At 33.1% G+C, this 67,588-nt stretch overlaps 1 protein-coding gene across 1 annotated transcript; it reads right to left on the reverse strand.

Moving 5' to 3' along the window:
* Positions 1–13,935: 13,935 nt before the first annotated feature.
* Positions 13,936–55,318, reverse strand: LOC134718302 (ankyrin repeat and SAM domain-containing protein 6-like). Its single transcript, XM_063580797.1, has 6 exons — positions 55,015–55,318; positions 21,551–21,574; positions 20,709–20,827; positions 15,703–15,804; positions 14,803–14,904; positions 13,936–14,067 (listed from the first exon to the last, which is right to left on the reverse strand). The coding sequence occupies exons 1-6, from the start codon at positions 55,316–55,318 to the stop codon at positions 13,936–13,938; spliced, it is 783 nt and encodes a 260-aa protein (XP_063436867.1).
* Between the last annotated feature and the right edge of the window lie 12,270 nt (positions 55,319–67,588).

The following is a 67,588-nucleotide window of genomic DNA, read 5'->3' on the forward strand; positions in this document are numbered from 1 at the left end:
CAATCGTGTTGTTTTTAAGCCGGTTATATGGTACAGGTTTTTCATCAGCATCTGTTAACCCAACCAGGGCATATGAGAATATTCGGCTTTTTTCAGAGGGTTAATGTTGCTCAGTTTTAATTTTCCTATGAAAACTGTGTTCTGTATATTGTTTGGTTTTTTAATGATAGTTTTTATTTTCTATATTCATAAAGCATCGAACACTGGGGTAAACAGTTTGTTACTATTTAAGAACGGAAGTTGACAAAATTAAGAATGAGTGACAAAACACTACTTATTGAAATTAGCAGACACCAACACATGCAAAGAAAAAAAAGTGTATATAGTTATTGTAAAAATCAAATTGATGGTGAACATTAATCCGTCTAGTGACTTGAATAATCATAATTTTGACACATAAGGAAATGTTGATAAACCTGTCAATACCAAAGGAAACTATAATCGTGACATCCGTAAAAAAAGTCTTTAAAATAAGGCAATGTTAGAGTAGAGACTAAAACTTCTTATACAAAATTGATACATTTTTTATTCATATTAAATGTCAATTTATTTGCAATATTATTGACTTGTAAAACACTGGTTTTCTTTATTTACTATGTGTCAATTTATAGGCAATTATAGGCCAGTACTGCTAGCATCATCTCATTCACACTTCACTCAAAAAATGTCCTTGAGAACAACTTTAAAAACAAAAACGACAATCAGCATTGACGAGCATGACCGTCAGGACAGAAAAAGATATACATCGTTATCAATATGACAAAGGTACATAAACGTACAGTTAAATGAAATAGATATTATACAATCTAGACTGAAACAATATCGATAGTTTCTATTTAAACTGCGCTCTAATGTAACATTTAATCAGCGATTCGTAAACAGCCCGTTTGATGTGTAAGACGTCGTGGCAAACTTGATCTAATTGTATCTTATAGTTCCAATACATTGGTGAAGTATTTCTAATGTCCATAGTCTAAACTTAGCTAGAATACTGTTTTTATACGAACACAAGTTAACATTACCTAAATATTTTCAAAGGCCCAAATTAGTCGTCAAGTTTTTATAAACAGAGACTAAATTAAAATGTCTACTCCATTGTTACTTTGATATAAATACCTGAAATTTGTCCTTGTGTGTACCAATTGCAATAACTGGTGGATCTAGAAGGTTGTGAGCTCCTTCGAGCAAAACAGCTTCAGTTTTGTCGTTTATGCTTCCATAACAATGTATTGTATCCATCCAGAAATTGAATGTGCCTGTGATTAAAGACAAATTAATATTTAAATATTTCGGTGGATGACTGCACTTGAAATGTGTCTAAAGAATATAATTACGTCATTCAATAAAAAAATATATAATGATTTATCCTGCAGACCGTTATAGTATTGCAAGTAAAAAATATAACTATTTAAATCAGTGTTTAAAAAGGGGCGAAAGTTACACACTGACAAATCAAAATTCATCATTCAAAAAGAAAGCAATAACAATCGGGAAGATAAAAAAAAACAAAGAATAGACAAAAGTATGCACAATAATATATAGAACACAATCGAGAGAACTAAATGAACCTTGCATAAATCAGGGTTGAATCGAGGTGCTCAAGAAGGGTACGCAGATCCTATATCACATTCAGCACCCGTCTTGTTGTTTGTGGTAGGTACAAATTTGGATATAAGTCTCACTTGTAGGTCAGAGTCGACGTAAATAGAACGATATTCTGGTAACTACAAATGGAACATGTCTATGGTAATCTGTGGTAATAAAGCCAATTTAATGATGGAGTCCGTAAATTTTTCATGTACAGGATGCAAAACGCTATACATTAATAAAACGCATTGCGGGGCGCAGCTTGATACGAGCGAAGAGGTCGAACCCTAAACAGTTTGGGCGAAAATCGACACTTCATTCATGCAAGCTTGATACAGATCTAAATTTGGATTCTGATTAAATATTTGACACATATGTATAAAGCTTTCTAAAAAAATTGTTTTTCCAAAATTATAAACAAACCTACCATGAAGTTCTGCATAGTTAGATTAAGCATATTAAAAAACACCATTGAATTCAAATGTTGTTAAAATCAAACTAAATTTAATTTGGACACATAGGTCCTTAATGTGGATTAATTTAAACACGGGGCAAAAAATCCAAAATCTAAAGACACGGTTACATTAAGCCTTTGAATTAAATCCCATTGAATATGGTCAAGAAATGAATAATTGATACATTTGTATTAGAAAAGTTTTGTTTTTGTTCCGTTATTCATAACAGTTCAGACCATTGCATAAAAATCAATCCCAACCTTCATTTTTTATATGAAACCTTGTGGTAACATTTCATCAAGATCCAATCACTAATATGTAAGCTATTGTTTGGAAACCAAATGTCTTCGGACAACACAAGATATTTGCAGTCGTATAACAAAGGATGTTTGTATGAGATAAGAAGACAACATTTGTGGTGATATCTTTGTAAGCACTATATAAAATAGGTTATCTACAAGTATATTACACGATTTTACGTGTAAAAGAGAGGGGAAAGATATAAAAGGAACATTTATAATCATAAGACGAAAATAAACTGACAAAGACATGACACAGAACGCCAAAGACTAAAACGACAATCAAAAATATTCAAAACACAACGTAGAGAACATAAGACTGAGCAACAGAAAACCCAACCAAAAACCGGGGGTGATTTCATACACTCTTCTACTCTCCATGTGCACACGTCGTGTTGTTCTTGTATTTAAAAACCTGTTGATAAGTATAATTCAGTAGGCAAAAAGTGGCAGGATTGTAGTACTTTTGGAACATATCCGTCAACATCTTTAAAACAGATATCCAATGATTTTAAACCAACTATTGATGGCGTCTGTACATTTTTAGAAGGAATAATTTCAACTGCACCTCTTTAACACTTGGCTTGATAGCTTTTTTGTGAGCAGCAACCTTCTTATAAGGACATCATGATAGAAAATACAAGTCCTAGAATATCGTATCAATTTGGAGATATATACTTCATGGGAAGACACTGCTAGAATGTTGCTACATAGAAAATGAAAGAGAAATTGGGAAGCTAAGTCATCTCTTTTGTCACAAACTTTTATTTTCATCCGATCCTCATTTTCAATTTCTAGATGCAAGTCAAGATAGTAAATGGCTATATTAAATGAAACACGAAAAGTAGTGTCGTTTAGAGCAAATAATAAAAATCATTTAACAAAAAGCCACATATTAAAATTTGCTGTCTTAAATGTTTTTTTTTTTTATATGACCTGAATATCAAGATAATAATTCGTATCTAACTTTAATAGAATAATATTTTAAAATTTTATAAGGAAGCACAAATTGACTTTACAAACCGTAGGATACTGTGTCATCTATGTCATGTAAATTTGCTACGACAAGAAAAATTGCTTCTGAATTCAAAAACGTTTGATGTGTGTTGTAATACTCAATATCACCAGCAAAATCCCACACTGTTAAATTTGCATAGTCGTCTTCGTCTTGTAAGTCTACAGCAGATCTGATTATGCTTAACAGCTCATCCTTTGCCAGTTTGGACAAAGGCGATTCTGTAATCTCCGGATAAGCAAACCGATAATTCATTTTGGGTTGAGGTTCTTCGTCATGTTCAATTTTTTTGGTGATTGTGCCCTTATTATCATCTGTTGATATCTGATCTGATGAAGATATCTCCAATATGTTATGCTTTGGTTTTTCTTTATCATGATGCAACTCTTTGACAATTGACTGCAACATTCTATTGTTGATACTTGTTTCTTTTACTAATCTTGTATCTACAAAAAAAATAGTAAAAAGTGTTCATAGTATACATTCATTATCAAGAAAAAAGTTAATTAACAAAAATACCGAACTCGGAGGAAAATTCAAAACAGAAATAATGAAATTACAGTAGACATGGATTAAATTGCCATATACAACACTCAATCCAGACATCCATCTGATTAGATATTTTCATTTAGTTTTTTGGCACTGATTGGATTGCATTCTTGAGAACAGTGTTTAATAAGATGTATCATATAAACATGAAATGCAGGCACTAAAAATTTATTAAAAAAAATCCTATAAATTACACAGCTTTTTAAGTCTCAAGTATAAAAAGGTAAACTGGAAAACAGTATAATTATATAAAAAATAACATTTTTACATATAATAAAATGAATGCGAGGATAAGTTTACATAAGCATAGTCGTTTTTGCGAATAAAAATATTTTGCGATAATGTAGTAGAGATCATTAGTCTGTATTTTAGTTTAAATTACATCCAACATGCCTATCTTTAATTCCATTAATCAAATATTGAATATTCATATTAGGTCTGAGACATACGGTTCATACTAAGATCTAGCAAAAAATGTCTTTCCAAGAATTGAAAAATAAAAAAAAAGAGTAAATACATAGAAACAGCATACACAGAACTTAAAAAAAAAAATTATGTTTACTATTTTTTAGTTTTTCTATGATATCTTTGCAATAAATAAAACATGTAAAACGAGAGTGAGAAAAAAAATCGCATATTTACCTAACACTTTATTCCATTCCCAGTTACTTAGATTTATTCGACATCTCCGCCGATGAATTTCTATACCATTTGTGCTTTTTACGCTTTGTAACTCCTCCCCGAACAATCGTCGTACTAAGGAAGTCTTTCCAACAGATTTTTTCCAACAATTATTAAATTTATATCCCGTCTTCTTTCTGAACCCGATTCAAGGGCGTTCAGATAAATGGCAATCGACTCATGATCCATCTTTTGTATTTGTTCTGGTATTTTGCTGTCTGAAATGTAAATAAATAAATGTTTATCCTAAAAAGTCATTAGTAAGAGGTATTACTCGTCTACCGATTTATACATATTAGGTCTGAGACATAAAGTTCATATTAGGCCTTCTCAATCGATTTATGAATTTCGAACAGCGGTATCATACTGTTGCCTTTATGATTATGTTGACGTCACATGCCTTGTGACAGCAACTAGTAAGAATGATTTAGACGTCACATGCCTTGTGAGAGGAACTAGTAAGAATGATTATCCAAAATATTTTCAGCACGTTGAGGACAGAATAAATTAGATGAGTATGATTTTAAAGTTAATGTGATCTTGGTGATCTGTAATCGATCAATCTTCATCAAAAGCCTTACTTCACTTTTCCCATCAATTTGTTGGTTTTTTTCATCATTTTTCATTATAACATTATAAGCAGATATCAAGGTGTCTGTATATTAGAAACAGGTAATTATAAATCATTTCAGCCGGTATCTGAATAATTAACATTAGATGATTACCTTCAACTACTGCAGGTTCCTGTAAATGGGTGTCAGGAGTTACTTCTGGGGATGTCTTTGACATGACAGTCTTCAAAAAAAAAAATATGCTGTAAACTAGCATGCCCCATGTGAAAAGTTGTCAAATAATTTAATACACATATTATAATAGCCTTTCTACCTGCCACTAGGTTTAAAAGATAATAACTCTATATTTTACAGGAATTCAATCACAACTTATTTTAACTAGACACAGACAATTATCTTGGATGGACCGTAATTCTTTACTGATTTCCAACTTTGATTCTGCTGTTTGCATCTATTGTTATAGTACAGTCATTGTATTGAACAAAATCATTTCTCCTCCCCGCATAATTTAAAAATAATGCATAGTGATGCACGTTGACTAAGTATGAAAGTGCATATGTAGAAGAGGGACGGAAGATACCAAAGGGATAGTCAAACTCATAAATCTAAAACAAACTGACAACGCCATGGCTAAAAATGAACTAGAGGCTCTAAAGAGCCTGTGTCGCTCACCTTTGGTCTATGTGAATATTCAACAAAGGACACAGATGGATTCATGACAAAATTGTGTTTTGGTGATTGTGTTGTGTTTGTAGATCTTACTTTACTGAACATTCTTGCTGCATACAAATATCTCTAACTATAATGATTGGCCCAGTAGTTTCAGTGGAAAATATTGGTAAAAATTTACAAATTTAATGAAAATTGTTAAAAATTGACTATAAAGGGCAATAACTCCTTAGAGGGTCAAATTGACCAATTTGGTCATGTTGACTTATTTCTAGGTCTTACTTTGATGTAAATTATTGCTGTTTACAGTTAATCTCTATCTATAATAATATTCAAGATAATAACAAACAAGAGGCTCTCAAGAGCCTGAATCGCTCACCTTAATTTTTTTTGGTTTATCATATATAAAATCTCTCATCAATGATTATTTTGGCTTTTCAATTTATTTAAATGTTCTTTGAATCGTCCTATTTTCTTCAAAAGCAAAGAAAAAATCATTTTCTCCTATGTTCTATTTTAGCCATAGGAGCTATGTGTCTTTACATACAAGGAAATAAAATATAAAATTTATACTAGATACTCTGAAACTCATTTAGCCTAAGTTTGGCTGAAATTGATACAGCAGTTTCAAAGGAGAAGATTTTTTAAAGTAAGTCAACATGATGAACAAATTGTGAAAAAAGTCTTTAAAGGGCAATAACTCCTTAAGGGGTCAATTGACGATTTTGGTCATATTGACTTATTTGTAGATCTTACTTTGCTGAACATTATAATTGCTGTTTACAGTTTATCTCTATCTATCTATAATAATATTTAAGATAATAACCAAAAACAGCAAAATTTCCTTAAAATTACCAATTCAGGGGCAGCAACCCAACAACCAGTAGTCCAAATCATCTGAAAATTTCAGGGCAGATAGATCTTGACCTGATTAACAATTTTACCCCATGTCAGATTTGCTCTAAATGCTTTGGTTTTGGAGTTATAAGCCAAAAACTGCAGTTTACCCCTATGTTCTATTTTTAGCCATGGCGACCATCTTGGTTGATTGGCCGGGTCACCGGACACAATTTTTAAACTAGATACCCTAATGATGATTGTGGCCAAGTTTGATTTTATTTGGCCCAGTAGTTTCAGAGGAGAAGATTTTTGTAAAAGTTAACGACGACAGACGACAGACGACGGACGCCAAGTGATGAGAAAAGCTCACTTGGCCCTGTGGGCCAGGTGAGCTAAAAAGACAAACAGAAAAAAAAATAGTACACATGACACAACATAGAAAACTAAAGAATAAACAACACGAACCCTTCCAAAAACTAGGGGTGATCTCAGGTGCTCCGGAAGGGTAAGCAGATCCTGCTCCACATGTGGCACCCGTAGTTGTCTCCCTTACTAGCATCAGAATGTTCAATGTTATTTCCCTTGTTTCAAACTATAAATTTCATGTTTCTTTATTTAATGATTTACATGATGCTTATTTAGTACATATTTGTGAAATTGAATAGATATTAGTATTTTCAATTCATTGGTTAAAGATATTCATTTATATTCTAAAGTTTAGTATTTGCATTGTCATAAATCATGTATAACCTCCTTTGACAGACTTCGGCCTATATATTTGTCACCACGGTCCACTCGAGAGCACTGTTATATAAGGGGGAGCTAACTCGTATGTGCTGGAACCAAGGGACAGGGGGTCAGTCTATCGCTAGACTTAATGTTCTGATAGGCATAGCTAAAACGTAAGGAAGGTTTTCATAATTTAATTACTGTAAAAATTTAAACAATTGATGATAACAAATCAATAAGTAAACAATTCCAAATAATAATAATAATCTAATCAAAATATAGAGTATCAAAACTAAATAACAAATCCAAAGTAAAGTTATTTCTCCTAAAAATGTAAGATATAAATCAAATGCCAAAATTACTAAATCATAAAATGTACTTAGTCTCAATTTCAAAATATAAAAATCTCAAAATAAAAGTTTCTCAAAAGTATTTTCTAATTTTAAAATTTATGAGTCAGAGATAAATTTAGTCTCAACACTACACAGTCAACTGGCAGACTGGTAGACAGTCTTATAGGTCCAGTATAATGACATGAGTAGTGTGAGGTTACGCTTCCGAAACACTGACTGTTTAATTATTCACTAAAAATAAAAGGTGAGTCAAAAATACATTTTTGTCTAAACACTACAAAGTCAACTAGTAGACTGATCGACAGTCTTATAGATCCAGTATAATAGACTTTAGTAGTGAAAGGTTAGGTTTCCGAAATGTGACTGCTTTTCCAAAATCTCGCAATCATATTTATACTAAAACACAAAATAACTTGACATATAACACGAGATGTTAATATTACTCTCATTAGTAAAAAGAGACTTTAATTAACAAAGCCTAATCCTAGTGACATATGCTAATTACAATTAGTCTTTTAAAATAAAGTGCTTTGAGCAAACTGTGACATTTCGAGCACTAATGCCACAGCATCTAGTTAAGTTAATTAAACAGATTAATAAAAAAAATGTACAAAATACGAACATTAAATTTTCTTTCAAAAATATAACATAATTTTATCCAAAATAACACTAACACAAATTTAAGCCAAATTACACAACATGACACATTTTATATGACTGGTTTGGTGTAATTGCATTGAATTGTCTGAGGTCTGAAGTATACAGTCCAACCAATGAAAGTTGTAAAGAATGCAAATCTCACTTTAATTTATTGGTTTTAATTGCTTAACGAAAACAAAAACAAAATTTCCCATCCCCATTTTGTCTTAATTTGAAATTTCAAAATATATCAATTCACCAAACACATTTGACAAGATAGATTTTTTTCGGTGGTATAAAAAATTTACAGAGAAAATGATTTCGTTCTTTGCTAGATAATTGGTGAAACAAACTATACTTAATAAAATTAGTGAGTGAACACATTGAGTTATTCCTCTTAGTATAAGAAAATGTTTTCTCAGGCGTGCAAGAACATACAATCAAATGTTTTGTTTTATTTTGCCCTAATTGTAGATGACTGTTTAAAAAACCAAATTTCATTGGTTTATTTTGATATTTACAAAATTAAGTAAAAGGCCTAATTTTAAAGGCCCATTTTTGTCAATGAAAATAATGATTTTTAGAAAAATTCCAAATTTGCCCATAATTTGCACATAATGTTTGGAAAAAGCATAAAACATCAAGAAATACATACGTCAGACACATTATTCTTTATACAGAATTTGGGAATACATATTTTCAAGTTGTTCGTTTGAACAGGCTGATGATAAAACCCACACTAACTTGCACTTGAGTTGTGTGATGATGACTTCGGTCATAAATCCTAATACCCAAATAATGGACGACAAACAATATGTTACTTATAATTTGTAATGTGATGTCCTTTTTCAAATAATTTATATATTTTTTTTTCAATAGCAGTTATTGCCAAGTTCGAAATCAACCTTTTTGCACAGAGGTATGCATTATATATACATAAAAGGAGATGATGTGATGTATATACCTAAGAGATAGCAAGCTGATGACACATACAATGAGATGATGTGATGTATATAACTAGGAGATAGCAAACTGATGACACATACAAGGAGATAATGTGATGTATATACCTAGGAAATAACAAGCTGCTGACACATAAAAGGAGATGATGTGATGTATATACCTATGAGATAGCAAGCTGATGACACATACAGGGAGATGATGTAATGTATATACCTAGGAGACAGCAAGCTGATGACACATAACAGGAGATGATGTGATGTATATACCTAGGAGATACCAAGCTGATGACACATACAAGGAAATGATGTGATGTATATATACCTAGGAGATACCACACTGATGACACATACAAGGACATGATGTGATGTATATACCTAGGAGATACCAAGCTGATGACACATACAAGGAGATGATGTGATGTATATACCTAGGAGACAGCAAGCTGATGACACATAACAGGAGATGATGTGATGTATATACCTAGGAGATACCAAGCTGATGACACATACAAGGAAATGATGTGATGTATATATACCTAGGAGATACCACACTGATGACACATACAAGGACATGATGTGATGTATATACCTAGGAGATACCAAGCTGATGACACATATAAGGAGATGATGTGATGTATATACCTAGGAGATACCACGCTGATGACACATATAAGGAGATGATGTGATGTGTATACCTAGGAGATACCAAGCTGATGACACATAACAGGAGATGATGTGATGTATATACCTATGAGACACCAAGCTGATGACACCAAAAAGGAGATGATGTGATGTATATACCTAGAAGATAGCAAGCTGATGACACATATAAGGAGATGATGTGATGTATATACCTAGGAGACAGCGAGCCGATAAAACATAAAAGGAGATGATGTGATGTATATACCTAGGAGATACCAAGCTGATGAAACAATAAAGGAGATGATGTGATGTATATACCTAGAAGATACCAAGCTGATGACACAAAAAAGGAGATGATGTGATGTATATACATAAGAGATAGCAAGCTGATGACACAAAAAATAGAGACATCGAACAGATGAGAACACAGATTTCAAACATTTGTCTTTCACATATGTCAACATTTATATTAGGCAACAAGCTTGGAATTGTCAACTTACATTGTTAACTTACAATAAATACTTTAATGACATTAAATACCACAGGCAACCGTTTTATTGTAATTTCTTTGTACCAAGTCTGTTTTGCCTCATATAATCTGTGAATATCTTTTAAAGTAAGACAAGATTATTTACCTTAAGGAAGTCCATCACTTCTTCCTTCTTCCTTTTTCTCTCTTCATCATCATAGATTCCTATTGTTACCAGATCATAAGGAGTCTCACCCTGAATTACAATCAAATAATCTTTCATTAATTATACACAAATATATCTTTTATTTCAAAAGCTGTAAAACATTAAATAATAGGTAACTGTTGCATTAATTTTACCTATACAATGCAGAATGTTGTCTTATTTATATATACTTGAAATGAAAACCAGTGAACCTAAACCAACAACACATATGAAGTGTCATTATAAAGAGATCAATGAATAATATTTGAGATTTTGCTGTTAAAGAAATTATTGAATGATTGGTGTAGGGTGTGTGGGTGAAATGTGATAAGATGGTAGTTATATGTGTTGCTGGAGTATAATCAAATGGTAGTTTTGTTAATAGTGTATGATTGGTGTAAGATGTGTTGCTGGAGTATAATTAAATGGTAGTTTTGTTAGTAGTGTATGATTGGTGTAAGATGTGTTGCCGGAGTATGCTGAGATGGTAGTTTTGATAAAAGTGTATGATTGGTGTAGGGTGTGTTGGTGGAATGTGATTGAATGGTAGTTTTGTTAATAGTGTATAATTGGTGTAAGGTGTATTGGTAGAATGTGATCAGATGGTAGTTTGTAAACAGTGTATGATTGGTGTAAGATCTGTTGGTGAAATGTGATTAGATTGAAGTAAGATGTGTTGCTAGAGTATGATTAGATGGTAGTTTTGTTAAATAGTGTATGATTGGTGTAAGATATGTTGGTGAAATGTGATTAGATTGAAGTAAGATGTGTTGCTAGAGTATGATTAGATGGTAGTTTTGTTAAATAGTGTATGATTGGTGTGAGGTGCATTAGTGGAATGTGATTAGATTGAAGTAAGATGTGTTGCTAGAGTATGATTAGATGGTAGTTTTGTTAGTAGTTTAGGACTGGTGTTAGGTGTGTTGGTGGAGTATGATGAGATGGCAGTTGTGTCAGTAATGTAGGATTGGTGTTAGGTGTGTTGGTGGAGTATGATGAGATGGTAGTTGTGTCAGTAATGTATGATTGGTGTTAGGTGTGTTGGTGGAGTATCATGAGATGGTTGTAGTGTCATTAATGTAGGATTGGTGTAAGGTGTGTTGGTGATGTATGATGAGATGGTAGTTGTGTCAGTAGTGTAGGATTGGTGTTAGGTGTGTTGGTGGAGTATGATGAGATGGTAGTTGTGGCAGTAATGTCGGATTGGTATTAGGTGTGTTGGTAGAGTATGATGAGATGGTAGTTGTGTCAGTAATGTCGGATTGGTGTAAGGTGAATTGGCAGAGTATGATGAGATGGTAGTTGTGTCAGTAATGTAGGATTGGTGTAAGTTGAGTTGGTAGAGTATGATGAGATGGTTGTATAGTCAGTAATGTAGGATTGGTGTAAGGTGTGTTGGTGGAGTATGATGAGATGGTAGTTGTGTCAGTAATGTAGGATTGTTGTTAAGTGTGTTGGTGATGTATGATGAGATGGTAGTTGTGTCAGTAGTGTAGGATTGGTGTTAGGTGTGTTGGCGGAGTATGATGAGATGGTTGTTGTGTCAGTAATGTAAGATTTGTGTTAGGTTTTTTGGTGGAGTATGATGAGATGGTAGTTGTGTCAGTAGTGTAGGATTGGTGTTAGGTGTGTTGGTGGAGTATAATGAGATGGTAGTTGTATTAGTAATGTAGGATTGGTGTTAGGTGTGTTGGCGGAGTATGATGAGATGGTTGTTGTATCAGTAGTGTAGGATTGGTGTTAGGTGTTTTGGTGGAGTATGATGAGATGGTAGTTGTGTCAGTAATGTAGGATTGGTGTTAAGGGTGTTGGTGATGTATGATGAGATGGTAGTTGTGTCAGTAGTGTAGGATTGGTGTTAGGTGTGTTGGTGGAGTATGATGAGATGTTAGTTGTGTCAGTAGTGTAGGATTGGTGTAGGGTGTGTTGGTAGAGTATGATGAGATGGTTGTAGTGTCAGTAATGTAGGATTGGTGTTAGATGTGTTGGTAGAGTATGATGAGATGGTAGTTGTGTCAGTAGTGTAGGATTGGTGTAAGGTGTGTTGGTGATGTATGATGAGTTGGTTGTTGTATCAGTAGTGTAGGATTGGTGTAGGGTGTGTTGGTAGAGTATGATGAGATGGTTGTTGTGTCAGTAATGTAGGATTGGTGTTAGGTGTGTTGGTAGGTTGAGGTCAAGTGAAAACTGTCTGACGGGCATGAGGACCTTGCAAGGTACGCACATATCAAATTTAGATATTATAAAAGATAATTTAACATTACAAACATTTTTTTTTCAAGTAGTCACTGAACCATGAAAATGAGGTCAAGGACATTGAACATGTGACTGGCGGAAACTTCGTAACATGAGGCATCCATATACAAAGTATGAATCATCAAGGTCTTCCTCCTTCTAAAATATAAAGCTTTTAAGAAGTTAGCTAACGCCTCCGCCACTGCTTGATCACTATCCCTATGCCGAGCTTTCTGAGATTAAAGTCGCAGGCTCGACAAAAAATATTCAGTTTTAAGGGGGCTTGCGGGTCTAAATCATTGTTTTAATTTTAAAAAAATGGGGTCAACGTTCATTTACGCTCACAATCTGCCTTCAAAAGAAGTATACATTTTTGTTAATGTCCATTTTTCTGTTGACCTAATAGGGGAAATAGTTGTTATATCGAAATAAAAAAGGAACTAAATTACAGAAATCGCTTAAATTTTACAGTTATTTAGTTTATGTACAGCTTTTTCGAAAACAACAATAAAAAATATAGGTCACCAATGAGTAAATTTAAGATATTTCTATTTTAATGCCAAAAAATGGCATTTTTGCACCAAAGGGAGATAATTTGGAGCTTTTTCAATGATATCTACATTTCATCTGAGGCCAACAAGAATTGATTTTTTGGAATGATTCTTGTACCATAATGATAAAGTAATAACTACTTAAGGTAATAAATGATATTTGTAATGAAAAATTATTGTTTAATTTTTTTCTGAAAATCTTATACTTGTGAGCCTCCTTAAGAAAACTGTGTTCATTCATTAAGTGTATGAATAAAAAGGTTAGTCCCTCCATGTAAAAGTAACGCACAGACTGATTTCTTCATATTTAGTTTAACCTGTTTATTATACAGGTATTTCATCATAAACTTAAAAGTTGTACTTTATTATATTTTATCTGCAGTTGTTTACCCTCAACTATCATGACTATTGTATTTGTATTTATATTGTAATTGTACTTTCTCTGTTGACTTGTATTTAGTTTTTAGAGAATAAAATATCTATCTATCTAATAAGAATAAAACTGAATGTTACCTTCAATGTTTTCACCCAAGGACTGCATCCTTGATCTATTAAACATTTTGTTACATCAATCTGTCCCTTCCCAGAAGCAAGATGTAAAGCTGTTTGTCCATCCTATAACAATATAAAAATATGAACATGTTAATGGTGTGTGATAACAAAATCATGAGAGGAGTCAAACAATTTACCAAATGTAAGAAATATAACATTGCGTAAGAAAATATCCAATTATATTAGTGTATAAACTATTAAATGGTAGATTAAGATATATAAATTCAATGCATATATTTCTAATTCAGTGAAACAAAACAGGTAAAAAATAGTAAACTCTTAATTATATAAGTGTAACAAGTCAAATAATAGCAACCTTCACTTTATATAAGTCAAACAACATGATTTTATGTTGATTTAGTAGAATGATCAAAGTTGAAAAAAAAAACTTTTTTTCAAGAAACATTAAAACGAGTTATATTTTCTGATTCAGTACGAAGAGACGAGAAAAATAAGACCCCACTTTATATAATTCTGTCAAGTATTTCTTATTTTTAAAAGATGTTTTACATTAAATCTGTAGAATTAACATCATCTGACTAAAGATGTTTACACAACTTGTTCTCTTTAACTTCTCATTAAAATCAGATGTTTACAAAATAATTTTTTGTCAAGAAACAAAATAAAACCTAAACTATCTGATTCAGTTCTGTGTTACGAATAAAATGAGACCCCACTGTATATAATTCTAACAAATATTTGTTGTCCATTAAACTTGTCTGATTAACAACATGATTTTGTGTAGATTCTGTATAAAGTGATGTTTGTTCAGAGTAAGATGATTATATCTATCATTACCAAGGTGGATGTAGCGTCTAACTGACTGCCGTGAGTGACCAGGTAAGTCACCACCTCCAGGTGTCCGTACATAGCCGCCAACATTAATGGTGTCCATCCACTCTGTAATATCAACATATAACAGACATCAAAACTTGTGTCATAAACTGGACAATGTTGTGTAATAAATATAAACAAAATATATATCACTTGAATCAGTGGTCAAAACTGAATAAAATGACCAGTCACACTTTTATTTCTATTCTACATAAACAACAAATAAACAACATGTTTTATTGTGAGATGTCAGAACTTCCATCAGAAATGTCAGGTTAAAAATAACTTTTTTTTCTAGAAACATAAACAATATTTATCTCAATGGACTCAGCTGGACAAGACAATTAAAATGAGACCCCACTTTATATAATTCTATCAAATATTTGTTGCCCATTAAATCTGTCTGATTAACAATGATTATGTAGAATGATCAAAGTTAAAAAAAAAAAAAAAATTCAAGAAACATTAAAACGAGTAATATTTTCTGATTAAGTACGAAGAGACAAGAAAAATAAGACCCCACTTTATATAATTCTGTCAAATATTTGTTATTTTAAAAAGATGTTTTACATTAGATCTGTAGAATTAACATTATCTAACTAAAGAAGTTAACACAACTTTTTCTCTTTAACTTCTCATTAAAATCAGATGTTTACAAAATAATTTTTCATCAAGTATCAAAATAAAACCTTTACTATCTGATTCAGTTCTGTGTTACGAATAAAATGAGACTCAGACCCCACTTTATATAATTCTAACAAATATTTGTTGTCCATTAAACCTGTCTGATTAACAACATGATTTTGTGTAGATTCTGTATAAAGTGATGTTTGGTCAGATTAAGGTGATTATATCTATCATTACCACGGGGGATGTAGCCTCTAACTGACTGCCCTGAGTGACCAGGTAAGTAACCACCTCCAGGTGTCCTCCCCGAGCCGCCAACATTAATGGTGTCTGTCCAAACTGTAATATCAACATATAACAGACATCAAAACTTGTGTCATAAACTGGACAATGTTGTGTAATAAATATAAACAAAATATATATCACATGAATCAGTGGTCAAAACTGAATAAAATGACCAGTCACACTTTTATTTATATTCTACATAAACAACAAATAAACAACATGTTTTATTGTGAGATGTCAGAACTTCCATCAGAAATGTCAGGTTAAAAAAAAACTTTTTTCTAGAAACATAAACAATATTTATATCAATGGACTCAGCTGGACAAGACAATTAAAATGAGACCCCACTTTATATAATTCTAATAAATAGTTGTTGTCCATTAAATCTGTCTGATTAACAGTGATTACGTAGAATGATCAAAGTTAAAAAAAAAAAATATTAAGAAACATTAAAACGAGTAATATTTTCTGATTCAGTACGAATAAACAAGAAAAATGAGACCCCACTTTATATAATTCTGTCAAGTATTTGTTATTTTTAAAAGACATTTTACATTAGATCTGTAGAATTAACATTATCTAACTTAAGAAGTTAACACAACTCGTTCTCATCAACTTCTCAATAAAATCATATGTTTACAAAAATAATTTTTCATCAAGAAACAAAATAAAACCTTAACTATCTGATTCAGTTCTGTGTTACGAATAAAATGAGACCCCACTTTATATAATTCTAACAAATATGTCTGATTAACAGTATTTTGTGTCGATTCAAAATAATGATCAAAGCTTAGAAATTGTTTAGTGGTATTACCGTGTAAAATGTTGGGTGTTTACCAGCTGCTTCATATCATATGAGTTGTTGTGTATAAGGGTAATATAGCAATGGTGTATGTTTGTGGTGAGTATAAGGGTAATATAGCAATGGTGTATGTTTGTGGTGAGTATAAGGGTAATATAGCAATGGTGTATGTTTGTGGTGAGTATAAGGGTAATATAGCAATGGTGTATGTTTGTGGTGAGTATTGGGGTAATATAGCAATGGTGTATGTTTGTGGTGAGTATAAGGGTAATATAGCAATGGTGTATGTTTGTGGTGAGTATAAGGGTATTTAGCAATGGCGTATGTTTGTGTTGAGTATAAGGGTAATATAGCAATGGTGTATGTTTGTGGTGAGTATAAGGGTAATAGAGCAATGGTGTATGTTTGTGATGTGTATAAGGGTAATATAACAATGGTGTATGTTTGTGGTGAGTATAAGGGTAATATAGCAATGGTGTATGTTTGTGGTGAGTATAAGGGTAATATAGCAATGGTGTATGTTTGTGGTGAGTATAAGAGTTGTGGTGAGTATAAGAGTAATATAGCAATGGTGTATGTTTGTGGTGAGTATAAGGGTAATATAGCAATGGTGTATGTTTGTGGTGAGTATAAGGGTAATATAGCAATGGTGTATGTTTGTGATGAGTATAAGGGTAATGTAGCAATGGTGTATGTTTGTAGAGAGTATAAGGGTAACATACCAATGGTGTATGTGTGCGGTGAGTATAAGTAAATAAGCCATGTTTATTTTTTTCAAGTTTGCATTGCCTATAAGTGTGATCTGTAACTTGTTTGTGATGAGTGTAATAATGTCATTGCTATGTCACATGTTGGTGTTGAGTATAAGAGTGTCATTGTTATGTCACATGTTGTTGTTGAGTATAAGAGTGTCATTGCTACGTCACATGTTGGTGTTGAGGTAAAGAGTGTCATTGTTATGTCACATGTTGGTGTTGACTATAAGAGTGTCATTGCTTTGTCACATGTTGGTGTTGACTATGAGAGTGTCATTGCCATGTCACATGTTGGTGTTGAATACAAGAGTGTCACTGCTATGTCACATGTTGGTATTGAGTATAAGAGTGTCATTGCTATGTCACATGTTGGTGTTGACTATAAGAGTGTTATTGCTATGTCACATGTTGGTGTTGAGGTAAAGAGTGTCATTGTTATGTCACATGTTGGTGTTGACTATAAGAGTGTTATTGCTATGTCACATGTTGTTGTTGAGAATAAGAGTGTCATTGTTATGTCACATGTTGGTGTTGACTATAAGAGTGTTATTGCTATGTCACATGTTGTTGTTGAGCATAAGAGTGTCATTGTTATGTCACATGTTGGTGTTGACTATAAGATTGTCATTGCTTTGTCACATGTTGGTGTTGACTAGAAGAGTGGCATTGCCATGTCACATGTTGGTGTTGAATACAAGAGTGTCACTGCTATGTCACATGTTGGTGTTGACTATACGAGTGTTATTTTTATGTCACATGTTGGTGTTGACTATAATAGTGTTATTGCTATGTCACATGTTGGTGTTGAACATAAGAGTGTCATTGCTATATCACATGTTGGTGTTGAGTATAAGAGTGTCATTGCTTAGTGACATGTTGGCGTTGAGTATAAGAGTGTCATTGCTATGTCACATGTTGGTGTTGAGGTAAAGGGTGTCAGTGATATGTCACATGTTGGTGTTGAGTATAAGAGTGTCATTGCTATGTCACATGTTGGTGTTGAGTATAAGAGTGTCATTGCTATGTCACATGTTGGTGTTGAGTATAAGAGTGTCATTGCTATGTCACATGTTGGTGTTGAGTATAAGAGTGTCATTGTTAAGTCGAATGTTGGTGTTGACTATAAGAGTGTTACTGCTATGTCACATGTTAGTGTTGACTATAAGAGTGTCATTGCTAAGTGACATGTTGGTGTTGACTATAAGAGTGTCATTGCTATGTCACATGTTGGTGTTGACTATAAGAGTGTCATTGCTATGTCAAAAGTTAGTTTTGACTATAATAGTGTCAATGCTATGTCAAATGTTGGTGTTGAGGTAGAGTGCCATTGCTATGTCACATGTTGGTGGTGAGGTAAAGAGTGTCATTGCTATGTCACATGTTGGTGTTGACTATAAGAGTGCCATTGCTATGTCACATGTAAGTATTGAGTATAAGAGTGTCATTGCTAAGTGACATGTTGGTGTTGACTATAAGAGTGTCATATTGCTATGTCACATGTTGGTGTTTACTATCATAGTGTCATTGCTATGTCAAATTTTGGTGTTGACTATAAGAGTGTCATTGCTATGTCACATGTTATTGTTGACTATAAGAGTGTCATTGCTATGTCACATGTTATTGTTGACTATAAGAGTGTCATTGCTATGTCACATGTTGGTGTTGAGGTAGAGTGTCATTGCTATGTCAAATGTTGGTGTTTAGGTAGAGTGTCATTGGTATGTCACATGTTGGTGTTGAGGTAAAGAGTGTCATTGCTATGTCACATGTTGGTGTTTACTATCAGAGTGTCATTGCTATGTCAAATGTTGGTGTTTACTATCAGAGTGTCATTGATATGTCACATGTTGGTTTTGACTATTATAGTGTCATTGCTATGTCACATGTTGGTGTTGAGGTAGAGTGTCATTGGTATGTCACATGTTGGTGTTGAGGTAAAGAGTGTCATTGGTATGTCACATGTTGGTGTTGAGGTAAACAGTGTCATTGCTATGTCACATGTTGGTGTTGACTATAAGAGTGTCATTGCTATGTCACATGTTGGTGTTGACTATCAGAGTGTCATTGCTATGTCAAAAGTTAGTTTTGATTATAAGAGTGTCATTGCTATGTCAAATGTTGGTGTTGAGGTAGTGTCATTGGTATGTCACATGTTGGTGTTGAGGTAAAGAGTGTCATTGCTATGTCACATGTTGGTGTTGACTATAAGAGTGTCATTGCTATGTCACATGTTGGTGTTGACTATAAGAGTGTCATTGCTATGTCACATGTTGTATGATCAGGTGTCACATGTCGTGTTCAGTACAGGAGTAGTAAAGGCATGTTGTATGATCAGGTGTCACATGTCATGTTCAGTACAGGAGTGGTAAATGAATGTTGTATGATGTGGTGTCACATGTCATGTTCAGTACAGGAGTGGTAAATGCATGTTGTATAATCAGGTGTCACATGTCATATTCAGTACAAGAGTGGTAAATGAACGTTGTATAATCAGGTGTCACATGTCATGTTCAGTTCTGGAGTGGTAAATGAATGTTGTATAATCAGGTGTCACATGTCATGTTCAGTACAGAAGTGGTAAATCATTGTTGTATGATCATGTGTCATGTCTTGTGTCATGATGATGCAATATTTATGTATTTTTTTGTAGAATACCATGAAAGTGTATCTTAAGTGTCATAAAGTATAATAAAATAAATCTCAATATTTCAGTTGTAAACAGTAAGGAAGTTTCATACAGCAACCCTTTGACATACAAACTGGAGTGGTATTCATCAGTGTAATGAAGTAAATCACAATATTTCAGTTGTAAACAGTAAGGAAGTATCAGACAGCAACCCTTTGACATACAAACTGCAGTGGTATTCATCAGTGTAATGAAGTAAATCACAATATTTCAGTTGTAAACAGTAAGGAAGTATCAGACAGCAACCCTTTGACATACAAATTGGAGTGGTATTCATCAGTGTAATGAAGTAAATCACAATATTTCAGTTGTATGCAGTTATGAAGTATCAGACAGCAAACTTTATGACATACAAACTGGAGTGGTACTCATCAGTGTAATGAAGTAAATCACAATATCTCATAATACTATGTTTCTTAATATTTTGAAGACAAGAGTATTTGCAATAAATATAATGTACACTGAATCACTGAACACTAACAAGGGCAGTGTTTAACTGATCCACATTATGTGTACTATTATATAGTCTTCGCAATGAACTGTTAAATCAACAGGCCTAGAGATCAATTTTTGAAAATATTTTGTTAGATTCTGTTGGCCTGTAGATATGATGTTTACAGGCCCGAGAGCAATTTTACAAGCCTGGGCTGTCATTCAGCATGTGTACTATATAATAAATATCTGTGAATTGTGTTAAACATTTTACTTTACTTACACCTCCTCTACATTCCAAGTTAGCTCCATTCTTTACACATAATTCTACCTCTTTTATATTCCCCTTCGCTGCAGCTGTAAGAAGTTTCTGTAAGCAAAACAAATCTTTTACATTTTCCTCTAGAACAAACAAATGTCATGAATGTATCATAAATGTAATAATTGAATTTAACAAGCTACATTTTTACAGTTTCAACAGCTTATACCAAATACAGTGATTACCAAGAAGGAGTGAAATTGTTGTGTATAATTTAAGAGTTTTTTTTTTAGAAAAGTCTGTAGACAATTGTATTATGCATCAGTTTTGAGATCAGTCTAAGTTTTTGTTGAGGTTTGTGTTGCTCAGTCTTTAGTTTTCTATGTAATGTTTTGAATATAAAAAGAAGACGTGGTATGAATGCCAATGAGACAATTCTACAAAATAGACAAAATGACACAGAAAATAACAACTATAGGTCACTGTACAGCCTTCAACAATGATCAAAGCCCATATGGCATAGTCAGCTATAAATGGCCCTGAAATGACTAATGTAGACCGTTGAATTTTGATTGTTTTTCATTTTTTTTTCCATGGCGTTGTCGGATTCTCTTCGACTTAAAGAGTTGTGAATGTCCTACAATATCTAACGTTTCTTTTTTTTTGTCTCTTGGAATTTTGTATATTGAAATTCTGTTCACTGTACATAGTCATTTTGATTTCTCCTGTTTTCCCCCTGAGAATACACCTGACACTGACTGACTCTGAGATTACCAACACACCTGTATCTTTATGTACAGTTTATAGATAACATATGTCACATATCATAGGTCACATGACACTGACTTTTGAGAAGAAAAACTTACCCCATCCCAACTTGCCATTATATCCTGTAAAAGAAAATGAAATCATTGTATATTTATAAAAATAAGGAGATATGATTACCAATGAGACAACTATCCACTTAAGTTCAAATGAAGTGGATGTAAGCAATTATAGGCAACGGTAGGGCCCTCAACAATAAGAACAAGAGGCTGTCAAGTGACAGCAAACTGGATTTTCCTGCATAGGTCGAACCCTGAACAGTTAAAAAAGTATGGACACAACATTTAAGCTTAAAACAGCTCAGAATTTGGATTCTGATTGAATATTTATAATAGATTATTTACTAATTAAGAGGGAATGCCACGAACCATCAAGCTTCCTCCCTAAAATTTATTGAAAGTACATTTTTAATTAATAATGAAAATCTGAAACACAAACAGGATCATGTAAAAAAATAAACATTAACACACACAGCAAAAATGAATTACCACATAACAACTGTGACATCTACCATACCTGTCAAGTGACCCGTTTTCTGCGGGTGTGACCCGAGATTTTCACAATTCTGGGGAATCACCCGGAACACCCGCTGGGTCATTGAAATAACCGGGAATTCCGAAAATGACCCGATTTCACCTGTATTTCTTAGCCTTGAGATTGATTTCATGACATAAGTAATATTTCTTTGAAATACCGGCAAAATCGTAATTCTTCCATGAACAGGAAGATCATCTAGCTATTTAAACTGTCAAATTAAAGTGACCCATTAAGTGCATGGCTTCACTTGACAGCTTTGGTGTCAAACACACTGTTAATTAATACCAATTACCTTAGCTTTAGGTCGTAAATAAATTGCATTATCAGTGTGTAAACAAACATATTTCTACTAGACAGTTACTTCCCCTTATTTGTCACCATTCAAAATTATTCCTTATATTTACGTTTTATGGGTGAAAAAGATTAAACCATGAAAATATAAAATTCAAATACATATTGAAAAATAACTTTTCATTATTTTTTATACAATTAAAAAAAAAAATGTAAATTATATTTTACATTATGATTTACACTTCCTTTAACTGTATTACTATATTTTATCATAGTCTAATTTCCTTGCTAAGTAGTCATTGACAGAGCCAGTGTCTCAAACATTTAAATAATACATCTTAAAAGTAATTTCAAAGTATACAGATCCCTGCTAATTATAACAAAACGTAAAGAATGTAAGACTGTGTTACACAAATTAGAAAAATCTTTAAAAGTGCAATGAAATAATAATTAATAGGATTTGAAATGAATTAACCAAGTGAACATGCATTGATGTTTTGGTATTTTTGATATACATTATAAGAAAATGTACCATAAATACTGAAATTTAGCTCGAAAAAGTTTGTACGCGTTATGACCTGAGATTTGATTCTACAATGCAGGTCATAACCTGCATTTTCATCGTCACAGGTTGACAGGTATGCATCTACCTTCATAACACACATGACTTAAAAAAAAAGGTCAAAAAGAAATTTTGATGTTATCATTACTCAGGTCAGGAACACTACCTATATGGAAATGCATGAATTAGGATACTTATGTTCCTCGCACGTGTAATTGTTTATTTACGTGTGACGCAATTTATTGTTACCTGTTTTTTTTACCAATCCACTAAATGAGCAACAATGCATTATGGACTACTACGTGTTTAGAATCAACCAAGAACACGTGCTACTTACTTAAATACAACACATTTTGTCGTGCAATGCGGGATTAACAATTTAGCTTAGTTTTTCATTTTTTGTATCCACATTTATAGTTCGTGATATAAAGTGTTCGTTCCATGCTCAGATTAATGAAGAGTTCTTTCTATGCGAAGAAAAAGTGTTTGATTTACCAGATATAAAGCTATTCATGTGTTTGATGATGACATGCAGAATTCATGTATTTGTCCACCAGACAGCAACGAAACACAGTGAAAAACACAATTATACATCAGACAAACATATGATACAAGTGTAAAGTTAGCCGTCAATTACAGCCGATGCTAATAATCATGCGTGCAGAAACTTTCGTATACATAGTTAAAGAGAAATGTGTCATCCATGAATTTTGTGTTCATACAAAAGACGAAAACTAAGAGTTTGTCAAGTATCTGATGGGGTCACTAAACTTTTTGAGTTTAAAAATATATATTGCACCTACTTTTATGTTTAAAAAGTAATTTAAATCGAGGACAAAATGTGTTTATATATTTGTCTTTAAGAGACAATAGCGTATAATCATCAATCGTGGCCATTAATAGCCGACTATACGGTATGGGGTTTTCTCATTGTTGAAGGCGTTACAGTTGCCTATCATTACTTATATCCACTTTATTTGTGCTTAAGTGGATAGTTGTCCCATTTGGCAATCATACCCCATCTCCTTATTTTTGTATATAAACATCCCTCAGAAGTTCGGGTTTCCATTATAAAGTATTTACATACATGACAGTGTTTACAAAAAAGTATTGATTTTTGACATATTTCATTATTTGGCACTTTCAAACTGTTCCCTTTGCTCTGACGGTAGTGGAAAACAACTGTTGTTTCATATGGTTTTCGTCTTTGCTAAGATTTTTTTTTCAAATGGAGATATTAGATTTTTTAAATTTTTAACGGACTCGTACTCGAACATTTGTCAATCTTAATAAAATCATTAATGATGTTATCCATGTTTATGTTCGACAAGGTGGGAAATTTGATATGTTTTGTGAAAATTGCACCTTTACACCTAAACCTACTATATTTCTTTTATGCATTGGATATAAAAATTTCTATTTTTGTATATAAAATAAGGCCGATTTTTTTATGTTATTTTACACAAATAATTTTTAATAAATTGCACAGGTCAGCAGCTGAACGATAAAAGTACCTATGACGGACTCTGCTGTTGTCTGTTCTATAGTCGGGTTGTTGTCTCTTTGACACATTCCCAATTTCCATTCTCAATGTTATGCATCGAGTGATGAAACTATACAAAATATGTTAAGCTATTTGCCGTCTGAGCTTTCATGGCTTTAATAACACTTATTTTTAGCATACTGAATATTATGATCAGTGATGATGTTCAGATCCTGATAAAAAGTTTACACATCCAGACTCCAGTACATATATAGTGTTTCTGTGCCAGTTTTTGTGTTTTTCGAGGCAGAAATGTTTTTGGAATGACATTATATATGTTTTAAAGAGATTACAAAATTTTCATACTTCGTATAATTTCATACGAAATTTCAACATGTTCAAGTTTCAAGTCGTGAAATTATTGCACAGGTACAATGCATAACAATGGAAAAAAGCCTGTTTAACTACTTTTACAAGGCGAGAAAGAAAAGAGAACAGTGAAGCTCGTAAGCAATACTTTTTTCAATCTGAGCATGCAAACTGAAGATTATGTGATTTTAAAGAAACGTGTTAAAGTAAAGTCCCTTACTTATTACAATACAATCAAATACCCAAAGTGAAATCTGTTGGTACGAGTTCTACAACCGTCAATATGGGATTACATGTGGGTCTTCGTCAAACTGTTATTGCAACTTCAGCATGTTATTGTTAAGTCTATCTGCAAGGCCTTAATGCCACTTTATATTCATACCCCTTCTGCCACCAGTCAATCAGAATCTGAAAAAAAGTTTTAAAATTTAAAACATGTAAACGGATTAAACAGAATAGAGAATGGAAACAAGGAATGTGTCAAAGAGACAACAACCAAACCAGAGAGCAGAGACAGCCAAAGGCCAACAATGGGTCATCAACACAGCGAGAAAATTCCGCACCCAGAGGCACACTTGATCTGGCCCCTAAAGGCTAAACAATAATGATTACAAGTTCAGCAAAGTAAAGGCAAATATGTTTGTTATTTGTAAAATAAATCATAACTATTTTAATTTTCAGTGGCCTCCAGGGAACGCTTGAAACTGTGCGCGGAAACTAAATGCATAGCCATGAATTTTTCAATCAAATTAATACATTTTTCATTAACCATGGTAAATCAATGAGACGAGGCTTTTAAGGGATAAACTTAGCTGTTATAACAAGGCTTAGTTATTTAAGGCATGTAACTTACTATATATGAGAAACTTGGGAATTACTGGGAAGCTTGCGCAGAACCTCATTACATGCTCTGATCATATTTCTTACAATAAATTAAAATACATTGTAATTAAGCATGTATATGTCTGAGCAAATGCTTTGGAGTGATGAAGATAAGCTGTAATAACACCCTTTAGTTATTACAGACATACATGTACTTTTTCTGTAATAACATAGGTGTACTATGCATGATCGGAAACTATGAACTGTTATATCTTTCTATAGTTGAGTATACATAAAGACAATAGTAATATCAATAGAACTACACATTTAAACAAAACTAATGATGTATATTGTTCCTTTGAAACATGTAACATACATATGTTATCACAGTTCTTTGATTTTTTAGTCCACAATAACAAATGTATGTTATTTTTTCTGTAATAACTCTATAAAGTTATATCCTTGACTGACTGAACCATGAAAATGAGGTCAACGTCGGGTGACAGCTGCCAGTTGGATATGTACATCTTATAATGATTCCATATACAAATAAATTGGGAATGTTTCCATGGGACACAGAAGTTGCCCCCGCTTGCATATCATATAAAGTTATAAAGGGTCATAACTGAAGAACAGTAAAGGTCACTATCAAAATTTGGTTGAGGCTAACTTAAGTCAGAGAACGGGAACGAAAAATTCAACACCTTAAAGGCTTTATCATTTTTAAAGGGGCATAACTCTAGAACGGTTTAAGTGAAGCACCAAAATTCAAACTTGATCTGTGCTTTGTGGAAATTTAAGCATTGTGTATAAGTTTCATAACATTTGGTTGAGGCAAACTAAAGTTAGAGAATGGATACCACCTTTGGGACGCACAGACAATTTGAAAATACTTGCTATTGCACAATACTGTGCAATTGAAAATGTCTTGCTGTTGCACAATACTGTACAATTGAAGATGTCTTGCTATTGCTGAATGCTGAATACTGTGCAATTGAAAATTTCTTGCTATTGCACAATACTTAATATAATAATTTTGAATCCTGATTTGGACCAACTTGAAAACTAGGCCCATAATCAAAAATCTAAGTACATGCTTAGATTCAGCATATCAAAGAAGTCCTATAATTTAATTTTTGTTAAAATCAAACTTAGTTTAATTTTGAACCTTTGGACCTTAATGTAGACCAATTTGAAAACGGGACCAAAAATTTAGAATCTACATACACAGTTAGATTTGGCATATCAAAGAACCCCAATTATTCAATTTTTGATGAAATCAAACAAAGTTTAATTTTGGACCCTGATTTGGATTAACTTGAAAAATGGGTTAATAATCAAAAATCTAAATACATTTTTAGATTCAGCATATCAAAGAACCCCAAGGATTCAATTTTTGTTAAAATCAAACTAAGTTTAATTTTGGACCCTTTGGACCTTAATGTAGACCAATTTGAAAACGGGGCCAAACATTAAGAATCTACATACACAGTTAGATTCAGCATATCAAAGAAACCCAATTATTCAATTTTTGATGAAATCAAACAAATTAAATTTTGGACCCTTTGGGCCCCTTATTCCCAAACTGTTGGGACCAAAACTCCCAAAATCAATTCCAACATTCCTTTTATGGTCATAAACCTTGTGTTTAAATTTCATAGATTTCTATTTACTTATACATGTTATACTAAAGTTATGGTGCGAAAACCAAGAAAAATGCTTATTTGGGCCCCTTTTTCCTAAACTATTGGGATGCTCAACTCCCAAAATCCATCCCAACCTTCCTTTTGTGTTCATAAACCTTGTGTTTAAATTTCATTGATTTCTATTAACTTATACTAAAGTTATTGTGCAAAAACTAAGAATAATGCTTATTTGGACCCTTTTTTGGCCCCTAATTCCTAAACAGTTAGAACCAAAACTCCCAAAATCAATCCCAACCTGCCTTTTGTGGTCATAAACCTTGTGTAAAATTTTCATAGATTTCTATTTACTTAAACTTAAGTTATAGTGCGAAAACCATGAAAATGCTTATTTGGGCCCTTTTTGGCCCCTTATTTCTAAACTGTTGAGACCAAAACTTACAAAATCAATCCCAACCTTCCTTTTATGGTCATAAACATTGTGTTTAAATTTTAGATTTCTATTTACTTAAACTAAAGTTATAGTGTGAAAACCAAAAATAATTCGGACGACGACGACGACGACAACGACAACGACGCCAACGTGATACCAATATACGACCAAAAATTAAAATTTTTGCGGTCGTATAAAAATCGACTTGTTTATGTCTGAGCTCTGGACTGTATAAAATGCAATAACTCTGTAAGGGTCAACTGACCATTTTGGTCATGTTGACTTTTTTGTAGATCTTACTTTGCTGAACATTATAATTGCTGTTTACAGTTTATCTCTATCTACATGTATAATAATATTCAAGATAATAACCAAAAACGGCAAAATTTCCTTAAAATTACCAATTCAGGGGCAGCAACCCAACAACGGGTTGTCCGATAAATTTCAGGACAGATAGATCTTAACCTGATAAACAATTTTACATGTTAGATTTGCTCTAAATTCTTTGTTTCAGAGATACATGTAAAAGCCAAAATCTACATTTTACCCCTATGATATATTTTAAGCCATGGTGGCCATCTTGGTTGGTTTGCCGGGTTACCGGACACATTTTTTTTTTAAACTAGATACCCCAATGATGATTGTGGACAACTTTGGTTTAATTTGGCCCAGCAGTTTCAGAGGAGAAGATTTTTGTAAAAATTAACGACGACTGACCACGACGGACGCCAGACGCAAAGTGATGAGAAAAGCTCACTTGGTCCTTTGGGCCAGGTGAGCTAAAAAGCACTTTACAAGGATCAGTACACCTTATTCATTTCATATGCGACCGTCATTGTCTTCTTTAGAATAGTTAGTGCCTCAAATGTATGCCAATTGAGGCTAAAACTGCATGCAAGTTTTCCTTGAAAAGTGAAAAAACTGTGCATCAGACCATGCTGTCTGCAAAAAAAGTTGAATGCATGAGTTTTTTTGCAATAAGACTTCTTGTATTATAACGTCTTAGCATAGAAATGGACAAAAAGTAACAAATTTCCACTTCTCAAAGCTTCTGTATGCATTTTTATATGTAAATATGTGCTACGGCCTAAATCGACTCTAAATGATTTTCAATCTCACATGGCCAAAGACCATTTTATTCTCATGTGGTATGCTTTTTGTAACTTTTCTTTACATTTAAAGTACATTTAATATATATTGAAGAATAATTTATGGTAAAATAACTTCAAAAACTTGAAATTGGGTGAAAAAATTGCATGTTTATGTAAGGCTTCCCTTAATTTGAAAATCTCTATTTTTAGGCACAGGTTCATATATAAATTTGACTTTTAGATAATTGTAATAGATCTGATAAATCAGATGAGTGTTAAGTTGTTTTAAATACTTAATATATTATATATAGGAGCATTTAAAAAGCTATTTTTTTTCACTTTTGCAATATTTTAATTTTCTAAGCCCAAATCTTGACAGTAATGACAGTTGAAATTATTTGATTTAAACGTCAAAATTAAACATCCAAATTTCAATATTAAAATGGCCATAGATCTATAATATATATCCTATGGCCATGAAATTTGGCCAACTATCTTATAATTCCGTAAGCTTAAGTCATGCAAAGTTTTATTAAAATTGGTCTAGTCCTACTATCCTATTAGGTCAGAGGACACAGTTATCGTCCTTTGATTTTCGTTGTCCACAAATATAGTCCCTAGTGTGAACAGTGTATAACTTGCCAAATTTTTTCATACCCTTTCCTGATTTATTTCTTGATATTTTATGCATGAAATATTAAGTAAGGGGATGACATTACATGATAACAAAATTTGGGTGCTGAATCTTTATGTTAAGTAGTGATCTGGTATAGTTAAAAAAGGTCAAAAATTAGTATGTCTGAAGCTGTCAAACTTAATTTTAGACCCCCTTAAGGATGTAAGGCATTAAGGGAATCCGATACAGTTTCTCGATGTCATTTTTATAGTATTGAAACATGTTGTAGGCCTTGGCGAGTTATAAAATAAAACACAAGATAAAACAAAGGTCACCATGCTCGTTTTCAAGAAAATTGAGGCTGAAATTGGGGGATTTGTGCACTTTTTCAAAAAAGTTAGGCAGTGTTATAAAAATTTTGGAGCAAATATTTTTTGTCGTAAATTATTAAGATAGGGTTCAATTTGAAGCTGTGATAAGTGACAATAAGCAAAATGATAAGGAAAAAAATAAATCCCTACACGAATGACTATACACTTTTTCAAGCTGTGCTTTAAATTGCGGACCAGATGCTTAAAGTGGTATTTTTGTAATCCAAAAAATATAGAAATAAACTGTTTCTGAAAATGTCATTTTTATAATTTTTCTGCATAAACTGCATTTTGTCATGCTTTCTCCAAATATCAAATAAAAAATATATGTCACTGTGCTGGATTCTATAATAAACGCGATTTATCCTAATAATTGCGTTCCCCCTTTGTAACTCCAACGTTAACGCTAAAGTGCAAGACGTCGCTGGCAGACTTTTTCGACGTAATCGCTGCAAATTACCGGCGACATTTTTCATATACATATAAATATTGCTTGTGAAGAGCTAACTAAAAATTGGTTACATTGTTTTTCGGAAATAAAATCATGTGAATCATAAATACATCTCTTTGTTTGTGGTCTAAGTGAGAAACATCTCAAGAAAAATGATTACGGACTGTGGATAATTTTTACGGCTTTTAAAATTAAAGACTCTGCAATTCAGAACTTGACATACAGGTTCATGTACTGTACACACTCGTGTATTAACTTATGTATTAATTTATACTATATCATTGCTATATGTTGACCTTTAGATGTTGTTTTTTGTTTTGTTTTGTTTTGTTTGGTTGGCTGATGTTTCATTATAATACTCCTTTAAATCCCTCTATTCACGTTAAATCACTATTTAGAATTTCACATTTATTCATAAAATTAAATTTTTATTCGGGTCAATAATTACAATTGAATAAAATTGGAAGGCTCCTTAACAGTTTCAATGTTCACACAGTTCTTATAGTTGACAATGCAGTATGGGCTTTGCTCATTGTTGAAGACCGTACGGTACGGTGACCTATAGTTGTTAATTTCTGTGTCATGTTTGTCTTTTGTGGAGAGTTGTCTCATTGGCAATTGCAATTATACCACATCTTCTTTTTTATGTTGTCAGAAAACAAAAACAAAATCTTATAAAGGAGAAACTTCAATATGCTAATGGATGCTTTTGTCCAGAGAGAGAGAATCTATACCATACTCTTGAAATTATTCATTGGCAAAAACGATTGAAATTAAAGCGAAAGGACTGGACATATAGCCTATGCGTAATTTCATTGGTAAATAACTATATATATATTTTTTTCTTTTCACCAAAGAGCGACGCATTGCGGGGTACATAAAATATCGCACCTTCATTCCTTTGTTTGTCCTTTCTGTCCTTATGCATGTTATGGTTAATTAGATTTTTTAAGTGTACAATTCTTGCCAAATTTCTTTAAAACTGATATCGTATTGACACGTTCGAAAATCAGTGCATGTTAAAAGAGATATATATGCCATTTGGAAATATTAATTATATTGGAAATTGCATTCTATTTGCTGTCATACCATAATTTCTCTAATATCTTTGTAAAAACTTAAAGAACAAACTAAACAGCATGATACGCCCGTCGTCTCATGAAAAAAATACATAATACATATTTTTAAAATAACACGGGGCTTGTACAGGAAGCATATCCTGACTCATTCCTTATTCTTGCATGTCTTGGGAGTTTGTATATCACAACATGTTTTCTATGATACCAAATTGAAGCTCAATAAAAATTCAAAAACTCAAAAATGAATTAAAGAATCATCACGAAAAAGTAAACAGATCTTAAGAATAATTTAACTAACAAGTCTGTGAAATTGAATGCAATAATTATCGATAGTTTCTGAGATCCATATGGCGTGACATGTGAAAACCCCCTCTTTTTTCATAAACTTAATAACTCTAAAATAAAATTTGAATCATCACAAAAAAGTATACAGATCTTCAGATTCATATAACTAAGAAGTGTGTAAATTTTTACTATTATTTATCTATAAACATAAATTAATTGAATAAAATTGTTCAGTTAGAAAAATTCCTTCTTCGTGTACCTAAATTTTCGGTATTAGTTTTAAATGATCATTGTTGGTTTTCTGTGCAGTAAAAAAGTAACAAAAAATCAGAGCCGGACTATATCATTGAAATAATTATGACAGTAAGGAAGGGTATATTAATGTTTCGCTTTGACAACCCGCCTCCCTGCGACGCATGAAAGAAAAAAAATATAATAGCCTTCCAAGACGTTTGGACTAGAACAATATCATACCCCTCCAGCCTTTTAAAGTGCAAAGATCTTTCCATAAACATTTTTCTTCTAAAGTTATTATTTTATTTTAGACAAAAACTATATCATATGTAGGACATACGTCCTGAACATGCATGAAATGTTTGTCACTGGACGTTAATTAAGAAACCAACAATCAATCAATATATTAGACATAGTCTTGGTATAAAGCTGGAATTTAAGGTAGCGCCTTCCTTATATTAAAAATGATAATTGACATGCATTATATTAGTAACACCAAAAGGGTCAGTCATCTTGAGATTACTAATTATACGATAATTTGTTGAAGATCTCACAGTAACAGTAAATGTGTTTTATTTCTTATGATTTTATTAGACTGTTATCCTAGTAGAATAAAATGCACTAATATTAATGGTGTTGAAGTTAGCATGCGGGAGAAACAGAAATTTGAGCATCGAAAAATCCACAAACCGTTTCTTATTACGGAAAATTACACTCATTAAGTCCCGCAAAAAGTGATGTTTTTCGGGAATTCAAACGCGAAACGTCGCGCCAAGAGTTAATTCCCTTGAAACTGTATCGGATGCCCTCAACACAAAATTGTCAATATTTTGAGTTAGAGCTGGAAGAAGTTTCTATAATTTTCACATTATTTGTCCCAATAGTAGTACACTACACAGTAAAAATATTTTTGAGATAGAACAGGTGCAATTTTTTTAATTTGAATTTATTGTCTAAAAGAAATGCAATACGAGATAATTGTGTTCTCGGGCCATATATTATAGGTGAACAACTTGCATATGAACGGAATATGGACCTGTACTACATCGCATGCAAATTATGCATTGACTCAATTTGTATGATCAAACCCCTTGATGCAAAGCTGTAATTGTATATATCATGTATATAATATGCAAACTTACGCTTTGTCTTTTTTGTACATATGAACTCAAAATAATATAATCATGTTATAAGAATACTACATTGGTTGATAGCTCAAATCTTCATGATCTACGAAGGAGTGGTAAATAGTTATTTAACTCTCTATCATCATGATCATTGTCTATCCGTCTGTCTGTCCGTCCATTCTTTCGTATGTATTCTTGGTTTCCGTATACTTAATCAAATCCTTTAATCATGTTACATGTAATATTGTATTGCAACCTTCTTTGGATATATGATTACAAATTTATGAGAGGAAGGACTATATACCTCAATTCCACCATTTGACATATAGTGCGATAGACCAATTGAGGTACATGTATAATGCAGTTTTTATCATAAAAAATTTTTAAAGAGATATTCGAGCATCTTTTTTCATATACATGTATATACCATCTTAAGCTTTGATGAGTACTCATTAGCAGTCTTCACGCTTAACCACAAGTCCTACGGCATTGGCTGGTAATTGAAATTGCTTTCAGACTTGTAAGTAGTTATCAAAAGTACCAGGATTATAATTTCATACGCCAGACGCGCGTTTCGTCTTCATAAGACTCATCAGTGACGCTCATATCAAAATAGTTAAAAAGCCAAATACATACAAAGTTAAAGAGCATTGAGGACCCAAAATTCCAAAAAGTTGTGCCAAATACGGTTTGTAAAATTCTTCTCTTCAAGCCAACAGAATCCAACTAAAAAAAAATTAAATTGAGCTTCGGGCTTGTGGACTCTAAAAGTTAATCGTGAAGGCTGCATAAGTGACATGTAATTGCTTCTGACTTCCTCTTCTGTGTTTTAAAAAATGTGGATTATACCTCAATTGAGGTATAATCCACCAATTGACGGATATTTACAATTGGTTTCCTTAAGTCTGCATCAGTTTTAACTTTAAAATTTGTTAGTCGAAATGGACAGGAAGAGACTACAGAACAAAAATGAGATTTAATAGATGAAAACTCAGAATTTATCAGTAGGAAAAGGAGGGTTGCATTAGTTTTTAGGTTTCACTTACAAATTGCAGCACGAAGTGTCAAATCAATTACATGTCATTGGACTATTATACTAACGGGACTGGAAACTGATCGATCTGTTGAGATTTCAATGCCCCGATAGCGGGATTATAGATTGTTTGTTTTGATTGACAGCGTATCGTGTCACGTAGTAAATTAGCAACCGCTACATGTAAACAATAGAACTGTTAATATTGGTCGATTTAAAATAAAGAATAAGTATTAAATCAATTAATTTCTGTGCGAAAAAAGATATTGTTTACGGAAATTATCAATAGATAGTCAATATATAACTTATAAGTGTTAAAAATAAACCAGATATAGTCGAAAAGCCGACACTTTACTTGATCGCTAAGAAAACAACGTGTCAAAGGTTAAAAGATCATCAATAATTCTGATAAAAACAATAAATGTGCAATAAAAACAATGTTGACAATTTCAGTTCGTAATTAATTTATATAACAAACGCTACCCGGGTCTCATGAAAACATAGCCACATTGTTTTGAATTTTTGTGAACTTCGTTTTTACACCAACATTTCAATATGGCGGTGCACGGTCGGGCCTACTTTTGAACAAGCTAGTGTACATATTTTTTTACAAAGTCATATGCTAATGCCACCTGAAGACTATTACTAAGCTAAATTAAATATGATTGTAATAAAATATTGCACACATACAAAGGATTAGGCAGTTTTAGAGGAATAGTATAATTTATTTCAGCCTTGAAAGTGAGTTCCGGTTGTAATGAGAAAGAGATTGTTTTCCACTTTTCACTCTAAAAAGTGAAAACCAAAAACAGGCAAATCCAAACTATAACCTATAAATACGACTTTACAACAAACCGAACTTGCGTATCTTTTTCCAATCAAAAGTTATAAGATATTTACTGAATCATATTCCTTTTTCCACATCGTCCCCACGCTATTTTCATCCTGAATATTTCAATCTTTATAAGTTATTTTTACATTTAAGGCCGGATTTGGTGATTAAAAACAACTGTCAAAGATCAAGATATCTTTTATCATTATAGTTATCATGTTATTATTAAGGATTATCATTTCTAACAACTATAAAATAAAAAAACAAATTACCGAAATTATAAGATCAAGGCACGATGTCACTGTCAAAACAATATGGCGTATCGATAAATAGCACAGGTAAAATCTCGTTCTAACGGCTGTGATGTAAATTTATTACACTGATTGGTGTAACGGTTTACAGTCCCGTTAGTGTAATAGTCTCAACATGTCATCACTAAGTGGTCACTATCATGATTATATGTCAAATGGTAGATTATACATGTTTATTGAGTTATCTCCTTGACTGACTGAACCATGAAAATGAGGTCAACGTCGCGGGTGACAGCTGCCAGTTGGACATGTACATCTTATAAAGATTCCATATACAATAAATTGGGAATGTTTCCATGGGACACAGAAGTTGCCCCCGCTTGCATATCATATAAAGTAAGTTATAAAGGGACATAACTGAACAACGGTTTATTTAAAGGTCACTATCAAAATTTGGTTGAGGCTAACTTAAGTCAGAGAACGGAAACGAAAATGTCAGCACCTTTACCATTTGTAAAGGGGCATAATTCTAGAACGGTTTAAGTGAAGCACCAACAGTCAAATTTGATCGGTCCTTTGTGGAAATAAGCATTGTGTATAAGTTTCATAACATTTGGTTGAGTCAAACTAAAGTTAGAGAACGGATACCAACTTTGGGACGCACGGTCATATGTAGGACAGACGGATGCACATACCAACAAGAGCATAAATATAGTAGACCTATTGCTTACAGTATTTGAGATATGATAGATAGTGTATTATCATAAAACCATGAAGTACATAGGTTACAGAGAAGTTAAAAACTTGCATATGGACTTTCCCCAAACAAATGTAACCGTGCATGTTCACTGATCCATGAATAGAAAACTGTCTGACGGGCACTAGGATCCTGCAAGGTATGCACATACCAAATATAGTTATCCAATTACTCATACTAAGAGATAAATTAAAAAAATCTTTAATTTTTTTTTCAAGAAGTCACTGAAACATGAAAATGAGGTCAAGGAAAACATTAGGACATATGACAGACTGAAACTTCATAACATAAGACATCTATATCCAAAGTACAAAGTATGAAGGATCCAGGTTTCTACCTTCTGAAATATTGGGCTTTTAAGAAGTCTGTTTACGATGAATCTGAATGTCTTAGGGACATAACTAAGTCAACCTTTTGTTTACCTATACAAGTAAATAAAATTCACTTGTATAAGTATCCTACAAATTTACTTATATAAGTATATTTTTGTTTACTTCTTCAAGTAAATAAAAAGTACCTGTACAAGTAGTACCCCTGACTGTACGTTATACAGGGAATTATTTGTACAGATTAATTCTCATCGAACTATTTTCAACAAATTCGGCGAGGTCATCATATGATTTGCTTAATTCAATACAGACATGACAGAGTTTATTCAATACAGACATGACAGAGTTTATACAATACAGACATGACAGAGTTTATGCAATACAGACATGACATAGTTTATACAATACAGACATGACAGAGTTTATTCAATACAGACATGACAGAGTTTATACAATACAGACATGACAGAGTTTATACAATACAGACATGATATAGACGAAACGCGCGTCTGGCGTACTAAATTATAATCCTGGTACCTTTGATAACTAATTATTCTGTGTCTTGGATATTGTCAAAATGGCCAAATCCAACCCGCCACTGTAAGGATTAGGTGGGCAACCCTGCCTTAACCCATGAATGATAGACAAACCAAGAAAGAGTCCAAGAGAAGGGACATCATTTCACAAAGACTCACTAGGAACAAGAATGTCACATATTGTCTTCGATACATGTATATGATTTTTTATTAGTTGTTATAGGCTTTTAGCTAGCTGTCAATAAATGAGAATACTCTCAGATCTGTACAATGTGTTTTTGTTGTTGTGAGGGATGTGTAAATACGCTGTCAAGTCCGGTATGTATATACATAAGTGTTAAAAGTTTGTGTGCTTTGTATCGATCTGATGAGTTAAGCCCTTTTCAACTAATTTCTAACCCCGCTCGCCAAATTTGTAATGTGCCTGTCCCAAGTCAGTAGCTGGTCGTTTAGTGGTTGTCGTTGGTTCATGTCTGTCATATTTGTTTTTTTTGTTAATAGTTTTGTAGTAATTCATCAGTCCTGCCTCTCCCCAAACCATTATAAAAGAGGCATGTTTTTTTCTATATTTTAAAATAAGCTCGTGATATAAAATCGGTACCCCTACAAATATATTAGGTGTCATCTCTCAGTCTGATCGATCGTTATTGGAAGTGCTGTGTACTGTCTCTGTTTTTCGTAGATTCACATTCCCTAACATGATATTCATAAAATCGCACGGGTTGGTGTCTTGGTAGAATCTGGAATTGCTCATCTTTTTGGAGCTTCGTCCTATTTGTCATCTTATTTTTAAGGTTTGGGTTTGTATTTGTCATTTTGTTTTTCTCGTTTTGACTGACGCTACATTAGTTGCTAATTTCCGCGACAAAATTAATTGAAATAAAACTCAGATGAGTGATACAAGCGGTAGAAGGTGTTGCGACCAAAGAGGGTTGGTAGTGTTATCCAATATATTTATTTATGTAGTAAATAGTGATGAAACCTCACTCCCCTGATACGCGAAAGGGAGCAACTGAAAATCTTGTGAAAATGAGATATATCAAGACCGCAGAAGTCGAACCCTGAAAAGTTGGGGCAAGTATGGACACAACATACAAGCTTGACACAGCTCTGAATTTAGATTGTGATTAAATGTTTGACACAGCAAAGGTTTCTGACACAGAATGAACGCGGTGTAAGAACATTTTTTCTTAATTTACCTATTATGGTCCAAAATCCAAAAACTAAAAACATGGTTAGATTCAGCATATCAAAGAATCCAAAGAATTCAATTTATGATGAAATCAAACCTAGTTTAATTTTGGACCCTTTCGACCTCAATGTGGACCAATTTGATAACGGGGCCTAAAAATCAAAAATATAAAATCATGGTTAGATTCAGCATTTCAAAGAACCCCATATATTCATTTTTTGTTAAAATCAAACTAAGATTAATTTTGGATCCTTTGAACCTTAAAAGAGGGACGAAAAATACCAAAGGGACAGTCAAACTCATAAATCTGAAACAAACTGACAACGCCATGGCTAAAAATGAAAAAGACAAACCGACAAACAATAGTATACATGACACAACATACAAAACTAAAAAAAAAAAAACACGAACCGAACCAAAAATTAGGGGTGATCTCAGGTGCTCCGGAAGGGTTAATCGGATCCTGCTCCACATATAGCACCCGTCGTGTTGCTTATGTGATAAATAATCCGGTAAATAGTCTAATTCGGTACGTCACATTCATGAAATAAAAGAGGATTGTGGTTACGACGAAAGGAACATATCCCTGTTTGGCCCCAAATTCTTAAACGTTAAGGGCAATTACCCCGACACTCAAACCCAGCTATCCCTTTGTGATATGGAACCTTGTAGTACAATTTCATAAAGATCCATACACTTACACACAAGTTATTGTCATGAAACTAGATTTTTTTTTTTTTTTTTGCCCATTTGTTTGCCCCTATCTCCTCCTTCATGGGAGATTATGGGAAGAACAATACATGTTGTTATTGCAAAATATGTTGGTTTAGTTATTAGTGTCTAATTACGTCACAGGTAATTTGACCTGTGGAAATTAAATAAAAGTTATTATTTATATGAAATTTATGTAAAAAAAGTTGTTTTTTTATTGTTGTTTGAACACATGTATCAAATATTATAAATGAGTGTTCCTAAGATGGAATTTCTTGAAAATAAAATTATTTAAAAGAAAAAATAGTTTAAGCATTTAAAATTAAGTCTGAAATCAAAGAGCTGAATAGCTTTGAGGGGAAAGACGTTCCTTGTTTTTTTTTTTTTGGGGGGGGGTAGGGTGATATCTTTTGATATTCTTCATATAAAGATTGAAAAAAGAACAGCTAGAACATGTAGAAAGATTGACAATATTGCAATTTAATTGTTGTTTGATGTAATTTTGTTTCCTTAGTTTAGGATTCAATTTGGACCAATGGAAGAGATCTGCATTTCTAAATCTTTACATTTGATTAAAGTTGATAGTTGATTATCTAAAATTCAACTGAATTCTGTCATTTAAAAACAACTACATTATTTTTTAAAATCTGAAATGTGTACCTCTGAACTGCAGGCTTGGGCCATTTTTCATTTTTTGTGACAGTTCTCTAAGATATTTATTTTTTTCTTAAGACAGTTAGGACTGAAAAATCTATTCAGTTTTAAATTTCCATTGATTAAGTTCCCAGTCACAGGGATACAGGAACAAATAAAAAACACGATGATTGGTGTAAACTGTGTGAAGCTTGTTTCCAGATACTACATTTTGAAATATTTGTAAATTTCATTAATAAATAGGTTTAAACTGCAAAATGCAACATTTCTAATTTGATTTTTTTACCATTACAATGATAATGTTGGTACACAAAATTTAGGTTTAATCGTAAACTGCTAATCATATACTAAATATCACATTGTAAGTGTGCAGATACATTAACCTTTATTTTAGTGGACAATTAATCATCAATTGAGATGCTCCTGAATTGGAGGAATAAAATTAACGGTACCAATTGTCTTGCACCAGATGTGCATTTCGACAATACATGTCTCTTCAGTGATGCTCGTGGCCCAAAATTTGTGAAATCCACAGCTTATATAAATGATGAAGAGCTATAATCCAAAAAGGTCCAAAAAGTATAGCCAAATCCGTGAAGGAATCAGAGCTTTGCATGAGGGAGATCAATCCTTAATTTATAATAATTTCTAATATTTCGTAACAGCAAATTTAAATAACACAAAAAATCCGTATCTTCATGCCAGTACCGAAGTACTGGCTACTGGGCTGGTGATACCCTCGGGGACTAATAGTCCACCAGCAGAGGCATCGAAGATTTTTATTTCCCAATGCAGTGTGTATATTTGCAATATAATTTTTGAAATTCCATTGAAACATTTTCTAGAGAATTATTCTAAAAGACTTCCAAAATTTCATAAATTTGGTGTAAAATTACGTTTGGCATAGATAACATAAACAAACTTCGTTGGAAGTTGGTCATGATACTCTTTGGTTTCATTTTTTTTAAACAGAGTAATAAAGTACTCAAAACACACATAACTGTTTTTTTTCCAGGTTTTTATTATAAAAAGTTGTTAATTTAGAAAATATTAGTATTGTCGCCTATGGCAGAATAAATAGTACCGCTTACCCTATACTTGAGATAGCAATGGATATCAAAATCAATCAGACCAGTTATATAACACTATTTTAAAGTTTTTGACTAGAACTTTTTATTTTTATTACCAAGAATAGAAGTTTTTCTTTGAGACGAATATTGTGTTGAGATAATAAGTCAAATTGATGGGTACTGATATAACACTTTATTCTAAGATTAACTATATTATCTCTAGTTATTATGTATTTGTTTTCATTCTTTGCAATGACTAATTCAATTGGAAAAACCTGAATTAAAGTCGAGACAAATATTTTTAACTGAAATGGGGAATTTGTCTGGTTATGTTTGTACATTTTTTGGAGTCAGGCAATATTTGGTCTTAATAGTAGCATTTTCAGTGTTAAAATTGTCCAGATAAGAAAAAAAGAGGCCCAATTGAGACTTTATTTAGATAGAATGTTTACTCTCCTGTGAAAAGAATTGTTCACATTCTTGGTAATTCATGCAGCAAATATTTCAATAGTGCTTCATTTTGTAGTTATTTCTTTTATTACATCAAGCATATTGAAAACATTTTCTACCGCTTCGAGAGGACTATTGTTGGAAATGAATACTCCCAAAGGATATAATTCAGCTTTTTCATCGATTAATACTGGCAATAAAGGCATTTAATGTTTTTAGTGTATGATATCTATGTTTGTGTCATCTCAAAACAGAATTTTATAGCAAATTCTGAAATTTTGAACCACAATATGGCATATATTAAAGCATGGAACGGAGATTAGTATGACAAATCTTCACTTTGCGGTCATGCTGTAATTTTTTAATAAATTGAATACTAATTAATGGAACTGGCATTTTCGTCTGTACAAATGGTACTGTTTACATTTTATTTACATAAGATATGATTGAAAACAGTTTGCAAATTTAGCCTTATCTGAAAGAAGTACGGAACAAGGTAAACCAGCTTGTAGGGGTTGGGACATAAAATGATCACAGTTTTTTTTAAGTTATGGGGACATCACTAATTTATTTAGTCAAAGTTTTCATAATAACCCAGTATTACATTAATGGTGATGTAAAAACTCTTTAAAACTGTATGCCACAGCATAGAGAAAATAATATTATAACATATTATCAGCCTTAGGTTGACCTCTTTTGTACCCACATCAGGTGATTGGATGTAAGGGAAAACATTTTTTTTTTATTTCTCTATGCAGTGTATATTTGCAATATAAATGTTGAAACCCATTGATATATTTTATAAAGAATTATTATAAAAGAATTCCAAAATTTTAAAATTTGATGTGAAATGACGATAGGCATGGATAACATAAACAAGCACCGTTGGTTGTTGGCCATGATACTAGTGGGCTTCATTTTTCATATAGAGTTATAAATTACTAACACCATACATAAATGTTTTGTCCAGGTTTTATCATAACAAGTTGTAAATTTAGAGGAAAACAGATAGTATTGTCGCCTAACGCAGAATGAATGGTACCGCTTTTCCTTTAGGGGTACAGACTACCTAAGAAAAGATAACACTTACGCATAGTCTGTTTCATTGTAGCGTTTTAAACTCATATGCCATACGCAAGAACTTAGAATATCTTGTTCAGAATGTTTACATTGTTGCTAAGAGCAGGTGTAAACATCTTGTTATTCTTTTAATCTGTTATTCAAATCAAAGCTACACATTTTCCATATATGAATATTCAAAGAGACAAAATAGGAAAATTTGGATGTAAAAAAAAAATTCAAAAGAAAACAATGTCAGATTTTATTTCAAATCGTCAACTGAAGGGAAACATAAAGGACCCTAACTTTTTACGTAATTTTTCCTATGCCTTACATGTAAAATGATAATGTAGGACGCATAAAAACAATAACAATGAAATTATAATCAAATAATAAAATAAATAAACCAAGGACAATTATGCTTCCTTTTGTAGCAGATTGATTAATTTCAAGTCCGAATTGTCTCAACGATATCGATACTTTTTGTAAAACCGTATTTATGAATACAATACACGTAATAGTGTAAAATTGCAAGTTACTAATTACTTATATATGACATGTATATGTGTGTGTTGTAAAAAGCTGGCATGTTTTATTTTATGCCACTGAAAATCTTAGGACATGATTTTTTTCAATAAAAAGCCAGAAGATACCAAGGAGTACACTTTTCTTCTCAAGTCTCAATTCAATATTATGACTGCTTAAAGTTCCAAGACGGGGGGGGGGGGGGGGGGGGGGCAAAATATAATGTGACACTTGTAACTGCAGTTTGATATTTGGTGGAATGAGAGATGAAATGAGTTTAGTCTCTTATATTTAGATAGCATTTTTTAAACTGATTTGGTTTAAACTTCACACCAGTTGTATCTAATTTTCATAATCTGTGCAGAAATACTTTCAAAATCTATGTTTAACTTACTTGATTATACACACAGATTTCGCACGGTCCGCTCTATTTTTTATCTCCTAGATCAGATTTTCAAGAGCCATGGTTCCTTGCACCAATTGATTCGTTCTTCGGTTTTGGATCGTATATTCTTTCTTTTTTTTTTTTTAAATCTGTAAACCAACAAATTTAATTTGAAAACTTGATTATGTATAATATCAGCCGATTTTAGATTTCCCCTATGTATCCTACGTTTGTATCTAAGATTGTATCTCAAAAACGAAAAACGGTTACTTTTTTAATTTTTTACTTGTAACTTTTAAAAGCAGAATTCGTAGATGGAATTTAGTAAAATGTTCTGTGGAGTAGTTAAGTACGTAAACTTGGCGTTGATAGAAACTATACCTTTTTTAAAACTTTATGTTACTACAAGTCCTTTGTGGATTCCGTGCATGGCATTAGTTCATATTTCAAAATGTGTGTGAATATTGTTGTATGGTCGATTAGAGCTTGTGTATTATTTATTTGTTAACCAAATGTTGACTCTTAATAAAACTTTGAATTCAATTGAATTGAATGGACATGCTAAAAATCACAATTCTAGGTCAACCATAACAGGGATGACCTGCTCAAGTTTTTCTTGCCAAAATACAGTTATCGTTCCCAAGGTCAAAGTTGAATATCACGGGGAAGGTCAAAATTGTAAGGGGGAACACCCCATCATGATAATACATCCACATAAAGTGTCCAAAACACGAAGAAGGGTCTGGTTGTGTTTCCTGAAAAAATATACAATAAGCTAACTTTGGGATCATATTTGAAGTTAACATGAAGATCATCATGATACAAGACAATATATAAACCTCATGATACAGCCACATGTCAAATATCTAAGGGATAGATCAAAAACTGTATGCCGATTATGTACTATGGGATGGATCTTTCTTTTATTTATTGAGCCAATTCGAAAGTAGAAGCATATTTTAAACGTAAATACGAAAAATATGACTTTTTTTTTTCAAGAACAATATACTGATATTGCCCTACAAATGTTGAGGGTTTTAAAAAAAAACCATTAAAACATACGTTTAAAAACAAATGTCTTCTTCAAATACTAGACCGACTTTGAGGTCCCAGATACCCCTAATTTTTGTTCAGTCAAACATATAAATCCAGAATAAACAAAAATTCAAGTAAATCGGTGAACTAAAATTTGCTTAGTTATCACTGAACTAAAATTTGCCTTAGTTACACCTGAAACTTCCAAGTTTGGCCGATATTGACACGTAAAAGATGCCATATTCGAGTTGTAAAATCTTTTAAATGCATTGTTAAAATCGTTTGAATGTTTTATAAGATTTCTAGTTATGCCTAGTTTATCAATGAGAGAAAAACAAGAAAAGAAAAACCAAAATTTGTTTAGGGGCAATAGTGTTGAGTATCCCTTTAAATGTTAGAAAAGCATGAGTGCAATTGTTTTTCTTTTCTGTGCTTTAAAAGCGTTTCTCGGAGGAAAAGGAATACTACGGGAACAATGTAAAACACCGAGGAAACTAAGGTATAACCATAAACAAAAACAAAAAACACTCCAGACAAACAGACAAACAGCAGATCATAATTCATTCGATCCTTGAAATCTTGTGATAATGCCCAGCTCTAACTTATAGTTGTGAATATCAAATACATTTCACCATTACCATTTGCCATTATCACGACCTCATTTAAAAACATAATTCTATAATAAAAAATCGACGAATCTAGATCAAATAACTAGAATAGCCAGCGGAAAAGAAATTGTTTCCAAGTTAACATTGTTCAATGGTTCCTGAAATAACTAACGTCGGTCAGAGAAGACAAGTAGTAACACAATGAACTTTAACCTAACATTGTGACATAAATAAAGGATAGTTACATTACACTATGTATGGGTATCAGTCTATGGAAGAAGCGAATCGATAAAAACTTTTCTTATATCACATAGCGATACATGTATTGTATATTATCAATTGTAAATATGCAGACATTCCATGCGGAAAATGTTGTTTTCGGGAACGAAAAATTAGAAAATCCTTACTTTAAAACTTATTGTTCAAATATAAACAACAATTGAGTCTAAATTTACATCCAGAAGTTAGTCAAAAGCAAACGTGTAAAATTTGAAGTTCTGTGTTTTAATTATATTCATAAATATACAAATGCTATTAGTTCTAATATCAGTGCGATACTTTTAGAATATCATAGCGGTGTTTTTGTTATATCAATATTAGTACTTATTAGTGGACTGCTGTACCCATATTTTGAAAATTTTACCTATTATGTCTGTTTTGTTCATGCATCGTTGTTAATATGACAGAATTTGACGAGACTGTCATACTCACATTTGAAAATGCCAGTACCGCTGGGGTTTAATAAACAATGCCAGTACCGCTGGGGTTTAATAAACAATGTCGTAAGCATATAGCTAAGTATCAAAATTTTAGTTCACATATATAACATTTAGCAAATTTTATAATGAACGCACCGAAATAATATATATACAATTTAAAAACACCTGCTATAATCCTGACTTGGTATTATGAATATTAAACTAAAGTTTTAATTTATCGTGTACCAAAAAAAAAAATTCAAGATCCAATCTACATAGATAATAGTTTATTAGCTTTCAAATTAGGTGTTTTCTAAATGTTAGAAAAAGGTCGATTAACCTTATAGTTAAATGAAAAAGACTAAAACAAATATACCAGTAGTAATTCTGTTCTTAAATTTACCAGTTTGTATAAACTTTGTCAAATATTCTACAGATTTAAAGTAATATATATTGCATAACAATAGCACACAAACGTTCGACAAGATTAATATACAAAGTACCAAATCTAAAAAGGTCAACTATATATATAAATACCGGATATCAATATTTGTAAAATTATCAGATTTGAACAAACACGACTCACCTAGTTAAGGTTTGTATCAGTCGTTATCTAATGGGGAAAGTCCAATCATCATGAGACATACAAGACTATAAAGTTATCCTCGTTATCTAATGGGGAAAGTCCGATCATCATGAGACATACAAGGCTATAAAGTTACCCTTATTGATGTCTATTAAAAATATGTATAATTGACGACCTGGCCAGGATTTATGTTTCGAGCAATTCACGAATGAAAATGTTAGCTGTAATTTTAATTTCAACAGCTAATTATGAAACCATAGCAACGATCTCAATTGTTTTGAGGAGGTGTTTTTGAAATACTTGGAAATCTTCTTCAGGTAGTTTTTTTCGAAATATTATGATAATTGGTTTAGTCCTGTAACGCTTTCATTGATATATGATAAAGTTATCCAGCAATATATAACACGAATACACTTAGTTTAGTTTAAACATATTTTATTGTTCAAAATGACAAAAGGATCAGACACAAGTTTAACAACTTAGTAACGTCTTCTCCAAATTTAAAACAATACACTATAAATATAAAACATAATGAATTGTGTCCACGACATCTATTAAAAGTCATAAATTATACATTACAGTTATTTAACGACTTACCTCAAGCATCCTAAACTCTGTACACGTATGTTTGTACATATATTGATAAGTTAGATAAATTATTGATAACCTTGATAACATGTTAGAAATCTAGATAATTTACCGTAGTAAATTATTAGGGGGAACACCTGTATATAAGTGTTCATAGGATTGGACAAATACACTGTTTATATTGTATTGAATGCAGATGGCGGAGATGATGTCGTTGATAAGAGTGTGTGGGGGGAGTTATGAATATATTCTATAACCTTTAAAATGTGACCGTATATAACGTGGCTTGAAACATTTCTATGTTATTTGATGTCATGATATTATTTGACACGTTATCGCTTGTGATTAAATTGAGAATGGAAATGGGGAATGTGTCAAAGAGACAACAACCCGACCATAGAAAAAACAACAGCAGAAGAGCACAACCGGTCTTTAATGTAGCAAGAAATTCCCGCACCCGGAGGCGTCCTTCAGCTGGCCCCTAAACAAATATATACTAATTCAGTGATAATGAAAGCCATACTAAACTAAATTGTACACAACAAAACTCAAATTAAAATAATATAATACCAACAAGGGCCAGAGGCCAGATTTAACATTGAAAACTTAGAAATATTTTCACTGTTTCGGATAACATACGTTACACAGTATAATCACAGAATCGTTATAATTTGTTCTAAATAAATAAATAATATACAATTATGGCCCGTTGAAAAGGTAAATATCAAACATTGTCAACACGAGAATGTTATTTCAGTGAAGGCGCAGAAATATCTTTTAAGGGTTGATAATTTGGGATATTCATCGATTATAAGGGGCCACAATTGTTTTATTATACCGAACTAACAATGCAATTGCCTTTTAAACACCTACTATTTTTTTTACATAACAGCTGGCTTTGAAAATACCTCTTGAAAATACATTAGTGTTCTTAAATTGGTCAAAAGTACAACAAAGCTAGAATATTTTTGTAAAATATATATGGTCCCCAAAACGGACCGTTACTGTATAAAAGAGGGACGAAAGATACCAAAGGGGCAGTCAAACTCATAAATCTAAAAAAAAATGACAACACCATGGCTAAAAATGAAAAAGACAAACACAAAAACAATAGTACACATGACACAACATAGAAAACTAAAGAATAAACAACACGAACCCCACAAAAACTAGGGGTGATCTCAGGTGCTCCGGAAAGGAAAGTAGATCCTGCTCCACATGTGTTACCCGTCGTGTTGCTTATCTGATTACAAATCCGATAAATAGTCTAATTAGGTAGGTCACATTCATGAAAAGGAAGGGGATTGTAGTTACGACGTAAGGAGCATATCCGATATCATTTATGAAACGGTTATTCCATAACGGTCAACCAACTCGTGATGGCGTCCGTAAAATTAACTAAGGGATGATTTCAACTTCACAATTTGGAACTCTTGGTTAAGTAGCTTCCTTGTGAGCAGCAACAATATATCAAGAAAATCATGATAGGAAATGCAAGCACGGGAATATCGTATCAATTGGGAGATATATACACCGTATGCAGGTGCTACTGGAATGTTGCTACTTAGAAATGGAAAGTTCACAACTGGAAAGCTGAAATCATCTCTTTTGTCGTAAAGTTGTGTTTCCAACCGACCCTCATTGTCAATTTCTAGATGTAGGTCAAGATATGAAGCCGACTTTACTGTATCTGTAGTATCCTTTATCTCTAGTTCGATGGGATGGATGCGTTCCACATTTTGAATTGTTTAGTGAAAGAACATCACCTATATAGCGGAAAGTAGAGTTAAAAGAAGTTCCTGCATGAATTCAGCCTCATAATAATAAAGAAACAAGTCGACAAGAAGAGGGGCACAGTTTGTTCCATTTTGAATGCCGACAGTCTATTGAAAAACACGTCCTCCGAACGTAAAAAATATGTTGTCAATCAAGAAATCAAGCATCTTGATAATATGAGTTTCAAAGATTTTTTGTTTGAATCAGAGTGATTCTTTACAAAGTAGGATTTATCCCTCCCAAAGACAAGATACTTGTATCTACGTTGGCCATTCTTTTTTATGAAGCAAAGTAATACCAACTCTTTCAATTTGTCTTTTAGTTTGGAATGAAGAATACTTGTGTAAAGAGTAGAACAGTCAATTGTTTTAAAACTGTTACAAGATGAAAGAGAGTTAGATTATATGTACTCTAAAAGATCTTTGGAATTTTTAAGTATCCACATCTGATCCACGCCACCACTAGAATAGGCAGTTTCACAATAACTTTGAAGCCCGTCTTTGATTGCTGATAAAATAGATGTTAATACTGTAGAAAGATGTTTCGTGGAGCATTTGGAAGACCCAGCAACATACCGTTATTTTAATGACACTTATGTACTTTATGTATCCAATACAGTGATGGAAGATCCAGTTCTTCATCTTTGGTTGAAATTCCAAAGGAAAATAGAACAGACCTATGGTTATCCATAATTTCCTCTTTGGTAAGTGTCGTGAGGTTGTATGTTGAGTTTCCAAGTGAATTGTCAATACCTAATTCGTTTATCAAGCAGTTAATGTAATGACTTTTACACACAAAAACGATGTTATTTGGGACTTTATTTAACAACAACGTATTTGTCATGGAGGTCGGATAGGTCTTTTGCAACATTTGTATCAACGACCTCACTGCCTTAATCAATTCGGAAAGAGTGTCTTCGTCTTCCTTCTCGCGATAAGTCCATTGCCTGGCATAATCCTCGACAGAATCCATCAAAATTTTAAGGTTGTATTTCCATTTGATGGATTTAGGCTCACGATATTTCGGACCTTTCGATAACACATTTCGTAGAGAAGTGTTATTAACAATGTTAAGGTCACCGGTAATAACGTGGACAGCAGGATTATATGTGAATTGGGAACTAGCACAAGTACAATAAGGAGGTTTAGACCTGTAGTCGTCAATATAAGAGATAGCATTGGCCGCAGACACTCTATTTATTTCTAAAGCTTTGTTTCCTCGTCTCTCAATGGGCTGTCAGTGTAACATGAACGCTGACATTTTGTTTATTTACGTCTGTGACGTCATGTTCATGGGTGATAATTCGAGTGCAAATATAGACATTAAAAATGTTGTTTGCCGTTGAATTATAGGGTTATTAACCCCTGGTGTAAATTTTAAAGGTTATTCGTCCTCCCTTGCAATTAAATGAAAATTTACTGAATGATTCCATGTCACGTGATAACTTTTTATAGCTTCAATGAACATTTATCCTTTCAATTAATGTTCGTGCATAGAACCTGTTACTTAAAACTCATCAACATAAAATTTCTCACATGATCGTATAATAACATATGTTCTTCATTTAGACTAAAAATTGCTTTATGGTCTTAAAATATGTTGATTAACTTAATTATTAATGTTATTGCAAATCTGCTGTGCAACGCATGTACCGTATAAACTGTCACATTAATCAAGATGAAAGAAGATTAAACTGATTAAGTATTGACCCAGAGTATACATATAGTTCGCTAACATATAGACAAATTACAAATAACGCCAAGAGAAATTTGTTTCTGGATTTTTTTTTATTTTTTCTTCGATGTTTACGCAGGACTCAAAGTGACATTTTGATATTCAACTACCAAATACCGTTTACATGTCAATACTTTTTGGCTATCTCTTAGACTAGGTATAGAAACAGATCTTCTAATATACAGTTGAGCCCTCCGTACATATTGAGACAATAAGTTTTCACAATTTCTCTTATTTGTATCTATATTTACATATGCTATGCAATGGGGTTCTTTTTTATTATACTTGTATTCTCTTCTTGTGGGCCTTGGCTTAATTGGTAATAAAATGTATCGATCTATGCTAAAAGAAAGGTCTTTTTAATGCACCTCGCCCTATTCCGTGATAAAATGATTTTTGTTTCAGAGATTTTTTTACAGTTTTTATATCTATTCCTAGCCTGACAGTAACTTACATTCAATTGACTTTGATGTATCAGGAAAGTCTCATTGTCATTAAGCAGCCTCCGGTAGTCTTTTGTAATATATTTTTGATATCAAATTGACACTTTGAGCCCTCTGTACATGTTGAAAACAAAAAGTTTCCACAGATTCCTCTTATGGTATCTGTATTTTCATATACATAGTCTTATAGAAAATCAATATTGTTAAAATTTAGATATTGTATGTTTGTAAATATTGTCATGTTTGTCTTGGTAACATTTAAATATTTGGATTTTACACCAATAAACGATTTGATTTTATTATGCACTTACTCTGGGATAATTTTGATGACGATTGAAAGATCAAGATTTTTTTTGTGCAATTTTGGATTTGTTTGTTTTTTCCAGGACATGTTCCTTTCGATAGTAGATAGGTTTTAAACTACCGAAAGGATCATGTCCTGGAAAAGTACCTACATGTTTCGTCAAGCCATCCAAATTCTGTTAAAAATGCTATCTATACCTTATGGACTCGGTATTCGTGTTAAACGAATTTTCTCAACAGAAGAAAATTTCAAATTTAACAAGAGAAGAAATTAAAACGCACCTCAGAAAACTGGGATATAATAATTCGTCAACTGAAGATCATAATTCATTAAAAAGACAAATAGAATTAAAAAAAAATCCTTATTTCATAAGAGAAATCAATTTGATTAAATGTCTTCTAATAATTTTGTCAAATTTAAGTTAGTTATCATGGTTATAGTTTGTTTTGATCATCTTTGTTATTTAAAGTATCTATATATATTTTTTTTAATTTTAAGGATAAGAGGTAAAACGCAAACAATTGGTAAAAATCATCGTTAAAGAGCAATAACTTTATGAAGGAATCGTTCCACGATTTCGGCCAGTTGACTTATTTGACGATCTTGTCTTGCTAATAAATTTTGCAATTTAAAATTTTTAATCTATATATATATCTATTATAGTTTTCAAGATAAAAGACAAAAACACTAAAAATGGGTAAACATTATCATGAAAGAACAATACATCCAATAAGGAGTTGACAGACAATTTCGGCCATTAGGCTTCTATGTAGATCGTGTACTGTCTTGCTGATCAATTTCTTTATTTAAGTTTCTTCATAGCAGTGGGCCAGGTACGCTAAAGACGGTATCTAACGCAATAACCATTTGCACTGGAATTCCAACGAGAAACCCATTTTTTTTTTATGTAACTGGAGATCTTGCCCCTCTTGCAAATATACAAAAAATGTAAACACAAGTTAATTCAGTGGTCTTACTAAAAAATATTAAATTTAGAAAAGAAATTTTAGCTTGAATAGTTGGAACATGTGTATTTTGTCGTTAAGGTGACAATTTGGGTAAAATCATCGATTCTCTTTTTTTTGTACCGAACACATAGGGCAAATACGTGTATGAAGATTTTGGTAATTATAGTTGAACAAAAAAAAAGTTGCTTTCTTTAAAAAAAAGAAAAGCAATACGTGAACTTAAGATCGCTGGTCACCAAAAGATTGTTGCTGAATTTTTGTTTGCTTTGAACTGAAATAATTGACTGTGAATAGACAAAGATAATGGTGATATTAAACTAACTTTATTGAAACTATGTGATTGTGTGTACATTCTTGCATAAGTCAGTTGAAAGCAATGCTGTATATAAAAGTGTTTATATACAGCTACTAATTGAACATACATGTTAAAGCTCGGCTATTTTATACGTGGCTGATAGGTACCTCTAGACATTCAACATTAAGACACACTACATTAAAGAAGGGTTAAACTCTATTTATTACACTGAGATACAAGAACTTAATATTTTACTGATTAAAATTAATATACAAACACAAATCAGCAGGTTGTTTGACAATGGTGAGATTCATGGGATAACTCTTGATATTCTCCGTAGCTCATCGAAAGAGGGACCCATAATAGATCGTCTTTTTCTCCTTTATAAACTTCACAAATTAATTGAACTTGTTTTTCAAGGGACAAAAAAACAAACGATAGCAGTAAATGAATTGCCCCCATGCAGACCAATTATTTCTGAATGTAACTCTGTCACCGAAAGCGTTGGCAAATTTATTGTTACTTTTTTGATACCTATAGTTAAAAGTTACATTAGAGATAGTGGGGATTTCATAAATGAAATAGAAAATGTAAGGCCTGATCGGGATTGCCTTTTAATTTCTTTTGACTGCACAAGCATGTATACAAACATGGAGTACAATGAACTCATTCAATCTGTAGGACAGGCTCATAGCATTGCAGTAAAAGAAGATTATTCGATAAAATTACCTAGCTGTAAAACAATTAAATCGTTAGTAGACATGGTGTTGAAAAACAATTATTTTTAATTTAATGACCGACACTTTGTACAGAAAATAGGCGCTGGTATAGTATGGGAAGTAAGTGCAGCCCAGAAATTTGTGATATTAGAGCATTCGAAGTTATCAATGAAATTATTGAAAAATATAAGTATAAAAATAAGATCTTATTTTACGGAAGGTATAGAGATGATGCGTTTATAATAGCTCATTCATCACGAGAAGAGATTGAGGAGGTTTTTTTTAAAATAGCAAATGATCATCACCCTTTATTAAAGTTAACTTATGAAATTTCAAACGAAGAAATTATTTTTTCGATACAGTCGTACATAAAGGGTTGGAGTTCAAGGACACCGGTAGCCTTTATATAAAGAGCTACATCAAACCTACTAATACATTTCAATGTTTAGATAGGACGTCTATGCATAACACAACAGTCTTCTCCGGATTTATAAAAGGGGAAACTATTCGCCACCCCCAAAACAACAGCAACACACAGAAAGATAAAATTTGTAAATTAAAGGCCATCTTAAGCAAAGGGGATATAAGGAGCATGAGATACTTCGTAACTGTGAATCGGCTCTCAATATCGAACGACCAGAGTAACTCCGTTTTAAACACGAATCTGACAAGCAGATACCACTAGTATTTGTAACTTAATATCACTTTTCATTAGGAAATATAAATAAAGCTTAACGAAAACTGTTGCGTTGTCGTTTTTGTATGGATTAGTGTTTGTCGATGTGTTATTTTGAGGTAGCGTAAATCACGTAAAATCATGTTCAAATGGCACAAAAAAAAAACCACAACACAAAGTTTTAATTGTACATGTTGTAATCACAATGTAATCTGTTAAATGATATCAGTTTGGCATGATAAAACAGTTGAACAATAATCATAATTCACTAACACAATATTACTCTCAACACTTCTAACTAGCAATCTCAATTATATATATATATATTCTCTCCCTGATCGCTCTCGCATCCCCTTATAATTACAGGCGCTACTCCGACGGTTCCAAAGATGGGGTACCGGGCGGTTCTAAAGATATCGGGGGGTACCTCAACGGTTCTAAAGATAGGCTACCGGGTGGTACCCTGACAGTTTGAAAGATGGGGTACCGGGCGGTTCTTAAAATAACCGGCGGTGCCTTAACGAAATTTAACCCAAACGTATTTAAAAGAAAGACATCTTACATAATAATAAATTATACAGTCAAACTAAAATCGCTATATATATTTTATTTAAAGAATTGTCTGGCAGTCCAATATTTTATTCACAGAATTATCCGGCGTTTCTAATGTTTTATTCAATGAATTTCCCGGCGGTTCCAATATTTGATTCAAAGAGTTGTCCTGAAGTTTCTTGATTGGTATCTGTTTCTCAAATATGATTTCATGCATTCTAATACTATGTGTCCAGTTTTCTTACTAGGGTAAGCAAATACACTACCGTTTTGCAATACCCTTTTAAATTCATCGGCTTCTTTAATGGAAGATTATATACCGCTTTGGTATATTCTTTCCATATATTGAGAACACATTTTTTAGACGAATTACGATGCTCAACACTACCACAAACATCTTAATTTTCATCTTCTATCTCAACAGAATTGCCGATATTCTAAACTGGTACAAACACAGCAATATGTGTTTTTTTGAACAACGTAATATCTGTACTGGTTGGGTTAAACAAACTTGCATACACCATACCTTGTGAAAAATTAACAAGTACTCTTTCTAGCGCTAGTCCATATTTTGTTATGAAACAGAATATTTCTACCACTTAATTCTAAAGATAAGGAATCCCAGTCCCTTTCACATCAAATGGATTGGATAATACTTTCACCAAGTAAATGATTTATTACTTCTGAAACACAAATTGGAAATTGAACACACAAATCATCACATGATAATGTCATAACAGTAGTTCCGAACACTTTTAAATCACCACCCATAGTTGTGATGAACCAGCTGGTATCTAATGGTCCTATCATAGGTCTACTATCAGGCAAACTATTTCTGTAGCTGTCTTTTGTTATGAAGTATATATTACACCGGTATCGATCGTGCAAGTAATTGCTGGTCCTTCTATTAACTTTTTACCATCATACCGATCTTTCCTTATAGTTTCGTTAACACAGACACGTACGCTATCTTGTCCAATATTGTTAGACAATAATTCATTGTCTATGTGTTCCTCTCACAGGTAAACAAGCGCACCATCACTCGACTGCTTAGGTATTATATGATACTCCGGAGTTAAATCTTGGTCTATTAAGTGATCCAAGCTCCATATCACTCCCTCAGTGTGAGTGGAACATGTCGTCCTCCGTTTACCCAAGGTACATTACTTTAAACTTCTGCTAGGCCACCAGGTACCGTAGGGCGGAGCAGGGGTGTTGTTTAACTACTGGACGGTACCACCACTATTCTGGGCGGTGCTCTCATCTGGTACCATCTGATTTGGAATGTTCTGATTGTTTGAATGTGTCTAACTCCAATAGTACTTTCTTGTGTATCCTCTTTTACCACAATTTGTACACTGTCTGAAGCTTTTGTTTTGATATCTTCGGTTGTTTATAGGACTTTCTGAATAATTATTCTTCTTTAAATTCAGTTCATGAAAATCACTTCCTTTTTCCACTGTATATACATTATTTCTCTTGTTAATCTCATTCACATTTCCTTCATGCATTCGTATACATTCTTCTTGCATGGCACTAGAAACAGCTTCTTGGAGTGTCTTAGTCTTAGTTCGCCTTATAAACATGCGGAACTCTTCTGACTGTCCTCTTAAGGTAGGAAAGAACACTGACCTCTTTTCTTTCTTCATTCAACACATTTAGTGTCACAATGTTTTTAAAGTAATGTGAAAACTCTTCCAGCACATCATCGTTACTGCCACTTAATGTTATCTTAACCTGAACTTCGAATCGGTTAGTTTGAAGAGGAGATGACGAGTTAATCGGTACAATATTTGCTTTGTCTCTAATATGTGGAATGTACTGATCGAAATTCAATATCAGACGTACCGTATCGGTTGGCCTTCTTTTGTCTTCATTTTGTTTGTCAAAGTGTTCCAAACGTCCCGAGGTTTCATATATGAATAACTTCACAGGAAATGTTAAAGAAAACCATCCGATCACAAGTATCACACTTAAGATAAACCAAATACACCTATTAAGAACGAATTTCTTCAATTTATGATCAATTCCGGCTGTATTGGCATTTTGTTGTCTCTGGTTCATGACAGACATCGGTGTGCTCGAAATAAAAGATTCATCTTTCCAAGTACTGAAAACGTCGAAACCACCCCACACTGGTGCACTGGTGTCCCAGGGATCGTCCGGTGTGCGGTTCTAGAATCATCAAGTGTCCTTGGAATAGAATCGGGTACCCCTAGGAATTCTTGAGGTAGTGAAGATAATCCTGATGAGTACGGCCGTCTGTTCATAATGTTTTGTTTTCTAAAAACAGTCTGCTCTTTTCAAACATTAGTAAAATCCATTGGATAAATATTATAGTCAGTTATATTACTATCCATCTCCATTAATGATAAAACACAACTTGTACTGAAAATTCTAACATATATCCAAATAGTTTAAATCTCACTGATATTCCAACTATTATCTTCATCACGAATATATAAAACTTTGTGCTAAATACAATACAATGTTTTATTTTAAATTCCTACTGCAAAATGAATGCAACCTTTACCCATCAGTGCTCACAAGTACATATGGTTTGTGAGACAAGGGCCCAGTTAAGCTTTAACAGTGGTTTGATTCTTCGTCAGACCTTGTTAGCAGAGTATGCTTATGTTATACTTATTGGTGTAGGTATTTATAATACCTTTAAATGGAGTATTCTTATGGTATAACTGTTTGGGTAGATATTTATATTATAACAAAAAGTTGAGTTACTATAAAGAGATAGCAACCAGATAGATAAAAAACATATATTTACTGGTCTCTTTCTTTACCTATGACAACAGACAGGTTTTTATGCTTTTTGAGAACCTGAGTTTACATTCCTCTGTTTGTGGTGAGAATAATTTGTCTTAATTATTCATTGTATACTAACATGTTCTTGTCCTGAAAATCAATTGGAGGAATATTTGCTGGATACATGTATCTTATATAATTCAGTCAGAGCACTAGAAGGAAGCAACCTTATATTAAAATGTATTTCTAATTTTCTAAACTTCTTTATATCTATGTAATTGATCAATCCATTGTTTTTAGGATGTTAAGAATGGACTGTTTTTTAAAGATTTTATTCAATAGACAAATGAGAACATATTATTTGTGAGACAAGGGCCCCATTAAACTGTAACAGTGGTTTGATTCTGCTAGTGTACTTCATCCAAAGGATGAAAATTCCTAGTGTGTATGTCCACCAACAAAAATGCACTAGTTATTTTAATCCGGTAAAACACTTGCCATAAGATTCTGAAGATGGTTTTCTTGAAGGGGAAATATATAAAAAATGGGGCTTGGTATTTTGGAGGGATATTTGAATTAACTAAAACTTGCATAGGTGATTTATGTAAAAAATTGACAAAATTGACTATCTATATAGTTTTTTTTAACCCAGGAATGTGCACACTAGTGTTTGTTTTAAACCAGGCATGATTACACTAGCGATTTTTCTTCAGGAATGATTACACTTTTTCGCACTAGGAATGATTACACTAGTGGTTTTGCTTCAAGAATGATTATACTAGTGATTTTGCTCCAGGAATGATTACAATCATTATGGTGATTTTATGCGGTAACAATCCTGATAAAGCAAACATTCTAAGGAGGGTTTTCTTGAGAGGAAATAACAAAAAAATGAGGCTCAGCTTTTTTACGGGATGTGATATGGATTAAAATTACTAGTTATTTTCTGGATAAGAGAGATAATGATAATCAGATAATATGAATTTCATTCATTTAAAGATAAAAAAAACAAAAACATAACTGAATTGTATTAACTAGTCTAGTGTTAAAAAACTCCGATTGTTATTTACATGTTAAACAAAAAGACTACTATACAACACATACCATTTCATTCTTCAAGGACTATTATTACATGTATGTATACATAAATGACCTGTTTCTTTTTGTAAACAATTGTTTAAAAATATTTATGTATACTAAACTGCCTGACATTTTTAAATACGTTTTGGCCTCGTGACAGGTTCCAACATTTCATCCAATTCAATATCAAAATTAGCAGTTATAGCCAAAAGAGATAATAATTAACATTCACGAGGATCCAATGTGCTTTGTGTTACAAAATGATAGTCGTCATCGATTTCATTGTCGTTTCCTGTTTTCACTTATATCAATATTATTGTTCACATTAATACATTCATCATCCTTTTCAGGAACGTCAATGCTCTCATTGTCATAAAACCTTTTAATACTTTTTTGGTTATAAGGTTATACATGTACACGGTTTAAAGTAACATGTAATGTAAATAAACAAATCAATAATAGAGGTCGGTCATTTAAAGACGTATCAACCGTATCATATACGTTGACGTATCCGCATCTGCAGATATACCAAAAAACAGTATTTGATCCCGAGCTTTAATTTTATGTACTTTCAATAATGCAAATGGGCGACTGATTAATTTGTAATGCAGAAATTTACAAAACAATAAGGAAATATTGAGTTTTCGTGGAATATACAACCCTACTTTTAAAGATATTCCGGATAGTTGGAGCAGTTTACAGGCATGATAGGAGTGAATACGGTAAAATCGTTTGTTTGTGAATTAACTTCTGCTTACGTAGAACCAAATTGTTAATTGACAAATAGAGTGGAACTCAGTACTTTCTATTACCTTTTATGATAAAATCGCAAATGAACAATATTCAAAATTCCTTACATGTATATAAGTAGTACATTTGATTATTTTTTGTGTTGATTCATATAAGATCTTGAAATATTTTTTTAACTAGATTATTAAAGGATTGTGTACGATATTCGTATACCTGCCCTACATTGGCTCCTTTTAAGGGCATGTAAAAGTAGTTGATAGAACCCCTCATTTTTGTTTTACAAACCACCACTATCACAAATATTGAAAGTGTATGTTTGATTGTTTCGAAGAGATTCCAATTAAATTTTTTTAAATGAAGTATGGTCTTATTAATAAGCTCGGGGTCACATAATAGTTTTTGATATATCTGCAGATGCGGATACGTCAACATATACGATACGGTTAATACGTTTGTAAATGACCGACCTCTAATAGTACCTCTCAATTACACTATTGACAGATAATATTCCCCAGTGAGTATAGGTATGTCGGAATAAATACACCCTGGAATAAAAGTATGATTGCAAATACACATCAATAGCCTAATAGAAAAAATGTGTTTATTCCTTATAATTCTCACCCCCTCATTTTTTTTTAATTCATTCTTTCAACTTTAACTTTTTTCAAACCCTATATGTATATGTCTTGAATGAACATTGAAATATACCTAGTTTTTTTCATAGGTTATAAAAGTTGTTTCAGCAACATGGTCTATGGAAGTGTAAACCAAGGTAAAAACTCATAACAGACTAATCACATTCAAGTATTTGTAGATATGAACAATCATTTAATAAGAACAGCAACACTAATGACACAAAAAACGAGGACATCTAGAGGGCAACATGCAGTATTTAACAATTAACAGGTGTCTTTGTGCTAGAACACACCCGCGAAATCGCGGGGGAATAGAGCGTTTGTAAACTGTAAAAAAGAATATCTGGAGAATTTCAGATGTATCAAAAGTCAAAGGTACTTGTGGACTGGGCACATTTTTTTACCCTCCCCTTTTTTTCCAAATACCGATTTTTATTCCTTCTGTTTTTTGCATACTATGAACATACATATACACTATAAGCAATATGAACTGTCACTGTTATATATTATATATATATATATATATACAACTCGTCTAAACATCAACCCAACAATGTTAGATCTGTAAATTGGCTTTCGCAAATTTTTGGTTCTTCCCTCGCCGGGATTCGAACCCATGCTACTGTGATATCGTGACACCAAATCGCCTGCACTGCAGCCGTCCCGCTAGACCACACGACCACCTGGGCTCTCAAAAAAAGAGCTTTCGCTGGCCATGTGTTACCTTTCCACGTCAGTTTTTAATCTAGCGGCGTACTACAGTACATGATATATAAGGCATGAAGATGTTATTGTTACAGATCAGCTGAATTATCTATAATAAAGGATCCTACAAATTAATGTAAGATACAGTCACAGAAAATAATTATATTCATAAGAACGTCTGAGTCAGTGACAACCCTACATCAGATGTATCCATATATATATATATATATACATCAGTGACCTTCGTGAACAGTAAAGAACCCCCCCCCCCCCCCCCTGAAATACTTTAAGCAAGGATGATAAATGCTAGAACACACCAGCGAAATCGCGGGCATTAAAGGCGTGGTTGAAAGTATGTAAAGTGTTGTAGGATGAAATTTTGCAAAAGATTTAAGAACTGGAGAATTTCATGAAAGGTATCAAAAGTTATAGTAATTGAAGACAGGCGGTTGTTTTTCTTTCAACCCCTTATCCTTTTTCCCAAAATTCTCAATTTTTTGTTTTATAATTATTTCAATATGAACATACGTTAAGTATATATAAACATGCATTACTATAAATAAAGTTTGTTTGCCTATTAATTCTCAGTTTATTAATCTATCCACGACGGTCATTGATGTACATGTATTCTATAGACCCTCTATATTATACTTAGTGACTCAATGAATTTTTGTAAAAGATTTTATGACTGGAGAATTTCAGAAAAGGTATCAAAAGTCATAGGTACTTTGGAACATGCCAATTGTTTTCTAGCCCAGCTCCTCATTTTTTTCGTCCCAAATTCCCATTTATTTTTTTCTATTAATTTCAATGATGTTAGCGTCTATCTGTATATTATGAACATTCATTGCTATAAAACAAAAATTGGGGGGGAGGGGGGGGCATAAATAAAGTGAATTTGCTTTTTACTATCAATTCCCAGTTCACTAATCGATTCACGGCGGTCATTGACATATTATATAGACCCTCTCTATTTTAACTCTGTGACCGCCGTGCATAGTTAACTTGAAAATGATAGCAAATACACTTTATTTATAGTCTTACAGAAAAACTTAAAATTTCGTCCAATGACGGAAAAATATCCGGACGCATTTTTTTTCGTTTTTCTCCCAAAATAACCCAAACTGAATAATCATAAGAATGGATGACAAATGCGAATATACATGGTACTTATAGGACATAGAGGCATGATAATTAATTTATTGTGGAAGGAAGAGAAGCGACACACAAAATGAGGTCTTATCGTTCAATAGTATAGATAAATGTTGATCTCTAACTTCTCATGTATTCTAAAAAAGAATATAGTTTATGTAAATGTACAGAAAATGAAATTAAGGGAAAATTATAAACTGTAAATTCAGAAATTATTGTTATGTTTTCTTATTGTGATGGAAAAGATACTGCAAAAATAAAGTTCACATTTTAATTTTGTTAGCACTATCTGTATGAAGTATTCACTGATATTGCAATATCTTATCTCACATTTTTTTGTACATTTTTTATAAATCTCTTATATAAATGCTGCACAGATTTCTGAGTTTACAGTATTTTTAAAGTTTTGTGAAGTACATGTATTTGACCTTTTCGTATTTTACCGTATAGTGTATACTATCACAGATGTTAAAGATCTCAATGATTGGGTGGTCAGCTATTTTGATGAGTTTCCTTTGTTTGAAAGAATTTCTGATACTGAATTGGTAAGGTTGACTATTACTCAGTACTAAAAATAGATTTTCAAATTGAAATAAAATAACAAATCATGTTTATTTGGGGTCCAGTGGCAAAAAGTTCATGCATATTCAGGAAGAGACACTAGATAAAGAAAAATCAGTTGGAGATTTGTGATGAAAGAAAACAAGAACTCAAGAAAGATAACTGCTGAAAAAGTGGGATCAGACGTTCAAACACAGTTACCTTCTCTTGCCTTTTAAATTGTAACATGAACAGCCTGAATATCAGGAGAAGATAACTCTGACAGCATACATTATAAAAACATAAGTGGTATAACATCAGGGAACCTAATATTTATAAAAGATAAAAGAGATGAAACGGAAAATGTATACTCTCATCAAATCGTATTTTTTTGTTAATTCGACCTGTTGATACTGTTTATAATGCTTTTTTGTCATTTTGTATTTATATGGATCTTGTCTGTACACCAGCTTTGATTATTTGTAATATCTTCAATTTTTCACTTATTCTTACAACATTTGTATAAACTTCAAGATTATAAATAACCGTTTTTTTTCTAAAGTGAACATTAATTGGTTAAATATTTCTCAGTGTGTTTGAATTTGTTTGTTAGCCTTTTGGTCATGAATGTTTGTCTCTAATATTTAATTAACTGTGCATTTGTATTCAGATATCGCAGATCAAATTTATTCGTTCATTGTGTAATCATACGTTTTTTGGTTGAGTTAAGTCTGCCAATTGATATTTTATCGTATGTTTTTCTTTGTTGTGATGTTATGCTATTGTTTCAGAAAAAGGGAGAAGGTTTGGATCCATTAAAACGTTTAATCCCGCTGCAAATGTTTGCACCTGTCCTAAGTCAGGAATCTGATGTACAGTAGTTGTCGTTTGTTTATGTAATTTATACGTGTTTCTCGTTTCTCGTTTTGTTTATATAGATTAGACCGTTGGTTTTCCCGTTTGAATGGTTTTACACTAGTAATTTTGGGGCCCTTTATAGCTTGTTGTTCGGTGTGAGCCAAGGCTCCGTGTTGAAGGCCGTGCTTTAAACTATAATGGTTTAATTTTTAAATTGTTATTTGGATGGAGAGTTGTCTCATTGGCACTCACACCACATCTTCCTATATCTATTTTCACTATAAGGCCTTCAGTAAATTAAGAAATGTCCCAGTATAAAGGACTTTTGAGAAACAAAGAAGGAGGGCATATGGGAATAGTATATAAATGGGAGAAATTTCGATCACAATTTAACCAAAAGTCTATGCAGGTTTGACTGACAGTTTTAAATAACAATGCCTTTTTATGGAATAGTTTTAGCTATAAAAGTAAAGTTCTATGAACATTTTGCAGGAATCTGACCAAGTTGTAGAAAAAATGTTCATTAGCACAGAAGAAGGTCAAAAGGTCACAAGAAACAAAGGAGAAAAATTATTGGCAGTGTATAGACGAATTGTTAATCCTTATCAACAGACAGACAACATAGATAATTCAAAGCAAAGGCAGATAATATGATAGAAATATCATAAATTATTGTCGATGTTATTTCAGAAACTGTGTCAATAGCATGAAATTATTATGATTTACTGTAAACCAACAAATTGTAGAGAGTGAACTATTTCAATTACATACCAAGAAGACCAAGTAGAACATAATGTGAATGTAAAACATCATGCATAAGTCAACAACATATTTAGAAATAAAACAGTGGCTACAAAGGGCTCAACTAAAAAAACAATATAATTTTGTTTACAGTATAAGCTTTCATTAGGAAACCAAACTCATAAAAGAAATGTTGACAAATATAACTTGTCTTCTGATTCTTTTGTGTGACCTCTGAGAACAATGTCAAACTACAAATATTAACCTTTATAAGGAAACCAAACACATAAGATATATTTAGGAGGTTCTAGAACGAAAAATCTATGATAGACTTTTGAGTCCCTCAGATCTGTAATTTGTGTTTTTGTTGTTGTTGTGAGGAATGTATTAATAACACACCACACCCAGTCTGTGTTTTTGTAAAATGTTTTCTGCTTTGTATCAATCTGATGTTTATAGTTTGTACTTATGTTGTACTGTTCAACTCCTATGTGAAACTATTTTCTATTTGATGTATCGTTACAGTTTAGCTATAGCTACCAACCTAAAAAGAAATATGAAGCCTTGTTTCTATATCCTCTTGCAAAAATATTATTATAATGTTTTATGACCATTCTAACGTATATTCATGTTATCTGCTTTTCATAGACAGAAGCTTTAATCCCAATTGAATATGTATTAAAGAATTCATAGCTCCAGATATCAAATTCTAATGAAGGAGATAGTTTATCACTAAATTTAATTGCTATATAATAAAACGATTGTTACAATACTGTTATTCCATTACTGTGATCGCCTAGTACAAGTGATCCAAGTGCCGTGATATGGGATGCTGTCAAGGATAAGTTATCATTCCGTCTTTGTCCGAAATTGCTCTCATGTCTGGAGGTCTCATGGGACTGGCTATGGTACCGCAGCATTAACAAATCCCAAAAAGTTGTCAGATGGCAGTATAAAAATAAGATATAGTATGTATGCCAATGAGACAATTTTCCAGCAATGTCCAAATGATGTAGAAGTTAGCAACAACAGGTCACCGTTCAGACTTCAACAATAAGAAAAATCCATAATGAATAGCAAGCAATAAAAGGCCACGACTTGACAATTTTGAAGTAAAATCATAACCTTTAATTTTTTTTCTATGCTTTACACTACTATTCACATTCATAATTTAAAGAACCACACTGATTCCCACAACAAAAATACCGAAGATGATATTAAAATGCTTGAGTTTATTATCGACAACATATTTGTTGAGTTTTTGGTGGATTGATAATTCAGCATACCGTTGGTATTCCAATGGGTACTATATGTGCACCACTACTAGCCAACTTGTACTCATATGAAGCAGATCTATACAGAAACATTTTAAAGATAAAAAAAAGTTCTTAAATTTACTTTAAGATATAAAAATGAGGTTCTGTTACTCAATAACCCACATTTCAATGAATGCGGGACAACTCAATTTTTTATGCCCCCGTCATTGCGGAGGGAGCATTAAGTTTTACCCTTGTCCGACTGTACGTCCGTACGTCCCAAAATTGGTTTCCGTTCTTTAACTTCAGTTTGCCTCTACGAAATGTTATGAAAGTTATACACAATGCTTATTACTACAAAACACAGATCGAGTTTGAATTTTGGTGGCGTCACTTTTACCGTGCTAGAGTTATGCCCTTTTACAAATAAAAAAAAATGCTGAATTTTTCGTTTCCGTTCTCTCACTTAAGTTTGACTCAAACAAATGTTATGAAACTTATCCACAATGTTAATTACCACATAACACAGATCAAGTTTCAATTTTGGTGGTGTCACTTTCACCGTTCTAAAGTTATGCCCCTTTACACATCTCAAAATTGCTGAAATATTTGTTTCTGTTCTCTAACTTTAGTTTGCCTCAACCAAATGTTATGATACTTATAATGTTATATGCAAGCGGGGACATCATCTGTGTCCCATGGACACATTCCCCATTTATTTAATTATGTTTTGCAAATTCAGCAACATGCAAATGATATTGTCATGTTAAATATAACATTTAATAATTATAATCATTTACATAGTTCAAATCCTCTTTTAATACTATGTCCAAGTTGTCATAAAAGACGGTCCCAGTTAACTTATTGACGGGCCGAGTTGACCGAGTAGTTAGTCTGACTTGACTCGGTCCGACTTGTCTCCGGGCCGAGATGTCCCACATTTTACATATTGTCAATTTCCCATTTCTGTGCAGTAACACCCTCTGTACGGCGTTAATAGGTCTCAATTAATATGTTAAGATGTACACTCTATACAGAATTATTAACATAGGTGTGCTGTTTGCATAACCGGATCCAGGGGGACCTGGGGGAGGGCGGCCCCCCTTTTGTGGGAAACATTTGGTTGATTATATAGGAAATCACTGAAGCATGACTGGAGCGGGGCCCCCCTTAGGTCAGTCAGCCCCCCTCCCTTATAAAAAGTTCTGGATCTGCCACTGCTTTGCACAACAAATGCTCCGAGTTATTATGAAGAACAACTGAAATCGACACTATGTCAGTTCAACAGTCACTATCACTAACTTGTTGACATATATATCAGGACTCACTAGTGACATGTTTTCCAGATCTTAGATCTGTATATCCCAGTACAGTCACTATCACGGTTGACAGGTACGATATGTCTGGACTCACTAGCGACATGTTTTCCAGATCTTAGATCTGTATATCCCAGTATAGTCACTATCACGGTTGACAGATACGATATGTCTGGACTCACTAGCGACATGTTTTCCAGATCTTAGATCTGTATATCCCAGTATAGTCGTCTGATCTGTATCGACTTGATTCTTATCCTGAGTGTGATATTTTAACCGATTGAATCCACCTAGCGGGTGATACATGCATATCATGATATGCGTACCCTGTCGACACACCTGGTCTTGCTGATTTTGGAGTTGATGTGATTCCATCAGGGCTTGTTTATTACTTTACCTTATTCCTTCTCAAGATTTGAACATCTGTAAACTACTGTTGTGGTAGAGTCGAACGATATCAAAAGGACATTCAAACTCAAAAGTCGAAAATAAACTGACAATGCCATGGATAAAAAAGAAAGACAGACAAACAATAGTACACACAACACAACATAGAAAACTAATGATTGATCTGCTTTCCAATCCTGGGCACCTGAGATCACTCCCAGGTAATGGTGGGGTTCGTCCCATCCGGAGTACCTGAGATCACTCCCAGTTAATGGTGGGGTTCGTCCCATCCTGAGCACCTGAGATCACTCTCAGTTAATGGTGGGGTTCGTCCCATCCTGAGCACCTGAGATCACTTCCAGTTAATAATGGGGTTCGTCCCATCCTGAGCACATGAGATCACTCCCAGTTAATGGCGGGGTTCGTCCCATCCTGAGCACATGAGATCTCTCCCAGGTAATGGTGGGGTTCGTCCCATCCTGAGCACCTGAGATATCTCCCGGTTAATGGTGGGGTTCGTCCCATCCTGAGCACCTGAGATCACTCCCGGTTAATGGTGGGGTTCGTCCCATCCTGAGCACCTGAGATTACTCCCAGTTAATGGTGGGGTTTGTCCCATCCTGACCATCTGAGATCACTCCCAGTTAATGGTGGGGTTCGTCCCATCCTGAGCACCTGAGATCACTCCCAGTTAATGGAAAGGTTTGTCCCATCCTGAGCACCTGAGATCACTCCCAGTTAATGGTGGGGTTTGAACCATCCTGAACATCTTGAAATGCCATGGATAAAAAAGAAAGACAGACAAACAATAGTACACACAACACAACATAGAAAACTAATGATTGATCTGCTTTCCAATCCTGGGCACCTGAGATCACTCCCAGGTAATGGTGGGGTTCGTCCCATCCGGAGTACCTGATATCACTCCCAGTTAATGGTGGGGTTCGTCCCATCCTGAGCACCTGAGATCACTCTCAGTTAATGGTGGGGTTCGTCCCATCTTGAGCACCTGAGATCACTTCCAGTTAATAATGGGGTTCGTCCCATCCTGAGCACATGAGATCACTCCCAGTTAATGTTGGGGTTCGTCCCATCCTGAGCACCTGAGATCTCTCCCAGGTAATGGTGGGGTTCGTCCCATCATGAGCACCTGAGATATCTCCCGGTTAATGGTGGGGTTCGTCCCATCCTGAGCACCTGAGATCACTCCCGGTTAATGGTGGGGTTCGTCCCATCCTGAGCACCTGAGATTACTCCCAGTTAATGGTGGGGTTTGTCCCATCCTGAGCACCTGAGATCACTCTTAATTAATGGTGGGGTTTGTCCCATCCTGAGCATCTGAGATCACTCCCAGTTAATGGTGGGTTTCGTCCCATCCTGAGCACCTCAGATCACTCCGTTAATGGTAGGATTCGTCCCATCCTGAGCACCTGAGATCAATCCCAGTTAATGGTGGGGTTTGTCCCATCCTTAGCACCTGAGATCACTCCCAATTAATGGTGGGGTTCGTCCCATCCTGAGCATCTGAGATCACTCCCAGTTAATGGTTCCTGTTGCTCAGTCTTTATTTTTCTATGATGTGTTTTGTGTACTGTTGTTTGACTTTTGGTCTTTTTCTCTTTTTTGCTAGTCGTTGTCAGTCGGTACAACAATTTCCCGAAATCTCCCACAAACTAAATATTTGCCCGATAACCGATAAATCTCTTTATCATAAATTGCGCGCATTTTTTGCTTTCAAT

This window comes from Mytilus trossulus, chromosome 5, assembly GCF_036588685.1.
Source record: "Mytilus trossulus isolate FHL-02 chromosome 5, PNRI_Mtr1.1.1.hap1, whole genome shotgun sequence".
NCBI lineage: Eukaryota > Metazoa > Mollusca > Bivalvia > Mytilida > Mytilidae > Mytilus > Mytilus trossulus.

Excerpts from the sequence above, each read along its gene's own strand:
- LOC134718302 (XM_063580797.1), bottom strand. The coding sequence starts at position 55,318 with ATGAAGAAAGAAAAGAGGTCAGTGTTCTTTCCTACCTTAAGAGGACAG. Across the intron at positions 14,905-15,702 it reads TAGAGGCTACATCCCCCGTG|AGTGGATGGACACCATTAAT; the intron begins GTAATGATAGAT and ends TTGATATTACAG. Across the intron at positions 14,068-14,802 it reads TAGACGCTACATCCACCTTG|GATGGACAAACAGCTTTACA; the intron begins GTAATGATAGAT and ends ATATTGTTATAG.